This window comes from Dicentrarchus labrax, unplaced genomic scaffold (genome assembly GCF_905237075.1).
Source record: "Dicentrarchus labrax unplaced genomic scaffold, dlabrax2021, whole genome shotgun sequence".
Classification (NCBI taxonomy): domain Eukaryota; kingdom Metazoa; phylum Chordata; class Actinopteri; family Moronidae; genus Dicentrarchus; species Dicentrarchus labrax.
This window is the reverse complement of record NW_026136706.1, coordinates 11565488-11637247: the sequence shown is the minus strand read 5'-3', so window position 1 is coordinate 11637247 and position 71760 is coordinate 11565488. Positions and strand designations below refer to the sequence as shown.

General features: G+C 38.8%; 4 protein-coding genes and 1 long non-coding RNA gene across 10 annotated transcripts; 3 read left to right on the top strand and 2 right to left on the bottom strand.

Annotated features, from left to right (window-relative positions):
• The first annotated feature begins 17232 nt into the window (after window positions 1–17232).
• On the top strand, window positions 17233–39826 carry htr1fa (5-hydroxytryptamine (serotonin) receptor 1Fa). 2 transcript variants are annotated; one of them, XM_051403567.1, is made up of 3 exons: window positions 17233–17333; window positions 37037–37151; window positions 37565–39826. In XM_051403567.1, exon 3 carries the CDS (start codon window positions 37566–37568, stop codon window positions 38772–38774), a length of 1209 nt encoding a protein of 402 aa, XP_051259527.1. In that variant the 5' UTR covers window positions 17233–17333; window positions 37037–37151; window position 37565; the 3' UTR covers window positions 38775–39826. The 2 variants fall into 2 exon arrangements, with proteins under 2 accessions (XP_051259527.1, XP_051259528.1); XM_051403568.1 differs by lacking the exon at window positions 17233–17333 and having other exon boundaries at window positions 34610–37151.
• LOC127365469 (uncharacterized) lies at window positions 27699–42796 on the bottom strand. Its single transcript, XR_007885213.1, has 3 exons — window positions 42723–42796; window positions 29379–29555; window positions 27699–27956 (listed from the first exon to the last, which is right to left on the bottom strand). It is a non-coding gene; the product is annotated as an uncharacterized LOC127365469 (long non-coding RNA).
• LOC127365466 (zinc finger protein 654) lies at window positions 41576–54380 on the top strand. The gene is made up of 12 exons (XM_051403564.1): window positions 41576–42137; window positions 43669–43814; window positions 44289–44370; window positions 44799–44934; window positions 45723–45925; window positions 46325–46461; window positions 46709–46850; window positions 47646–47930; window positions 48028–49182; window positions 49519–50309; window positions 51206–52230; window positions 52326–54380. The coding sequence occupies exons 1-12, from the start codon at window positions 41958–41960 to the stop codon at window positions 52328–52330; spliced, it is 4287 nt and encodes a 1428-aa protein (XP_051259524.1). The 5' UTR covers window positions 41576–41957; the 3' UTR covers window positions 52331–54380.
• A 135-nt stretch (window positions 54381–54515) lies between these two features.
• On the bottom strand, window positions 54516–64052 carry zgc:152951 (uncharacterized protein LOC569013 homolog). Of its 2 annotated transcripts, XM_051403565.1 has the most exons (11): window positions 63885–64052; window positions 62071–62310; window positions 61845–61965; window positions 60481–60633; window positions 60101–60295; window positions 58853–58926; window positions 58562–58759; window positions 58133–58270; window positions 57948–58037; window positions 57514–57657; window positions 54516–57336 (listed from the first exon to the last, which is right to left on the bottom strand). In XM_051403565.1, the coding sequence occupies exons 2-11, from the start codon at window positions 62308–62310 to the stop codon at window positions 57208–57210; spliced, it is 1482 nt and encodes a 493-aa protein (XP_051259525.1). In that variant the 5' UTR covers window positions 63885–64052; the 3' UTR covers window positions 54516–57207. The 2 variants fall into 2 exon arrangements, with proteins under 2 accessions (XP_051259525.1, XP_051259526.1); XM_051403566.1 differs by lacking the exons at window positions 60101–60295; window positions 60481–60633.
• Window positions 64053–64547: 495 nt separating this feature from the next.
• cunh3orf38 (chromosome unknown C3orf38 homolog) lies at window positions 64548–67411 on the top strand. 4 transcript variants are annotated; one of them, XM_051404716.1, is made up of 4 exons: window positions 64548–64767; window positions 65071–65246; window positions 66204–66448; window positions 66562–67411. In XM_051404716.1, exons 1-4 carry the CDS (start codon window positions 64626–64628, stop codon window positions 66944–66946), a joined length of 948 nt encoding a protein of 315 aa, XP_051260676.1. In that variant the 5' UTR covers window positions 64548–64625; the 3' UTR covers window positions 66947–67411. The 4 variants fall into 4 exon arrangements, with proteins under 4 accessions (XP_051260676.1, XP_051260677.1, XP_051260678.1 ...); XM_051404717.1 differs by having other exon boundaries at window positions 64552–64752; XM_051404718.1 differs by having other exon boundaries at window positions 64554–64767; window positions 66583–67411.
• The last annotated feature ends 4349 nt before the right edge of the window (window positions 67412–71760 follow it).

The window sequence follows — 71760 nt, the reverse complement described above, 5'->3', positions numbered from 1 at the left end:
ACACAAGGAAAGAGACACCATAATACATACTGACTGAGATCTCAAATAACTGCAACACCCCAACAAATGATGCAAAGGAACATGGCAAAGATTTAGTCTGAAAAACAAACATTAAGTAACAAAAGACAAAAAGAGACTCTTGAAAATTATTAATAAACAGATATAAATGCTTCAGCCAACCACATTAACTGGATTAATTGGACCATTATGTGTTTTCTCTTCTTAACATCTTGTTGACAACCTTAAGCGACAAAATATATCCACAATAGATTTATTTCACTTGTTAATGCAGCCACATGGTGACATTTACATTAGGACAAAGTGGGATGTTTTATTCACATCTTCAGGTACTCTTTCACACCCTCGTCTGCCTTAATAAGAGGTTCTGACTCACTTTCCTGGCAAGACTCTTCCTTCATGTCCAGCTTCTCGCATTCAAAACTCCAGTGGATGGGTTCTCGTGAAAGAACAAACAAATTAGAGAGGAAGTAAACTCTAAAATTTGTTTTTTGAGTTGTAAATTGAATTATAAGACTATGAAACAAATCAATGCTGGTGTTAAAATTGACATTATGCCATATTTAGAAACAAAGAAAGAAACTTTTACAAACATCTGTCAAAGTGCTTCGTGTGACTGTAAAAGGACTCTCTCCGTGCCCGCTGCCCACACTGGAAACACAGAGAGTTTCCATAACAGACTGAAATATCTCAAATATTGGACAGATTGCCATGAAAGTTTGGAGAGTTTGGAAAGTTTTGGTATACACATTCACAGTCCCCAGATGATGCAGTGCAAAGATCACTCCTGAGCTTCTATGTCCCTCTCGAGCCACCGTCGCTTCCCAGCTGTAATATCGCCCACTTTTGCACTTTCAATTTGTTTGATACAATATGTGAGCAGTAATTTGGAGCACACTTCATGCTGCTTTCCCTGCCTTGTCCCTCTGGAAAATTAATTTTCACACATAGCTGTTGATGCTCCGGGTGTTACAGCATTTTCCATCGCAGTAAGCACACTGGGCATTGCTTGGTGAATGTAGTTATTGGCGGATACACATCTGTTTCCTTTTCAGTAAACTATCAAAAAAAAATTCGGATTGTCTCAGCCTTTCATCTTTCTATCACATCCAGCAACTTTTTCAGCAATTTGAGCTACAGTAGCGAGTCTGTTGGATCGGACCACACAGGACAGAATTTTTCCTGCTTCTAACACATCAATTTTGAAGACACAATGTTCACTTGCTGCCTACTATATCCCACCCACTGACAGGTGCCATGATAACAAGATAATCAGTGTTATTCACTCTTTCAATCTGTCAGTGGTCATAATGTTATGGCTGACATGTTAAAACATTACAGGGGGAAAAAATGAGACAGCTATGCAGGTGTGGCATGTGGTAATACTGATTGCAGCATCTCACAATGGTTTCTGTGTTTGTTATTGGGGTTTCAGGGTTTGATGCGTTTATCTAGGTCTCGCTCCAAAGCCTGTGATGGTGTTGAGCCTGTTAGGAGGTATTGATTAATGCATTACAGACACAAAAAGGTAGATGCCGCAGGTTGTTTGGAACATTTTCTTAACAAACAAACTTTTTTTGTTTGTTCAGTTGTAGATTTTTCCCCATTGCTGCTGTTTTTCAATTATTTTGGTTCATTTTTTTTATGTGTGCAGTCTATGAAACTCCAGAATAGTATTTCCATGTTGTGTGGTTAGGTTCTTTTGTGATTGAATGTGTAGAGTATAGTAATAATAAGGTATTTGTGTCTTATGGTTTTAATTTATTATGTGAACTGACCACAATTTCTTTTCTTTGTTTGAGTTTGCAGGCCAAGTGCAAGAGTGGGTCATAGTACGAGTGGGGGCTTGGTGATAGGCTCTCCCTCACCCGCACTTCACTGCTCCATAACTGTGTGTGTATGTGTGTGTGTGTGTGTGTGTGTGTGTGTGTGTGTGGTAATTGATACACTTCAGTTCACAATTTGCACTTTCCTTTTATTTTTGCAATAATATTTCTCCTTAAATGTTCATTGGAGCTGTAGTAGCATGTCCTGTGTTGTTTAAAATTATAATGAATACCGTAGGACATAATAAATCATAATAAATAATAACTTTGCACTCTTGTCTCTGCTCTTCATTCACCACTGAATGCATCCTTATTGAACCTGTGGTCATCGGCTGTTATTTAAATTTTGTCAGTGAAGGTTTTCAGCTAAAGTGGGCCTTGGTACAGCTGCGGCCACATATTGCACCACCATCAGGTTAAAGTCTTCCCTTATTCGGTTAAATATCTCAGTACTTGATGGATTAGCATTACATATGGTATACATTTCACACTAATGAATCCTAGATGGCGGTCATCTGACCTTGCCTCTAGCCCCATCATGAGATTGAAATTTGTGCTTTTTAATAAAATATTTGGGATTTCTGTTAAATCTAGCATGCTAGCATGATCATTGTCAGTGTGTTAATACGCTGCTGTGAGCACGAGACTAGTTTTTTTTTAATCGTGTCACCTGTGGTCTGCATTTATTTCATTACTGTATGAAAATGAACCACAAATTTGCTTGACTCGGGTAATCCATTACACTGAATGTCTGATTTTCCAGGAGCAATTCTCTGAGGTAATTGCTGCTTGAAAGGTGACACAAACACTATCTCAGTAATATTAAGTACGTGTGTTGTAATATAATATAGTAAACGTGTAAACATGCAGGTATCATCCTCTTAACAGCTGCTGAAGGGAGTATAAACTTGATCCTTATATTGGAAATGCGTTAATATCCTCCAGTCCATCTCAAAGGACACTGACAATAATCATTTCTGCCTTAAACCCAATTCAGGTTTGTTACACAGGTTTCACACATCTCTCACAGATTAAAGGTAGAAAAGACGTCTGTTCAGAAATAAATATGTTTTAGTCAAATAATATAAGACCACATGTTCATTATTCAGCATCTTACGGACATAAATGCATGTTGTCTATATGGATAAGCATGTTGTGAATACAGTAGGCCATGCTTTTGCCATGCTTCCTCTCTCTCTCTCTCTCTATTATTCTATTTTTTTTATTTTGCAAATTGTCTCTGAGATGTGCAGTGTAACTGAGATGAAGCAAACAGTAATTAACCAAAAGTAACATCATGCAAAGAAGCAACAGGAAGCAAACAGCAAAAGAAAAACAGAGCAAGATGTATCAGAGATAATCAGAGGAGATATTTTAACTGAATATGAGAGTGTAACTAGGTTTCACCATTACACACCCCCACAAACACATACACCTACAGGCCTCCTAAAACCTTCAATCACCATTACTTGTGCTGAAAAAACGTGAGTTACAAAACTACTGCAATTTCCTGAACCACAGTTGTGAACAATGAAGGAAGGCTTGACCACCCACTCTGCAGCTGTATAGTGAAAATCCTTGGAACGAAAGCATTCAGAAGGTCTGATATTCAGTGTTCGAAGTAATGTCAAAGTGTTCTTTTTCTAGGAAGCAGATACGGTTGAGGTAATGGATCTGAAATAGTTTGTAAGGGGTCCACAACCATTTTGCCCTGCCACACATGTAAGCACAAATATAGTTTGCATAGCAAGATATAAATAAATCAACAACCTGTAAACCCTCAAGTACTGTTCCTTCATGCTCAACACATGTCTGTAAAGTTACAAATTAGACACAAGGGGACAGCCAAACAATGGCAACGAGAAATTCCACAAGACGCCATAAGGTGTATTTGACCAGCTGTTTTTGTAAATGTCTTATGGAAAAACTTTCTTATCAGAGACTTGGAGAAAAACACAGACACAAGACAAACAAAAAACTATGTTAAAATATGGTTGCCCTGAACTTAAATCATTTTAGTAATGATTTTTTCCAGCTCATCACAAAACTTAAGTTGAGCAGACCTGGCAGCAGGATTATTGACAATTCAATCAAGTCAATCAAATCAAGGCTTACAACATATGTTGCCTGTTAGCCCACAGCCATATGTAACTGTAATAAAAACAAAAGGAATAGCCAAATAAAATTTTTGCAATTTTCAAATTGGACTACCATGAGCTGACATTTTCTTTCTGAAAAATTATAAACAGTATTACAAGTAGAATGCCGCAATTGTGGGATTTAACAGGATTTAATAAGTTTACAGCTAAGCATCTGCAAAGACCAGCTTTAAACAAAAAAGAGCATGCACACTCCAAATCATCAAAGCAACAGGTTACATTTACACAGTGAGGCTGTGACCATACATATATAGTCACAACCATCATCCTCCTCATTTTGAATGGCATTTCTACAAGTGTAAAATACATTTTCATTAAATTGTAGTTTAGATTAATGCAGACATTGTCATTTCTTTTCCTTAAAGAAATTCTCCTTAACTACGAATAGCTGTGATAGGATCAACTGTTAAAACTGTTATCAGCATTAGTTATTGACTGACAGACATTACAACATCGATGTAAATTCTGGATGCATTCTTCCACAATGGAATTGCATTGATTTTATTGCAGAACATTGCTCGGAAACAGAAAAAAGAGAGGCTCATAATAACAATATCTCATTCATTTATTCTGGCACTGGCTATTTGCCATCTGGTTGGAATAAGATTTAAAAAATTTTGCTTTCAGAACTTGAGTCATTCTCTCCCTTGGCCTTAGGCTGTACATGTGTTCTTCATAAACCAATTATTTAACAAACCTAGCAGCGATCCCTCAATAATTATGCATGTGATAAAAGCCTAGTGCAGCTGCTACTCCTGATTTGGCCGATCAGGGGAATTGGAGCAATGCTGCTGAATGTCCACTTACTACCAACCACCACAGAACAGCTGAATGGGTGGCTCATCAGAAAGAAGGGTTCCTCAGGGTTTGGGCTGGGGTAAGGCATATAAATTCACTTTAAATAGCCTTCTGCTTTAATAATAAAAAACTAACTAAAACTAAACTAAAAAAAAACAACACAATTATAACAACAGATTCAAATGTGACAGTTTCACAAATTCTTCAGTTCAGTTTTAACTCACCAATCCATATGGCATCAGTTGTGTGTGTCATTAGAATGATTTATGGCATTGTAAAGGGTTCTGCAGTAAAACCATTTCAGTAAAGCGTATGCTCTGCGTCAGAAAGGAAGGCTGCTTCAGATGAACAAAGCAAACAAATTACCTGCCAGCCCGCAGGTCCGCTCATCACCAGGCATTATCTGTGCCTCCATTATTTGATAGCATATGCGCTAAATGAAAGTGGACAGAGAAAATGATTTTGATACAGTTTTGCCATGACCCAGCCTCTGTTTACAGATCAGTGGAGGCAGAGGATAGGCGAAGGTACAAGATAAGCAGAGGCCTCTTTAGAGAATCAAAACCATGCTGGGATGATGCCATTTGATCCCATCTGTAAACAGAACATTATAATGACAACACTGTCATATGTGTTAAGAGCAAACCTAATTTAGATTTTCCCCAGGCAATAACTTGTTTAATCATAGCTGAACCTTAAAGGAATAGTTTGGGAAATACACTTTTTTGCTCTCTTGGTGAAAGTTATGGAGTTGGCTGAAAAAAATTCCTGGCTGGCCAAGAAATAGTACAGCACACAACTCCATGTAAAACTTCTACATTTTTGTTTTGTACTGATTAAACAATGATATATAATGTCTTAATTGGTGAGTTTTAGAGGTGCTGAAAGACGGAATTCTACCTTTGGACAGAGCTAGCTGTTTCCCTGGTTTTGTGGCTTTGTGCCAAGCTAAGCTAACTGTCTACTGGCCATGGGCCATCCCTGGCTTCATATTTAACAGATGAGAGTGATATCAATGTCATCTAACTCTTGGCAAGAAAGGAAATAATCAGATTTCCCCAAATCTCCAATATTCAAAGCTTTAAACCAGTGTTTGATTTTTTGGGGATGCACCTGTCATCAGTAATTTTAAATGTGTGTGCCTAACTCTGCCCTGATCAGAGTTTGTCTTCTGTTAATAACGCATGTGATGATAATCTCCAATGATTGTCTGGCATGTGCAGACTACTGGAGCGCTCTCATTATTTCTGTTGTGCATTAAAGGACCAGTGTCTGGATTGAGAGGCATCTGGTGATGAAGCTGCAGATTGCAACCAACTGAATGTTGCTCACCTTCCAAACATTTAGGTAAAACTACGGTGGCTACAAAAGTCGCTAAAAAAGCAAAAGGTCTGATCTGGAACCAGTGTTTGTCGGTTCTGGGCTACTGTACATGGCAGATCTGTTCCCTCTGAAGATTAAAATGGCTCCTTCTAAGATGACAAAAACAGAATCATTATTTTCAGGTGATTATATACAAATTAATACAAATCTCTGAATATTATATTACATTTCTGCCAATAGATCCTCCACACTGGACCCCTTCTATCGATCAGCTTGCAGTGAAGGCTTTACTGCTCTTCCCAATCACACATGGCTGACATAAAGGAGAAACCTTGCAAGGTCAAGAAAAACATGATTTCACAAAAGTATGGATGTAGAAAACACCTTGCCATTGAGATTTTTCCACAGTGACATCCTACTTATGTAACTCGAACTCTGCTTTTAAAGCTGCAGTGACTGAAATAGGTCTTTAAACACAACACTGACATATTATATCACCTTACAAGTTGAAATAGCAAACTTTTTTGCATATAGTTATATTTAAACATCCTGCAGATACAATACGTAGCAACATTAGTATTTGGTTTGGAGTCATGTTGGTCTCCAACTCCTGAGGGAAAATGTCTGCTAAATGTTCCTACATTTACTTCAGGCACTAACTTTGTCTGTCTGCCCTTTGGTGCTGGGCAGGTATATTGTTTGTTTTAGACCTTTTTTATTGAAAAGAGCTTCCTGTGGCTGTTGAAAACAATACTGTGTGCGCAGTGAGAGAACCAAACAGTAGTTGTTGCAGGGAACCTCAAACAATGAGCTAAAAAGATACTCAGAGCTGAGGTAAACTTCAAAAATGTTTCAGTTTTAGTACTTTCTCTGAATTGTATGACTTCATGAATGAACAGATGTGGGGGCAGAAAGAAGAGCTTCTGGAGGAAAATCTGAGAAACCCGAGTTTCTGGCATGTTTGAAAATCAGTCTGTTTGAGCTGTCACACAGAGTTGCTGCTTGTTGCCACAGCAAATGCCTGTCAGGAAAATCTGTTGACTGCTTTTGGCCAAAAGACACAGACCGGGAAAAAAAAAAAACACTCGAGCAAGATGAAAATCCACCTAATTGTTTCATCTAAATAGAGCTTAATGAGCTCATGCAGCTTGCTCATTATTTTAGAGTTAAAGAGAACACTGCAACTTTGAAGAAATAGTGCTTGTGTCTTTTAATTACAAAATACTGTGCCATTGCGACACCCCTTGCTTGAGAAGGTAGCATTTCACTGAAAAGAGTAACTAAAGAGAATGTTAAGGTAAGCTAAGATAGCAAAAACCAGCCAGTCATTGTCTCTGAATTGTGTTTGCACTGTGAGTTAGAATAAAAAGAAGATTCACTTTTCCTAATTCAATGATGTGCTCCAATGAACATTTTGATCTATTTGCTACAGAGAGAGACTGTACCCGAAAGCCAGTCGAAGTTTGGCTAAGAACTCAAGGACCCGGAGCTGGTGGGAATAAAAACACGCAAGCAAAAGACCCGATTTAGACACAAAGAATGCCAGGTGGTACTACATGGTTTTAACAGGCTTTAAAAAAATAATTATTTGTCACACCCACCTCTCTCAGGGACTATCATCTCAAATCAATGCTGTGTGTTCCTGTGCCCATTATAAAATATCAATGGTGGAAGGTGCCCTCATGTCCCCAATTCAGTGAGCATGTGAGTGTGTTTAATGGCAGTGTGCATTGTCATTGCCGTTACTCAGATTGGACTGGTATTATCTGCATCTGCCACTGTCTTTTAGCACTGCCTCAGTCATTGTCGAGATGTGAGAGTGACTGCTGTTTCAAGGAGTGACTCATCTCCTCTCAACTGAACTACATGCACATTTCTGGTTGTGCACAAGTGGGGTTCTATGTGTATGTGTTTGCATGTGTGTAGTCTTTTTAGTGTGTGGCAGCAACCTCTATTATCCTATCCGTGAACCCAAACTCAGATGTGACACTTTCTGTTGGTGCCTTTGCGTTATTTGGCTGGCCTGAGGGAGCACTGAGCGGAAGCCAAACCCACTGCAATCTGCTGTAATGTGTCGACTGGCACAGACCTTTATAGGGTCTGACTGATAAGTGCTTTTAGACGCCTGATACCCATGTCAATTTTTAGACTGATGCTGCCAGGATTTGTGCTGACACAAAATGCTTGAGTTTGACTATTTATATTCCAGAAGCTCCCCTGGAAGGCTGCATGGGTAAAAAAGCCACCAAAACAGCTTTTGGATCATCAAAGGACACTTAAACATGCCAGTGAAAACCAGACTAATGAAGGCATGGGTTTTGCAGCTCCATACGGCAGAGTGACACAGGTTTCATTAAAACCTCCCACTCAGTCAATAACAAACTGCAAACTGTTATTTAGAGGATAAATTATTAGAAGTAGCTAAGTTGCATAAGAACTGCATGTACCATGCACCAGCATGTGTGATTAATGCAAAATGAGGGTTGGCATTGTCACTGGACAAAAGGATCAGAGCAGCTGCCAATGAGATGTTGGCTCAGCTTGGCTACTATGGCTGCACAATGTGTTTAGATACACTGTAATGGAATTTCAACTATTTTATTTTTTAAATAAAATGTTAATATGAAGTTTGTGCGTGAGCAGTGCGTGGACTCTGCCTGTGATGTTCGCATAAAAAGTTTCTGCTGTGCTGCCTCTGCCAGCCCTACCTTTCTACACTGAGTTTACCTTTGATAAGTCTTGTTAACAAATTAATGGATTCTGTCCACAGGAACACTAGAGAGCTTTAAACCTTAAACGGGAACAGGACTGTTGATTTTTCTTGGCATAATTGGATTTTTCATATCTGTGACATATTCTATAGACATTGTAGCTGCACTGAAGTGTGAAATGTTGCTGTTATAATGTCAATATGACTATAAACAGATCCTTTTCACAGTCTGTTTTTGCTGGGAACTACACATGGTGTGTGGATAAAACAGGCACTCTCTAGTGAGCTACGGCCGCACCTAATATGTGCTGTGTGGCTGCTCTAATCTGTTAACATGAGTGCTGAAATTAACTACTTTTTATGTCTCAGCCAGTAGAACATCCATGCTCTCCGGGTCTATGACAGGCAATCCTTGAAATCGGCAAACTATAATTACAAGGAAAGAAAGCAAATAAGGACTGTTTTACCCACAATATAAACAAATCTCTTCATCCAGCTAAAATACTGTACAACATTTGGAATATGTGAATGTCTGCACAGTATAATGCAATCAAAATGCAATTGCCTTGAATTAAGAAGCTTTTAATGTTCAATTTTTGTTGAGCCTGAGCCAGAGGCTGGTGATTCAGCTTGATGGTAATTTTTGAAGCTGTATTGTGTGGTGGTGGTGGTATTGTGTTCCTGAGAATGAAAGCTGCTCATACAAGAACATTTTTGTTTGGAATATTTCATATCAGAGCTCTCATCTTTGAAGAGTTACATCACAACATCGCTTAGATTCAAAGAAGTTCACCAGTTATCAAAACAAGTGCTTCTCTGTTCGCAAAATCATGAATAATTTGTGTGTGAATTTGCCTCTACTTCATTCTGACCAATTTTATCAAATCCTGTGAAAGGGAAACCGGCTTCTTTTAAAATGTAAAAAAATAAGAAAGTGTTTTTCTGTGCATTTATTTGTACTGTGTGTAGTGTGTGCATGTCTCAATATTCCCATAGTTTCTCTTATCCGAAATGTAAGTTCCTAAACCACTACCTGTTAACACCAACTCACACTGTAGGAACCAACCACTGTAAGCTATTTACATTTTCTCAACAAAATGGAGGTTAACCTCTTGACTTACTCTGATGTTCTCATGTGAATACCTTTCCATACCAGAATTTAAATGATTTCGGTTATTAACATAACTGAATTATATTGGTAAAATGTTATGGTTTTAGCTATACAAATGCTATTTTGACACTCATTGCCTGTAGATGGCACATATATGCTTGTCTACACCTGAAACTAAAAATGCCATTTTGCTGCTATTATTTTCACAAAAGGATGAAACAGATTGGACTGATAACTAGTCCTTGTGATCTAAATGACAAATCCGATGTTTGCCTTCCAAAACATGAGCTTTCCAAAGATGATTAATATATGTTCAGATGTCACTTATTTTGAACACAAATCCAAAAGGTGCTCATAAGTACATCTCAGCTCTTTTTGACAGCTACATCCAAATAGAGTTAAATACATTTAAAAAAGAATGAAAGTGGTTCTACTGGCTGTACAGGACAATATAATCTCATGCTCTGCATATACTGCAGTCACTGTTTCTACATTATCTTAATGCCATGTAACTGCTTTGTATTTGTGTCTTATGTTGAATCTTAATTGCACAAATAAATGAAAATGGATCATTAATGACATGAATAATATTAACATTATCTGCTCCACTGAGCCAATGGATACAGAATGGTTACCATTAAGGCAAATAAAAAGACTTGGTTAAGCTTCTGGAGAGATCTAAGTAGGAGACGATAAAGTCAATTAAGGTCTCCAGTGTTGTAGTCAAACTCTTTGTACATCCACCCATACCATACACTCCTACAGCTTTTTGCTGTGTTATAAAAACATCATAAACATTTCCTTTCAGCCTGAACAGAAACAGATCCTTTTAGGATGTTTCAGGCAAATAACCCAAGCGAAAAACAATCCCACATATGTCATCCTGCTGCCGTAAATGCACACAACTCTGTGTTAATCTGTGGCTGAAATGCCCCCCAATAAATGCACAATTTGCTCCTGCTTGAGTAACGTGCCCAACTGTTACTGTTGTTATTACCTTTTATTGAAATTAAATTATGTATTTGTGATGCTTTTAGTTTACATGGAAATTAAAAGGTCTGTGGTAGCCAAAGACAGGGTGGTGAAGGTGAAAGTTATTGAAGGAATTTGGTCTTTTTCTGTTGTCAAAAACAGCTTTGAGAGCTTTAGCAGAAGAAATGCCGTGTAAAGCTTTTTTGTTGCTCAGCCTTCAGAATGCAACTTGTGTCATCGTTGCCATTGTTGGCTCTACAATTACTATTTTAAAGCAAACTAAAGGGGTGGAAGTCATTAGGTAATGATTATGTCCCGATGACATTAAAGAAGCTGTGCCATCCATCTGTCTCTCCTACTGACTAATAGCTGATTGTGGAGAACACAGTACTCTCATGTTATACAAGTGTGACCCAAGGTTGTTTAGCGCTGTCTACCTTCACTACTGTTCCCACGCTCTGGACAGAACATTTGGTTCAAATTATTTGTGTTGCTCTTGATATGCAATTGTGTAGGTGGTGAAATAGCTGGTTTGTTTTGGAAATAATGGACTGCAGTTCAGTGAAACAGAAAAATTATATTTGAATGCTCTTTTACCAAGTGATCCTTCATCCTCAAACCTCTAATTTATCGCTCTTATAGAGGAACCACAGTTCAAGTCATTGAAGCAATTCAGCAGGATTTTAAGAGTGTGTGTACAAAAGAAAGAAATAACTGAAATGAAGTTCAGAGAATGAATGTCCCTCAGGCTTTTTCGAAATCTCCATCTAGATCAGATTTGACACGAGGCGCACACACACACAGACACACTCTGATGATTCAAACGAATTCTAATCACCACCAGAGCTGTGTTGTGACACACGAGAGGCTGGCATCCCTGCAGGGGTGTCATCACAACTTAACCATCTTTTACTGATCTGATACTATGCATCCACCCAACTGCAACTTTACATCAGATACCTACAAAGCCAGGGGATTGACAGTGCTATCAACACTAAGATAAAAGTGAGGGAAAACAACTACCGACTATCTACCCTTAGTTCTCTCTGCATTCTTAAAATCTACACGCATGAGACCTAATTGTTACTTAGTGGTTATATGTTACTGAGTTCAAATGTTCAGTCTGGTCCCTCCTGTGTGCAGAAAGTTTTCTTTGCAATGTCAGAAAATAGAGTATCATAGAGTGTCACATGAGCTATTGTAAGTATTAATTTGACGAAGTTATAATTTGCATTTCAGGATAAGGAATGGGATACTTATGTACCGTATGAAACCATTACATGCTTGTACTGAAAGTTCGGTGAGTTTCCAGCCTCCGCACTGTGATGCATGTAAAGTTATTTATGAATTCTAGTCTTGTCAGTGGAAGAGTAGTTAAGAATGTATTTTAATTACATGCAGGAAGGCTGGGCATTGGGATTTTTTTATTTATTTTTTGCTATTTCTTATAAGAGTGGGTATTGTGTGATTCCAGCTTAATTAACTAAAATGTTCTCTATTGTACTAAACAGCTTTATTCCTCTGTTGTTGTTTTTTTTTCTCCCCTTGTTTCATATCTTTGCAACAAGACAAACACATTGTGTGGACACAAAAACAACACTGAATAAAACATAAGATTCTCAGTGAAGAGGCTGTACCGATGTAACCCTTTTGTTATTCTGAGCTATTTAGAAATCTAAATCTTTGCTAAATGAACAGCAGACAATGCACCGGTTCCATAGTCTTGCAGATTACCTGCACAATTTATGAGGCAAATCTGCTGACCTTGTTACATAACTTGCATGACAATATAGAGGAGTGAGTAAAATAGGATCTACAGTAGTATAGTAGTCAAGCAAATCCTGTGTTTTTATTTGACTGTTGCAAGCTTAAAATAATTGGAAGCTTAGTCTTTAAAAAAAAAGTTTTAAAAAACAACATGAATGCTGGACAAATTATAAATGCAGTGGATATGTTTTGCAGTAAGTGACGATTGCTGAATCAAATATTTTAACTAATTTACCCAACATTCATGATTCATTATTTGTCTTATGTTTGAAATGCAATGTAAAATTGTTAATAAGCAAGACAGCATTAAATTGGCTGATTTGCAGAGTTCGAGACAGTGACAAGCACTCAAGCATAACTAAACTGTGAGCATAGTTCATTCAATTTGCTGTTTAATTTTCAGAAGTGACAAGATAAGAAAAAAACTGTCTTTGCTAATTTGTTACAACTAAGTTGACTGTGTTTTCTCTATTAAGGGACCCTAATTGTGTCTCTGTATATTACAGAATGGAAATGAAACCTTGGTGTGAAGCTGTAGTAAAAACTATAAAGATGGGAAGAGGATTAGACCTTTGATACTTGACAGTGACAGTTTTTGAGGTGACGATCAGAAAGACTTGGTCATGAATACGATAATGGTCAGAGATCCCTTTCCAATGTGGATTAAGTGTATGCGGGGAGCTCAAACTAGTCTCCAGCACTGCCTGTGTTAAAACTGCTCTCTTTCAATTTCATGCATTCATGAAGCATGATATTATTGTTTACTTTGGACAACTGCATGTCCAAGACCCCAGTGCAGCAGGTGCAGACACATGCTAGTTACAGTTACATCACATTTTGTTAAATTTGATCATTCTACTAGTTATTTACAGTTTTATAAAACACCCTACCATCAGATTTCTCTGACTCTATCAGCCAACAGGGAGAGACATGCAGTCATATATTCTTGTGGGAAAGTTATATCCAGAAATCTGGGACAGTACATTATTTTTTTATATCATTACTACTACTACTACTTTTGCTGTGTCTGTCAGATAACATACTGGAATGTGGAACTTTGAATTTTTGTCCAACTTCATAAACACACATTACATACCTTTAAGCCTTCTTTCATTTTGTCCCCATCTCATTATTATACTGAAAGTTTTAATCATACACCCACCAGATTTTTAGAATATTTGCATTGCATATTATTATACAGTATCTGCCTGTATGTCGAAGCATTGTGAAAGCAAAATGCCTTGCTCTAAATACTCCTGCTGGGTTGTCCTGATGAAAATGCCACTGCTGCCTAACTACATTTTCAGTAAATAACATGATTATTTGTTACTTGGTTGGTTGATGACATTCTCGCTCCATGCTAACAAACCAGAAGGTGAAAAAATACAAATTTAAGAAGCTTTTTCATCTTTGCTGAAGTTTAAATATGCTAAATGTTTCAGATTTGCAGCTCATTTAAATGGATAAAAGCAGAAAATTAAAATAATTTGGTTTGAGGAAGGAAAATATGATGGTTTAAATATAGCTATAGCTCTTCCACTCTACATTTTTATTTTTCTCCACATTTAATGAACATGCGTGGTACCCTGCGCATGCAATAACCTTTCACATGTAAATGTTCTTATGCAGACTAATTGCATATGAAAAGACTGAGCTGCTATTTCATGTTAATGTGTTTTAAAAGGATGTGTTTATTTTTACTAGCATTATATATGACACACACATAATTAAAGGATATTTAAAGAACAATAAGGTTGTCATTACAACCTATTACCATTAACAGCTATACATATTATTATAATTGCCATTCTCAGCATTTACTTGCTCTTGTCACGTTATGTTATGTATGAAATACCACATTAATGGTGTCAAACCTTACTTCAAATAATTGCTTCCCTAGCAAAAAAAAATTCCTATAGGAAGACACAGATGTGACAAAAAAGTTTGTAAGGCAACACATTTTGGGGGGATTATTTCTTGGCAGAAACAATAAATGCTAAAGCTCTAAAATTAACCTCAAACACATGAGTCATAATGCCTACAATAAGTTTTCAAATTTTCAAGCTGTGGCAGCATTATTATAATCAGTATTTATTAGTGAGTGTAAGCATAAAAACAATATAATCGAGCATTAAAACCACTAACAAACACTATTTGCTCACAGCTAGTGCTGGGCTACATTCTAAAACAGCTAGAGCTACACATCTCACGCATGGCTTTTCCCACAGGATAATTTAGATTTAATTTCCGTGTGATCTTATAAAAAAACAATGGTTAAATTAATTCACTTTCTGAGGTGCTCTTAGCATTTCATAAAGCATATTTCCCTCGTAATACTGTTGTGACTTCCCAGAGTTACTCAAGCACGGGTCTCCCAGGGAACATAAGGGCTCTTACCGCCCACTGTACAGCTACTAGACGAGGAGCCCGAGAGCAACTGTAGCAGATGTATTTCAGGAGGAGGACTTCTTTTTTTTTCTGAGGTGTGTTTGAAGCTGGTGTATTGCTGCAATGCTGTTTTGTGGCCGCAGGCATTTGTTTTGAGAGTCCATCCTTGTCCTTCGATAAAGTAGGCTTTAAGACTTCTCTAATGGCTGGTAACTTTGTTCTGAACGTTGCACAACCCCCAGTCCTCACATAGCCACGCACACTAGTTTCATATTGAGACTTATCTCTGAGGAAATTGAACATTTTTCCAAGTCACTCCATATCCTGGAATGATCTTTTAATCAGTCAATACTTGATGAAATTGAGGGTTTTTTATCATTTGGCAGCAGACATTTTGTTCCCAGTGACTAATATGAGCTTGAGCTTCACTGAAGTGTTGTTGTAGGCAGCAGCCATTACACTGCTTCATCACTGTAGCCAAGACAAATGATGGCAATGCAGAAAATGTCCTGCTTAATACCCCATTTATTTTCTTTTTCAGTCTTAAGGGTTTTTTTTTCTTTAATAATTTAAACAGAGAAAAATCTCCCAAGGTGAGAACATCTAACGTTTCCAATCAAGGTTCCCATGTTTTCAAAGTACATGAACAAAAAATCTGATTTCACCAAGGATAAATGGAGATTCACCATCCATTTATCCATCACACTATGAATTAGTTATTGTCTGGCGGATTAGTTGGAACCTCTCTCTTGTCAATCTTAAATAAACGCACATCAGCCCACACATCACATCCAACTGTCCACATTTTCTTCCCCACAGCGTGCTGAAACCAATCTACATCCTAACAGTCAGTCAAGGGAATTTGAACATCAATCAGTGATTTTGTGCATGAAACAAAGTGACTACACATTTACATAACACCCAGCTAAATAAACAGCAGAGAGTAGCAGTGCTCAGAGGGAGGTGAGTTGAGAGATGAGGAAAATGCAACACAACACCTCCAACTCGAGATCAGGAGCCAGCTCATTTTATAACCAGTGTTTTCCCTAGTTATGACCATCATCCAAACCCCTAATATGACATCAACTGGGTCGTTTTACATTAAAGAGTTTTCTGGTACCTTCTTTCTTGTTTCAACCTTTTTATCGCCTCTGCATGAAACCTGCACAGATTTCACACCTTCTCTGTAAAATAAGTGAATGTGTTACTGTCATACTGTGAACTAACTTGTTAATGTGGGCAAGGTGCACATTTTAGACATTGTGTGCTACTGCTATGAATTCACAAAGCCTCTTCAATACGGCATTTTATTTACCCTTATTATACCCCAGCATCTCACCTGACCTACAACACGTGCACATCAAATAAGGACATTCAGAGGTCTCTCAACAGATCATGTCTGAGTGGAACACTAGTTAAAGGTTTGGGGTATTTAATTCTCCTCTCCATTGTGGCACATTGTGAAAAGGTGGCTTAATTTATCCTCATAAATGCTTCAGGATAATCCTTAAAGATCAGCTCATCATAATCCTCATAAAAAGAGACTTTATTGTTTAATTAACCTTCTATAATACGTTATATATTCTTCTCTTATCTTTTTCATATTTGAATAGAATAAATTCATGACAAAGAAGTATTAACTTACATTATAGGAATCATGAAAACATGAGAACTAAGTCAGGTAAAGGAAGAAAATCACTTGTAAGGGGCAGTAACATAAGTGTCTAAGTGGTTGTGTGGTTGTCTAAAAAGATGAGTTTTCAAAGTTAGATAAAGCATTATAGTTTAAGATTTTTCTCAGTCTACATAGATATTAGACTGCACTAAATATCTCCCTTTTAGCCCATTCCCACCATATGGGATCCCTAATTTGGCTTCATGAATAATATATAGTGAGATTAGAATAAGGTCACAATGAAACACAGATACATATGCGACCTTTATAGCGCATCTGATAAAGTATTACAGAAAATGGCAAATTGACAAGACAAAACACTTGTCTCCTTATTAGCCTTGGTTACTGGAGGGCTGTTATTACTCTTATCTTGTCTTCACACCTCCTCCTTACTGACGCACCTCTTTGAGCTCCGTCTATGGCCAAGAAGCGCGCTCCCGTGTGCGCGCCTCTCCCCCTCTTCGACACAGTAAACGGGTGTCGGCGTGAGTGTCGCTGAGCTGTGAATGGACACTAATAGGGAATGTAATATTCTTCTGCCACTACCTGGTTTCTTCTGTCATTTAATCTCTGCAACGGAAGCCTGGTGAGTTAATATTTTGGCAGGTTGGACATTTATTGAGAGACAGGCTGCCATGCAGTTTCTGAATTAATGGACCGAATTTGGGAAGTAGTTTCTAGACAGGCGCTCTGTGTGTTATGTGCACATTAGATTTAATTGATATGACATACTTGTGCTGTATCCTAATTGGCTTTTAAATATTGCACTCATCATTCTCTAAACCTAAGCAGAGTTCCCACTTTGCTTCCACCTTTGAGCTGAGCATAACTATTTCAATATAATGCGATAAAGTCAGAGCTGGATGATCCTACAGACTTCAGCATAATGCATCTGTATATTTCTAGTATTTGTATTAATGTGTCTGTAGAGTTGGATCCAATCACTGTGTTTCTCTAGTGTTTCATTAACACATCAAAGACAATGATTACTGTAAATGATAATCAGAGGCTGATTTTAATCATGTAAAAAAAAAAAAACAAATATAGCTGCTTGTGGTATGATTTGTACTGACTGACTGTTGCCAGGATCTGTACCAGACCTGGCTTAAAGAAGGAGTAATGACAAGGACATTCCCTTTTCTGGAGGGAAAGCAAAGGCTCTCTAGTGGTTGCATGTGCGTTTGTGAATGTCCAGTAAGTCCACATACTGTATCTTCTCAAAATGAATTTCACATCTGGTATAGACTTTATTAAAAGTAAGCAACATCCCCTCCAAAGACCTGCTGGAAATGGTTCTTTGACCAGCAGCAGGTCCGCTTAGGGAGCTTTACTGGACCAACCCATAGAAGATCAAACCCACAACATTATATGAAGTGGGATCAAGAAGGCGTGTGTGGTAGAAATAATATGAAAAAAGGGAGAGCGTTGCGATGAGGGGAGTGTGTCTGTGTTGCAGCATCTGTGCAGGATTCATTTACTGTCAGACTGGGTTGGTGTGATAAAGAGACAGTGAGGGAATCACAGGACTGAGTGACTTGCAGGCATTTTCGTGTACATTCCCAGAACTGTGCATGTTCACATCTGACTGTGTGTGTGTGTGTGTGTGTCCATGCAACCATATTGCCAGACAAGAACATAAATATCGGATGATTCTGCAAAATCCCAGATTTTGTTATATTGCAACATTTTCTTTTTTTTGTCTGATGGCAACATTTTAAGAATTCTAGCTTTCTTCAACATGTCTGCATGACAATTATAATATGGTTAAGATTAAGGGGAAAAGAAACCCTGGGTATGGCTGTAAACTATGGTTGTGGTTATGGTTATGCAACAAAAACACTTGTTCAGGTTAGGCAAAGGTCGTGGCTATAGTTGGAATTGCAGGTCTTCTGGTCTTCTGCATGTACATTGGAAATCTACCACCCCATCCTCCACACCCTTCTTTCTAAATATCTACACATAGGACACATCACCTCCTGTATTGGCACTGAACATAGATATAGGATGTAAATATGGACATTACCCCGGGATATTGGGCTGGTCCATGCATGACCACGCTGTAATGTCCTAGCAGTTAGAGGATGGTTTTTAATTTATGTACAATAAAGCCAACAATTTCCTCGTGGAGGAGGGCAGTATTGTGAAGGACCCCTTCATTTAATGACTTGAAATATTGAATCGCCACACTGGGCTCTTTTTGGCTGAGGAGACACATTTACTTGTGTGGTACTTAATTACAGAAGGGGGAGTCATCTTGGGAAAAAAAAAGTAATGGATGCCAGTAATGAATGGCAGAGTCAAAGCAAGGACACGTTGTGGCTGCTGATGATATTAGACCATGAAGAAGCAAGCAGTGTTGCTCATCCTATAGCAACCTGCCTAGAGGGCTTTGCTGATGCTGATACTGTAATTCAGGCTTGTGACTGATCCCGAACATCAGTCTCATACCAGTGGTCGTATTCTGTTTGAGTGGAACTATTTAGGATGATTATTTTATGTGTAATGTGAGGCAGTAGTGTCTTTTTAACCATGGGACATCATTGTTGCTGTATTTGCCTAATTCTTATTTATATTCAAGTGTCCTTGTATTCTTTCCTTGTGGTCTTCCTTCCTTCCTCATTAAACCCTTAAATATTTCTTAGGCTGACACGTTGATGTCAGCCAATTGCAAAAAAACAATATTAGTGGCAATTTTATAGATGGAAGTTTTCTAACACTACCTTCACAGCTTCAATAGGGATTCTAATCTGTATTTACATTTTACTTAAAAAGGTTAGAACATGTTTTACAGGGAAAACACCTCCAGCACAATGAATACAAATAGAGGCAAAAGCAAATACACAGCAAGCAAAAGATGAAACACAAGAATAAATGACGAATTAGCAACATCAAATGGAAAACATAAAATAGCAAGGGTGCAACAGTGAAAACAGAAACACATGTCAAGCGTTCACAAAAGCTCTCCAATGCACTAATTCTCCCAGAGTGCATCACGGCACTGCAGGTGAGAACAGATAAAAGCATCCTGACAACTTTATGTAAATCTGCATATGACATCGATATTTGCACGACGTTGACCCCAAAAGTGAGAGGTACAGCTGAGCATCTGAGAAATCCTGAGAGGTGATTTGAGTGAACTTTACACAGCCTGCTTTAGACCGATATATGCCAAAGGGATAAGAGAGAGAGAGAGAGAGAGAGAGAGAGAGAGAGAGAGAGAGAGAGAGAAGCTCTATGCCTCCACTGAATCACCTGCTAACTGGGTGTTGTGGCATTGTGCTATGAATATTTCACAAACTTTCACAAGTGAATTATAAGCTGTGACAGGCAACTGGCAAACAGAATACTGTAGATGAGCCAGTTTGAAGGTGCAGAAAACATGGCTGCTTATTTTTACAATGTTATTTAATTAGTGTTTCCCCTGTGTTTGTATTGCACAAGGAGGGGAGTGCTCGAGTAAATTTGTTTTGTTTATAGCCTTGTGGCCCTCAGTGGTGAACTTAAGGTTTATTGATCAGAAATAACACTTTGTTTAAATGTTAAAAGGTTTCTAATATATGTAGTTTATGTGACTGCTACATGAACAACCTTTACAGCTCAATATATTTTATTATTCCCACTGTTTGTGTTTTTATACCACCATCAAAGTAGAGATCCTTATGTTCTTTGGTTGCTTGTGTTTACTCTTAAATTTCAGTTTGTCCTGTTCCTGCGATAGAACTGTCTTTACCTTACAACATAATTTCATAAGGACAAATGCAGTTTGTGAGGCCCTTCTTACCACGTAAATTAGATTCATGAGACCAGCTCGTTTTTCATAAAAATCTTGGTTGTCATGTAGCTTTTAAGAAAGACCTTTTAACTCTGTTTCCCACTCACAAAGCCCAGACAGACATCTGATGTGCAGCTTTTCGCTGGCATATCAGGCAAGACAAGAGCCTCGATCAAAATCTGCCTTACCTATCCCTGTCAGACAATGAAAATAGGCCTTTTTGAGCTGTCTGTCTTTCCCTAACGTGTCTGCTAGTACTGCCAACTGTTAAAGTAACTAACTAAATGCTTCTTGGTTACCTAAGAAGGCCCACAGCCTTCAGAAATTGTTGCCTAATTAATTGTCACCAAACCGTGAAGAATGAGAATTCAAATTAGAGCTTCTTATGCCAACATTAGCCGCCAAAAGTATGGAAATGGTAGACAGCTCCTATTGTTTTCTCATGGATCTTTGAAGACATTTGAGGGGTCTTCAAAACCAAGACAGCCTAGAGCAAGCATACCAGCTCCACCATGGGGATTCTTGTTTGTTTGTGTGTGTGTGTATGAGACAGCACACACAGCAACAGAATAGGAGACAGATGGAGGGAGCACCTACTTGCTTGCTGTCATCTTGTTAGCAGATATTAATTCTGGGATTATATGGTAACAGACTTTGTAAAGGTGAACTACTACCTAACTCAGAATAACCTGTAGGGGCTGAAGTAAGCCTGAAGGGACCATCCATCAACTGGCCGTATCTAATAGAGAAGCTCCCGTCTGAGAGATGGCCTTTCCCCATGGCCCCTTATAGTGAACGGACTCCTAATGGAACAAGAGTAAAAGCCTAAAGCTCCTCTAGCGGCGCCTAGAGGCTGCAATGTCCATTTCATTTCACAAAACAAGACAGTTGGGTGGAATAAGCAAGACACTGTAATTACATTTAGGTTCATCTTACAGCCCTACCAGTTGAAGGGCAAAAGATGCAGTGTAGTTATTTATATCCATCCATCCACCCATGTATCCATTCTATAACTTCTTATCCTGTTTAGGGTCACAGAGGGTTGGATCCTGTTCTACCTTTGCATTCTTCCCAAAGAACAACAAATGTCATGCCTACATGAATTAAAGCCACTCTAATCTGTGTATATCCATTGAATTCATATCAACTGGTAACAATGAGGATGAAACAAGTCATTAAGTTATGTTTTGCGAATGAAAATTAAAAGTTAAACTTTACCCTAAATGAAAAACAATTCTGTATAGCTTTTGCATTAGAAACGACATGAAATCAGGGTGTCCTGGTAGCTCACGTGGTAGAGTGCGTACAGTCTTTACCGCAGAGACCTGGGTTGAATTTCAGCCCGTACCCTTGGCTGTCATCCCCTCTTTTTCTCCCCTGCCTTTTCTGTCTCTCTCCAGTTGTCAGTATCTAAATAAAGCAGAAATGCCAAAAAAAAAAGGTAACAGTCTGTCATCATCCAAAATGGATGAAATAATGAAACTCGTTATCTGCTAAGCCTACAAGTAGACAGCGTAGATGCATGAATCATTGTTTTGCAATGTGCAACTGTCAGAAAAACATCACAACTAAAGGAAATAATAAGCTCAGAGTCATACGATTCCAATGGATTGGACCATTTTTCCTAGCTATGTAAAGATGTAGTGGTGTCACGCTTCCTTTGCATGTGTTGTTATCTGAGCCTCTCTGTGCTTTATTTAAACAGCTGGTCTGGCCGTAATATTATTATTTGTTAGGTAAAATTACTGGTTTTGTCAATGGAGTCTGGTTTGCCGTAGCAGGTATTGTTTTTGTCTGGGATGCTGGTACTCTATCTAGTGGCAAGTACATTTCGTACGTATAAGCTTTAACGATAATGTTTTGTTTTTTTAAATACAAAAAAACCCTTAGCTGTAGGTTGGAAACAGTAAACGACAGTAGTCTCCTGTGTTAAAGTAGAATATCTTGTTGACTCATCCATTGACCCAAATAAATATCCGCCCTTCATAGATTTGTTGCTCTGTTGTAAGGTTTCTTGACTTCCTCCTTTGCTTCTGTCATAATTATTACCCCAGGATGGTGAGATAATGTGTCATTTGCAACTTCAATCACAACAAACATACAAAATGTATCAAAGAATATGAAACTTTTTCAATGTCATACACCGTGAATACTGGTATATAATAGCACTGACAATGAATGTATGCTTTTGTATGTAAGTCTTGCATGTAGTTTAAAGATTAGATTAATTAGGCATTAGTTTAACCTTCTCACATTGTAATTTTGCTGCTGTTGGAATTTCATTTTTATGTACTGCCACTTGCTCATTCAGTTACAACTGTACATGTGTGGAACACGTCCAGAATCTACACGTCCACAGCTGGTCCACAGATGCCAAAATGTACTATAGACCTGTGTAGCAGGTTTCCCCAGTGTAAATTGCACCACAGCTTGCCTCAATATTTACATCTTAGTTACAATTGCTTTCCCCATCTGTCAAGTTCTGGTATATTTATTAATGATAGATAACCATCAGAACCACACAACAACTACTGTTTGTGGCTTGTGGATACTGACAGCTGCTTCCAAACGCAGAAAGGATTAACTTTACTGCTGCTTTTGAAGGATAGACTCACTAACCAACATCACCATCCTTAAAGCTGAGTTGCTATGGCAAAAAAAATCAATTTGTGTCGATGTGCATCACTCGCTCTGCCTACATAGAGCATATGCCTTGATGTAAAATAGCCATTCAAATAAGATGCACACAAAGGTCCACAAACCTGACATCTATGAAAACTAATGTGTGAAATTACAACTCTTTACTTTGATTATTCGATACAAAACTGTAATGGAAGGGTAGATTGTCCTTTCTTTGTGTGACTCTGATGACGTTTCTATTTATGTGCTGTGCCATTTCAACAAGCACAGAACACTGAAGATTTATTTACTGAATGTATGTCAGAGACCAGAGCTAATATGTTTGGTTATTGCTTGGTGAGTCTGGGATCCAGACAGGACTCAGGGGCACATTGTAGCAAGACCAGCCTTAAACGGCAGATAAGCAACGCACTCTAAAAAGAAGTTCAGTGCTCTCTTATTAAAAGGCCAACAGGTCTGAATGCAAATTTCACAGAGGCCTTTCCCAGTGGCTCACCACTGTTCAGGTTAGGATTGACTTCCAATTATTAACTCCCCCTGCTTGTGGCTCCATTTCAGCTCAGTTTCAGCTGGGGACGAGTCGTGTGTCAATTCGGGAGTTCATCGACCATTGAGGGTTGAAAAAATTCTGAATGCTCCAAAAATGAGAAGCACTTGATCTTGATGTTGCAAAAAGTGATGCGCCCAGTTTTAGTGCCTCGACTGATTCACACGAGTGTTGTAAAAATGTATTTGATTGTGCGGCACTTGTCCATTACTCATCCCATGAGAATTTGCAGTGACCTCAACGACACATTCCAGTTACTTTCAAAGCTGTTAACTTTGTTGTGTGGGAGGGTTGTAGATGCAGGCAGGGAAATGTTTGCATGAGTATTTATTTGGCACTTTGTGGTTATAACTTGGTAATTGTAAATTGTATCCACCTTTTTACCTCTAATTGATAAGTGTTGTGTGTGTGTGTGTGTGTGTGTGTGTGTGTGTGTGTGTGTGTGTGTTTATAAGACACACAAAGATATAGATGAAAATGGGTACCTCCGTCTAGTGATGTTGTGTTCCCTAGAGATTTCTCTGTTTTGCTTTCTGCCAAACTAGATCTCCTATAAGTTTTTCCCCTGAGCTTTTTTAGGCCCAATTATCACTCTCTTAATCTATGCTGGAAAGGAGCCACACTCATATAGTGCATCCTCAGATTGATTTCTGTATGAGCAAGTGACAGATTGGTTCGATAGCAAATACTCTGAATGTCATTCTGGTAGGTTTGTACTGGCGAGACACTTCATTATGCACAGCATTAAATAAACCTCTTTTTGATCTCTGTGTTATACACATCTGCTAAACAACTACAGCAAATCCAGTTTATAAAATCTTATTTAAACTCTGTGTTTATTTGGAATATATATAGCTACTCTAGCTCAAACATCATCAACAGAAAATCCAAGGCACGCTGCATTACATGAATTTGGTAAACTAATAAAGGTTTGGGTTGAGTCAGTGGAAGAAGAAATCGATTAGGCATTTGATAGCATTATTTTAGGAAAGAGGTTTTAACTTAATAAGCATTTCCGTATCTATAACGTTTTGTGAAACTTCTGCCCAGAAAGGGTTGGGTTTGTCATAGTTTGATTTACAAGAAGCAGTCATTAACTGACTTCCCTTTTATCTTATTTACAATTCAACTAATCACTAAATCGTTGTCACAATCATTTTAGAGGAATCTGTAATTGACTTAAATTATGACATAAAGTGTTTTGTGAAATAATCTTTCTAACTTTGTCAATTCACAAGTTCTGATATGGAAGCCTAGAAGCAACAGTGATAAGTTCCTGATAAGTTCAAAGTAAAATTGTGAGGTAAATAAATAATATATATAATAAAATATAACAATTTAGTATTTTTCCCATATCTCCAAATTTTTTATCTACAAAGATACGCATAAGATACAGTAAAAAATGTTGCATGCTCCTGTTAACTGATTGCTCACGTTGTTAAAAACATACAAAATAAATAAATTAATTTCAGTTTTTTGACCAAGCTTTTCAGCTTTTAGTAAGAAGAAATAGCAAGTATTAAGTGCATTGTTACAAATACCTTTTTTTGTGAAAACCACTGTCAATTGTCAGTGCTCACTAGTTTTAATTGGTAATTCAAATATTTATTATGGATCGTATGTCCTCTATAGTCCGTTGCACGTTTGGGGATGGCTGCAGTCTGCAGAAATGTATTTCCTTGCCAGAGTTATTGAGTTAGTTTGTGTCCCTTGGTGATACGTCATTATCATCATCATACATATGGAAAAAAAAAACAGGTTATGTTGCAAAATGGAGATGTAGTATGGGGATAAGAGACACAGATGCAAATAAGCCTACATACAAATCCTTTTAGCCAACAGGCAAATTTTTCACTTGTTGAAAAATGTGATTTCTTTGCAGTGTAAGCTGTGACTCATACATACTCATTCACTCCACTACAAGTCCCCACCAATTTAGTGGCCAATTCAAGTCACTATTACTGTACCTGACTTAGTTATTATATTTAGCACATTTTTCTTATGAGTACTTACCTCTTGAACTGCAGTAATGCGAATTTACAGACCTGGAATCAATGAGATCGTGTCTTCTCTTACTGTATTTCCTTAATCCGTCTCATACTTAATGTTAATCAGTTCAATATTAATCCATTCCTTAAAACATTCAGTATAAAAACAAAACTTTTCATCAAAAAACTGACATTTTATCAAGTGAAACTTCACAAAAAAGAACTGAAATGATCGAATGCCTTTAGTCATGGTGTTAAAGAGTGGTAGAGCTGAATCCGAAGAACAAGGGGGGAAAAATAAGCAATACATAGCATTGCATCATGTTTATATTTGCAAGCCCTTAATTTTTAGTGATATTTCAACCAAGATGGAAGGATCAGAAGTCTTCAGATTCCAACCACTGACTTACAAAACAGTAACTTAGAAATTCATCACTCCAAGATGAGGGACTAAAAGGAAAAAATCAAGACCATTTGTACATAAAGGCTCTAGAAATCATGGGGTGTACACTTATTTTATCTCACTGTCTTAAGTTAATCACAGTCATACTTTTATTAAAGGAATATATATATATATATATATATATATATATATATATTTAAATTACACTTACCCTCAATTTACATTTTTTTTTAAAAAGCAAAAACATACTAACACACCTAGAGGAATGTCTGAGGCCTTCTGCATGACCATGGCTTTTCATCTATGTTAAGAGCATTTTCAGTGTTATCAGCTTCCAGCGGTGAGCTGAGCGAAGGCTAATGGACAGGGGTTTGTTCCTGGACTCAATACCTGCTGAAAAAATGAGATTTGAAAGCCAGTAATCTCACCACCTGATAACATAATTCAATTGGTAATTTGTGATGTATTCAACCCCTGCAGCTATTTTAAAGTCATTCTCAAGAATATTTCAGTCCTAAAACTGCAGGATGCTGCACTCAACGCTTTTCTCTCACCTTGCAGGTTTTAATCTCTCATCTGTTTCCAGCAGTGGAGAACATGCAGCTTGAGTCAGCAGCACACTGTATCAAAAAAAAATTCAGTAATTTAATTTACCGTTTTAGGTTTTATCTTTTTTTTTTTTTCTATGAACATGCCACTAATACATGACAGTTCATTTGCATCAAGTTCTTCCTCCCGCTTCTCTCACACACACATAGATCCACCTAGAACAATCATATACAGAAAGTATGCTAAGAAACTGCTTATTTTCTTTTTTTATTGCCCACTTCCTATCCTGGATTTGTACTTTTTCCGATATCATTTTAATTAAAAAATGTATTTCCCTCAGAATGAGGGCGTGACCTCTGCCAGTATAACCTTGATCTGCACCAAACAACTGCAAGGAGATTTACTCAAGGGATGGGTCCATTTGCAGCTCAACCCATATTCCTGTTGTTGTATTCAAGGACAACCGGACTTCTGAAACATGTTTGCTTGATGTCTGTGTAAAACGGAACAAGACTGCAGTAGTGGAATAAGAGTAGACGTACCATTAAAGGACACTGGAAATTGCATGTTTTTTTCACATGGAGCTCCCATCAGTTTGGCCATTTGCTTCATTGCCTCCACTCTGTCCATTTACACTAAGGTGCCCTCGTTACCTCTTGTGGAAATAAGTGAACATTGGGGATATTAGCTCCCGCTGATTTGAGGAACTATGCATGAGGTGATGATTATGTCAGTATTTAGGCTAATTGTGTGTGTTTGTGTGTGTGTGTGAGGCACATAATGCATGTGGCGTTTTTAAATGAAGCACAATGTTTACTCAAAATATTAAAAACTGCTGCTTCCATACACCTAAGTACAAGTATGTGCATAAATATTGTAGGTGTTGGAGTGTGTGAGGTACAGTTGGACAGAGAATTTTCAGTCACGTCTGCAGCTGCTTGGAGCTTTTTAGAATCTCATTTTTGGATTTTAGGATGTTTGCAATGTTTGAATCATAGTCTCTCTTATCAAACCAGCCAATTCCTTACAAAAAAAACAACAACCCCTGAATACACCATACATTCAAGTACATTTATTCAGACATGCACAGATAATGCGCTCCGAACAGATATGAAAGACATCAACATTTTTGCAATATTCACCCTCCACTGCCAGACTTCTTCAGTATCAGAGGTGATGATGGTCTACAGTGTGAACAGGAATGACCAGCAGCCAAAGCAGCCTGGCTTCCCATGATGCAGTTGTGCCAAAAGGTGTTACAACTTTTTTAGCAACAAGATCTGACAAACCTCCGCTGTGCGCCACCAGCCCTGAACAACCAACAGAAAAAGTTAACACTTAGTTGGTGAACACATTCAAGCATCTGTCAAGCTAAAGACTGAGACATTTTTTTCTTAATTGCTGGTGGGATCAAAACGGAACTAAAATAAAACTGATTATCACACCTCACACATCAGGTGGCCAGAACACAAATTAACAATAATGTGCACATTGGCATATTTTGCCAACACATTTGCCAGAACAACTTCATTAGCTGTGGATATGTGGCTGCTGTGTATTGGCAGCTTATGTTTCCCAGTGCTAAGGGGCCATGCAGTTTCGAAAGACAAAAATAATTTGCTCATGAAATTGTTTTTGATCCTGATATTTTCTTCAGGGGGGCATCTAATCTTGCTTCTTCTCCATGGGAGTTAAATTTTAATTCCTGAAGACAGCACCTTTCCCCTTTAACAGCACGATTTAGTGACCCTAATAACTGTAACATTTGTGTGTCAGGCACTTCATTATATCCAGCTACCCACCTTCTATGTTGAATGTTTAAATAAATACTCTCATTAACTCAAAATATCATGTGGATCTTTTGATTTAGTGGATTTAGTGAGAGATAACAACTTCTGCTTCTCTCCTGGCAGTTGCTGTAGGCAAACAGATTTATTTGAAGTAAATGATGCAGATCATGTGTCAGATTCAGATTCAATAATTATATTTAATTTAGAAGCTTTAAGTAAAATATAACCACTTACAACACTATCCCCAGATAAATACACTATTTCCTGTTATACAATATCTCATATCTGGATTTGTTTCCTTCTTTTGTGTAAAGACTCACATCCCTGAGTCTCATCTTAATTTTTAAAAATAAAATAGACCCTTAAGCTGCAATATGCAATGAAGGCAATACTATGCATACTCTGACCTCTTCTGAGTTTCTCCCAAGCTACACACTTTCTAGGATTTTTTGCAAATAGATTAGTGCTCCAACTCAGGGAGCTCACAGCAGGTTAATTAATTTTAAGTGTTTGTACATTTCCATAATGGAAGTTCTGGCTGTTGTCAAAACATATTTTAAACTAGTATGAAGTATGAAAATCTGTGTGAGCACCACATCATACTGTTTCATGCGGTATGATTAAGCAGATTAAAAACGTAGTCACTTGAAGTCACTTCCCCAACATGGCAAACATGCAGGTCTGCTACTATGCATTTACATAATAACAAAATAAATAAAGACATTGAAAATAATGCTAAAAGACCAATTTGTTCTATTGAATGCACACATTTAAATATGTGTATATATATATATATATATAAACAAAAGTTTTAACAGACTACTAAAGTGCAATTCTAAGGAGAAGAGAAACAACAATAATTCCGAGGGACCCAAAGGGATCTTAAATTGGAATTTGTGATTTTGAGATGGCCCAATAGGTCTCCATTAACCTCCATTATACCTGGATAATAGCAGACGTCAATAGAAGTCGATCTATGTGCAGCTGTTCCCCACAGTGGTGATTTGGATGAGGACACGGACATGATTGGTGGGACTGGGCAGTTGTGTTGTCAGGATGTTCACTTTTAAAACAACTGTGCGCCCCACATTGTCACCATCTCCCAAATGGAGTTTTGTACTGTAGAAACAAGAATACAGTATTCAATACATGCAGAATTAACTGACTACTTTTATGTGTGCTTTGTGATTGTCTTGCTATACTTTGATTTAAAGACCCTTATGTGTATTGCTGTCTGCCACAAAGTAAAACATTTTAAAGCCCTGCATCCTTTAATCGAGATAAACAGTGAATCAGTGTGTTTACTGACAATCTGCTTTGATGCAGTGCTTTCAAATTAAAGACCGCGGATCAAACATACTACCAGCCATGCTGCCTTCAAAGGGACTCAATAAATTGAATGGGAATGCCTTCATGGAGTCTGAAAGAAACTGTCAGTGACAGACACTACCAACAATTACCCATTCATTTTAAACTCAGACTGTTTATCATAAACTCAGCATTTATTGCTTTTTTTATTAGTCGCGTTAAACCAGTGTTGGTGATGTAGATCCAGATACCCGCCGAATCTCTCTAACTCACTGCTCACCAAATACATGCTTGACCATGCTCACCAAAATATGAGCTGTGTTGGGGTTACTTGAAATGTATAATATAAACTTGGAATGTACTCATTACTCAAAGAGGAAAGCGTGCTTTCTGTGGACAGATGCCTTTGACCTCAACTAAACTTACATTTAATGGTGAAAGTCATATCTTTATGTGACATAAGCTCAAAATAATAATACATTTACAGAGGAGCATTCATCATCCTCTGTAAATGTCCTTTTACCTTCTTTCCTTCCATACTCACATATGATCTGACAGCAGCAGAGCACTGACACAAGATTATAGCTGCTGTACATAAGCTGCACTGTCACATGTCACCAACTCTCCGGAAGCAAATCATTCACAGTGTAGATATTTGTAATTGCTGCCTTGGATATGACTTCATTCAGATGATTCAGTTCAGTTCAAGTCTATACCGCATTAAAGTCGAGGGAGCTTATGTAATAAATGCATTTTGAGGTTTGAGGTTAAGTGTAGGGCACAACAGCTGCAAGAGATACATATATACAAACCTACAAGAAGGATCAATATATCCTTTTTTAGCACAGTAGGCTACTAATAGATGATAAAATGCATCAGCCTATACAAACATCACATTAAGTCCCGTACACTCAAAATATGTTTTGCTTATTAACTTCACTTAGATGTCTCACAGTGCAGAATGATGTATGTACAGAGTTTGACACTAGATGGTTTTCACATTTATCTACTGGAGATGGAAAGTTAGTCTGTGCTCATTTTAAATATGAGTTTAATGTGTGTGCTTACATGTCCATAGCATGATTTTGTGACAACAACTAGTTTGGTCCAGTAACTGGAAGCTTCCAGTGCACATACAATGATGAATGAATATTCACAGATTTTGTATATTTCATTGAGGGAGAAGGAGTAGATTTTGTGAATTTTTGTGATGAAGTTTTTATTTTTCAATACTAGAGATTAGATTGACAGAGAATTATCAGCCTTTACATAATAGGCTACTAAACATGAGTCACTGTAACATAAATATACAAGCATACAAGCATTCATCAACTGCAAAGGCCTATTCAGTCTTCCAGTCATTAAGCCCCACTCCCATCCCTATTCAAAATTACACAAAAGAAACAAATGAAGAAATAATTATTATTATTATTAATAAAGAATTACATTTGAGAATATCTATATACATATATACTGTGTACACCCAAATATACACTCAAATGGTAATAAATAAATAAAAGATACATAAATATGAAGGAACAAAAGAACTGCCACAAAAGAAACAATGTAGACTGTATCTTGATAATGGTATGAACATTTGTGTACACTGACAGTCAACTTAGTTTAACTTTCTCAAAATCACTGGACAGAGTATCGATTGTATTTCCCTTCATATCACTGATTTGAGCCATAGAAAGTTGAGGAGGTTTCCATCTTGATACTAGACTGATAGATCTAAAAACAGAAGTCTTCTCTGAGATTTAATTAATTACTGAATCATCAATTAGAAGTAAGACATTGAATAAAATAGGAATAGTAGCTCCTGTTAGTTATAGTAGCTCATCAGATAAAATCTCTAGAACAAAAACATCTGTACGGTCTCACGTTATATTTATATATGTCCAATGTGTGTTATGTACTTATTAACTATAGCAATTAAAGCTGGTTTACAAAACTCAAACCAAACACTGACAGCAGTAAAATAATTAATGCATTTTATGGACAAAGTCTGTGTTTACTTTGATGAATGAGAAGCAAGCATAAAACGGATATTATGTCACTAATCATCACCTGCACCTGTATATACTGTACCCGACATTGCAACACCTGTAGTTAAGCGTACAGAAATAAAACAAACAAACAAACAAACAAACAAAAATGCACCACCTGTACCCCATTTGAATCTGGCGAGTGCGTGAACCAGTTCCATTAAATTCAGTCCTCAGGGGGAAACTCGCCAGCTAGCTAAATTACCTCTATCTGCATGAAGCAGGTAGCGAGAGCTGACGAGGCATGGTGTGCGTCCACTTGTGCAGTGAAACCCCAGCTGTGACACGCATGAAGTGATCCAGGCAAGCTTGAATCGAGGACACAGGTCAATGAGTGAGGACAGTGAAGTGGACATCACAGTAGTTTAGCCCTCTCAGGGTAATGAGAATTATATCGCCCCTTTGGCAAAATGCAGGTCAGTGAGTGTGAGTCATTATAAATTAGACATAAATTAGCTATTAGAACATATATTGTCTTCACTTCACTACGTTTTTTATTTATCTTTGATATGGAGCTTTGTCATCTCATCTGTCTAAATGGGATTAAGAATAAAAACAAAACAGTCAAATGAAAAAAAAAAATACACTGAATATTAGGAAAATGTACAAGTAGTCACCCCTATACTGAGCCTTTTACTTATTTGTTCACTCAATAGAAATACTGTTTATTATGTTGCTTTATTATGAACATGTTTTTAATAAAGAGTGCTTTTCTGTCCCATAATGAATTCATATCTACTTTGACAGTATTTCATTACCTTACAGGGAGCCCTTTGTAATATTTCTTCTGGCCACCTTTGTCATTTACCTTCACCACTAAATTAGACCGATACAGCAGATGAAAATAGATAAACAGACAGAGAGACCAGCAAATGAATGAGAGTTGCTGTGATGTCTTGTGGTGCTACAGTTAGTCATCTATTTTGCATGTTTTGCAGAGCTGTCAGTCACACTATCAGCTTTTTCACAACTCTCCTCCTTCACAACAACACTTGGCAGTGTCGTGTCATGCCCGGGCCAAACTGCTTGTGTTTCAGAGATTGTACTCCATGTGACACATGCAGCTTCCCAGCTCTTGTAAGCGGAGAGAGAGTGTGAGGGAAGTTGGTGTTTGTATGTATACAGTACATGTATGTCTATCTGTCTGTGTGTGTGTGTTAACAGTATACAGGTGCATCTCAATAAATTAGAATATCATGGTAAAGTTAATTTATTTCAGTAATTCAATTCAAAAAGTGAAACTCATATATTATATAGATTCATTACACACAGAGTGAAATATTTCAAACCTTTATTTCTTTTAATTTTGATTGATTATGGCTTACAGCTAATGAAAACCCAAAATTCAGTATCTCAGAAAATTAGAATATTGGTAATAGTTCAATATTGTAGACTCACAATGTCCCACTCTAATCAGTTAATTAACTCAAAACACCTTCAAAGGTTTCCTGAGCCTTTAAGGGTCTCTAAGTCTGGTTCAGTAGGCTATACAATCATGGGGAAGACTGCTGACTTGACAGTTGTCCAGAAGACAGTCATTGCCACCCTCCACAAGGAGGGTAAGCCACAAAAGGTCATTGCTAAAGAAGCTGGCTGTTCAGAGTGCTGTATCCAAGCATATTTATAGAGAGTTGAGTGGAAGGGAAAAAGTTTGGTAGAAAAAGGTGCACAAGCAGCAGCGATAACCGCAGCCTTGAGAGGATTGTGAAGCAACAACAATTCAAGAATTTGGGGGAGATTCACAAGGAGTGGACTGAGGCTGGAGTCAGTGCATCAAGAGCCACCACACACAGATGTATCTAGGACATGGTTTACAACTGTCAGAAGCGTCTTACCATGGCTAAGGAGAAAAAGGACTGGACTGTTCCTCAGTGGTCCAAAGTCCTCTTTTCAGATGAAAGTGAAGTTTGCATTTCATTTGGGAATCAAGGTCTTCCTCCAAAGTCTGGAGAAAGAGTGGAAAGGCACAGAATCCAAGTTGCTTTTAGTTCAGTGTGGAGTGTCCACAGTCAGTGATGATTTGGGGAGCCATGTCATCTGCTGGTGTTGGTCCACTGTGTTTTATCAAGTCCAAAGTCAACACAGCCATCTACCAGGACATTTTAGACCTCTTCATGCTTCCTTTTGCTGATAAGCTTAATGGAGATGCTGATTTCATTTCCCAGCAGGACTTGGCACCTGCCCACACTGCCAAAAGTAACAATACCTGGTTTAATGACCATGGTGTTACTGTGCTTGATTGGCCAGCAAACTCGCCTGACCTGAACCCCATAGAAAATCTATGGGTTATTGTCAAGAGGAAGATGAGATACACCAGACCCAACAATGCAGACGAGTTGAAGGCCGCTATCAAAGCAACCTGGACTTCGATAACACCTCGGCAGTGCCACAGGCCGATCGCCTCCATGCCACGCTGCTATTGAGTGCATATATATGAACATACTTTTGAGTAGGCCAACATTTCTGTATTAAAATGTTTTGGTCTTATGAAATATTAAAATTTTCTGAGATAGTGAATTTGGGGTTTTCGTTAGCTGTAAGCCATAATCATCAAAATTAATAGAAATAAAGGCTTGAATTATTTCACTCTGTGTGCAATGAATCTATATAATATATGAGTTTCACTTTTTGAATTGAATTACTGAAATAAATTAACTTTATCATGATATTCTAGTTTATTGAGATGCACCTGTACATGTGCTGGTCTATTTGCATATGTGTTTGAGCTGTGAGTGAGAGACACTGCTTTAGGATGGATTAAACTAATCTCTATATCTTCCTCTCTGAATGATGGGGAAATATTTTCAACATGTTTCTGGTTTGTCAGCCTCCTTGTTATCTGCATAACACGAATCTGTTATTTGTAGACTTCAGTTTTTATTTGCTGAATAAATCTTCTAATATTGCAAATCATGGATTGTATTAAAAATTACTGAACAGTATCAGGGTGTGCTGATTGTTTTTTCTTATCACCCTATCCATAATAAGTTGATAATTAATGAAAAAATAATGTAGCAACACCATAAAAAGCAAACTTTACTGTATAATTTTAAAACAATGTGCCTATCAGTCAGTGAATGAAGCTGTTTTCCCTGTTCGCTGAATTCATGCAAGGGCACTGGGTTTTATTCTGAATAAAGCAGAGAGCAGATTCGCACCGGCTCACTGGAGCTTATCTTCAGATGGCCTTGAACAGAAAGCCTGTGTTTTAGAAAATTTCAAGACAAAAGCAGATGATTTCTTTGTTGCAGATAATGACAGGCTGACACTGTTAATGCATACTTTCAGCCACTGCATATACATACATGCATGCAGACACACACCCATCAGTGCCTGTACAGTGTTACTAAATATAAATATGTGCACAAATACTAAAAAAAAAATCTATTTTCAGATGCACGGATGAAAATATATGAGAGCAGTGACAGAGAGCACAACAGAAATGCAGCAGTAATTATCATCTGTCTGCAAAAAGGAATCTGCATATTAAGTATTGTAAGGCTTTCTTACAAATTCATTCAAGGGTAAATGAGAAGGCGTGTGTAACTGCATCGTAACACAGAGGAAGGCAATTTTATTGTCCTTAAAGACTTAAATCACGAGTATAGAGAAACAAATAATTTTCAGTAGTCCACTTCACAGTAGCAAAGCAATTTGTTCTGGAATAGCTGTGAAACCATTTGTTTTTCTGAATTTATTTTTGCAGCCAATGTAGCATAATGAACTGCACCCAACTCATCTCATCTTGCTTGTGTGAGTGTTTGGTGAAACTTTATTTTATAAAGCAATTTTCTTGTACCTGGTCTGAGAAAAAAGACTAAAGGACTAAAAAGATTGGAACTGCTGTTTTTTTAAGACTAATTCTAGTACTATTAGCAGTACAAAGCAAATAAGACTTTTATCTCCTGAAAACTGCATAGGAAAAACACAACGTATACATAATTTGAAGTACAATAAACAAAATGTATGTATACGCCGATATGGTTCTCTAATAATCCAAATAGTTCTTTGTGTCAGTATGCCTTATAAACGGTAGAAGCTAAACCATCACACTAAGCACCTAGATGACTCAGTCTGGCTAAGGGATGGACAATGCCCACACCTTGAATGAAGTAGTGAAACAATACTCATCATATGCCTCTTCACTGCTCTTGGCGAATTTCACCTACATTTGTACTGTGTAAGGTGCTTAATGTGGTAATGATGATGAAAATGATGCATCACAATTTCAACTAGATTTGATGCTACCTGGAGCCTTTTATAAATGGATACTAGAGTACATTGTACCAGTAGGGGTTGGCTATAGTCCAACCGTAAAAAACGTTTTTAGGCTCTGAAAAGAACCCTTTTTATTAAGAGGGAGCTTTGGAAGTTTTCATAGCAAATTATATTAGCAGGCACTTTGCCATGTGTTAGGGTTAAGTGAACCGAAATCTCTTATCTCATTTAGCTGTCATGCAGCCTTGCAACCCCACTCACCCACCAACTACCCCCGGACCTACCGCCTGGGAATCGAACGGTCTCAGTAGAGACCCGACAACAGTCAGGGTTTGGCTGCTTCTGCTCCATCACCACATTAAGTAAAAGTACTGTAGTTCGTGTGTTTCTATAGCAACAGTTCCCACTCAAGTCATCAGGATACTGAGCAATGCGGAGAGTGAAGGAGAGCTGCAATGACTGTCGTACCTGAGTGCTTTAATTTAATCATAGTGGCTGTTAATAAATTTAGGACTGGCCAATATACATATATTTCCAATATATAGAGTGATATTTTTGGATTGAAACAGCCAACACAGAGGTTGTATGACTTTAAATGTAAGTACTTTCAAGCCAATAATTCCAAAAAAGTCAATTTTAATGTTAATGAGTTTGAAAAGCATCTGAAACAGCATTTACACTCTAATTTTATAATAAACCAATCATAAGATTTTTATATTAATAACCAAGCCAATGAACTATGTTACTTGACTGACATGAATGGAAGAGCAGAAGTCACACTGGTGAATACTCAATCGATCAGCTGCTTAACAACATTCATGCAAACATTAGAAAAAGCATTCACTGCATCTGCAGTGATTTTTAATCTTGTGTAGGCGTGTTCGTCCTTGGCTGTACTTTGACTTTACTTTGTACTGTTGCTTTAAGTAAGTCTTCGGTCTTCAATCTTACGTCCCTTCCTATGTCTCTCTCTCTTTCTCACTGTTTCTCTCTTCTGTTCCCTCTTCCTCCCTCTCTTTACCTCAGGTGTTGATGAGTGACAGAGGTGATGTGATGGCAGAGCTAACAGGCGGGACAGATCAGAGCAGACTCTCTGCTGCACACTGAACCCACCGGATGCAACACGTGAGAGCCTAGACAGGTAGGATTCCTAGATTTTTACTTTTAGTCTTTTAGGAAAAATTCTGTGGGCAAGACCTTGAACACAGTCTGTGAAGTCCATTATCTTTAAAAGCATACTTTGAATAAAAACTTTGACATGTTTTATGTATGAAGTGCAGAAAGCAAAATAAATCATTGGCTATGAATGTCTGAAAGGAGAAGAGAGGGGGAAGTATAGTACAATTCTTGCATTGTGAATTTTATAGCACTAAAATGTTGACTGATTGAATTCCATGCCAGATCATAATCATATTAAATAACAGCAGCAAATAATATACACAGCAGTCACAAACAAATATTGACTCAACATTTTTTGTCTTCCTCTGAAAATGAATTTTTGAAAATACTATTTCCTTAAGCTCCCTTTATGTCTAATGCACAACTCTCTTTCAGAATGGATTTCCCCAATTGCACTGAAGGGGTGTTTGCCACAAACAGCAGTGGTAACGACTCCCTGGAGACCACTAAACTCCCTCCCAGTAAGGTCCTGCTCACGGTGACCCTCTCTGTAGTGGCTATCCTGACTACATTCTTCAACTGCCTGGTGATCACAGCTATTGCAGTCACCCGCAAGTTGCATCACCCAGCCAACTACCTCATCTGCTCCTTAGCAGTGACCGACCTGCTGGTGGCTGTGCTGGTCATGCCCTTCAGTATCATGTACATCCAAAAAGAGACCTGGGTTATGGGCCAAGTGGTGTGTACCATCTGGTTAAGTGTGGATATCACCTGTTGCACATGCTCCATCCTGCATCTTGCTGCAATCGCCATCGACCGTTACAGGGCCATTACTGATGCAGTGGAGTACTCTCGCAAACGCACGGGGGCCAGGGCTGGAGCAATGGTGGCTGTGGTGTGGCTCTTGTCCATCCTCATCTCACTTCCTCCTCTACTATGGCGGCATTATAGTGAGGATGCAGAGCAGGAAGACCAATGCATCATCATCCACCATCACATGGCCTTCACCTTGTACTCCACCCTTGGAGCGTTCTACATCCCCTTACTTCTCATCCTCATCCTCTATTACAAAATCTACCGGGCTGCTCAAACCCTCTATATGCGCAGGGAAGCCAGCCGGGCTAGCCGCCACTCATGTATGACCAATGGGAGCATGATACCGTCATCCTACCCTGCTGGAGATGACGTCGGCGATGGGGGACCTCGAAGTCCAGAGCCCATAAGCCCACCAGAAAAGTCGTTCTCTGAACCCTCAACGGAGGAGCCTCCACGTGAACGTGTGCGCGCATCAGTAAAGGCTTTCCAGTGCAAGTCGCGCCGGCATGAGTCGCGTAGTGAGTCACGTAGTGAGTCACGTCGGAGCCAGTTTTACCAAGGGCCACGGATCTCAGGCTCACGGGAGCGCAAAGCGGCATCCACGTTGGGGTTGATAATAGGGGCCTTTGTCATCTGTTGGTTGCCATTTTTTGTCAAGGAGGTGATCGTCAACACGTGCGGTTCTTGCAGTACTTCGATGGAGATGGCTGACTTTCTTACATGGTTAGGCTACCTCAACTCGCTGATCAACCCCCTCATCTACACCATCTTTAATGAAGACTTCAAAAAAGCTTTCCAAAGACTTGTTAGGTGCAGTCATTACCTCTGATGGTTACAATTATGCATGATCATACCTAAACACCACCACACATATGTGTACTGTAACCGGGAGGAGACAAACTAAAGGCTGGAGGTCAGAGAATTCTGACTGAATACTGACTTCAGAGTGCCTGAAAGATAATAATCTCAAAGAGGAAAAGGACTGACACCCATTTCCAGACACTCCACAAGGCACTCCAACAGCCTAAATTGCATCAGCTCAGCAATGAGCTTTGCAGCAAAGTTCCACATTGAAATCCAAGTCCTGCTATTAATAGAACGGCCTGAGAGTTCCTTGATGTTAATTGGTGTGTTTGAAGCGACAATGACATGGTTGGTTTTTAGAAAATGGGCAATCTCTGACCTTTTTAAGGTCTGGGTTCAGAGCATTAGTGATCAGCCCCATTTAAAGGTCTTGAAATAGCTGACCATTATGTCTGTTCCAGCTAATGACCTCCCTTCTATCTAGTCCAAGCTGCTGGCTGAAATACAAAACATATGTAAAATACCACAGCATACCAAGTTGTGACTTTCTGTGGCCATGACATAACATTACATCTGATTGTTGACAGAAATAGTTGCTGGAGGTGGTATGTATTCAGCCACACAAAACATTCCAAGAAATATAAAATAATATGAGGTATTGTCAGGTAATGGCAATGATATTGGCTTAATCCATTTGACAATGCAAAGAGTTATTGCCTGCTTTTCATAATTTTCACAATGCTGAACATTTGAAATGTTTAGGATTAACAGCAAATAATGACTTTAATGTGAAGAAAATGTTTTATGATCAAGAACCAAATCATCCTATATTAATAACACATTCTGAATGATACAAAAGAAAGAAAAAACACTTTGGGACCAATATAACAATTTAGCTTTGACTACAAAAGGTTACATTTTGAAGAAGGCTTAAGATCCTAGGGTTACAGGTTCTAAAAGACACTGCCACTTTAATTGAAGTTTTTGCACAACCTTTTATGTTCCTTTTTATTTTTTCTTACGGTACTTATTTATTTATATATCCTGGAGCCATTAAACACCTCATCCCATCTCACTCCCACGCCATGGCCAGCATTAGGTTGTAATGAATGTGAAAACAACTGGTGGAGAAATCCTCATTACATTAATCCCACTCAAGTACTAGGAATAGAACTACTATTTCTTTACTGCCTCCAAGAGGGCACATGATATGTTGATGAAAATATTGCAGATGAGTCAAGTGTGAGGGTGTACTGTATGCCTGAGAGATAATACAAGGTGTGTCATATACTTACATCTCTGACAGTATGAGAAGTATTTGTATACTGTTAAATTCTTTGTATCACACTGTCTCAATAATCAACAATAAACTGTTCACATATGAATGATGTTCTCCTGTTCTTATCTGAGTTAATGATGATTTTCTGAGAGTAGATTTGGTAAGTGAGTGATACGAGTACAGTATACCCCCATGTGTATGGAAACAATAACTCACTGATCATATGCATGTGTAAATTAATCTTGTTATGATACTCTGCAACCCTTATATTCTAGTCCGCTGACTGTTACATGTAACAGACACGATATAGTCTAATGTGATGACTCCCCCTTGTGGCTAGCAGAAATACAGCAGACCTTCCAGTTGGCTGTGATAAACTGCACCACCCTCTCTGACTATGAAAAGGGATTCATGAATCTGGGAATATGTTCATCAGGCTTCACCAATCAAACAAATAAAAGTGATAAAACAAAAAATCTAATGCACATGTCCTCTCTGTCTCATAGGCTATGTTCAAAACTATATGTTTGCTTATGAATTTAATTGATAAATATCCCAAAAGAGAAAATCACACCAAAACTAAATGCCTAAATTCACTCTCGCCTACATGTGATAGTGAACCTTTTCTTACCCTCCTGTCAAAGACAGTAGTAAGCCTTCATTAACATAGACATACAAATTCATTTTCTTGTCTTATCAAACTTATGTAATGAGCATCATCTATTTTGAAAATAAGAGAATAAAAAAGTCACTTTTATTTCCACCTTTTCTCACTCATTTTTAATTCCCAGTTCCAGATCTTCTTGTGGAGTGGATGCAGACAGCAATGTGCTTCCTTTGACACACATGCTGCAGCCAGCCTCTTCTGATTTACCTGTCAGTCAAGAGCTTCACTAAGAACGGTTGCTTAGGTGGAAGTGCACACTATCCCTTTTTTACCCTGTGCAGGAAACAGTACAACCAGTGGGCATCACATGCACTGAGGAAAATGTATAGGCTAGAGTGTCCACATAAACACAAGCGTGTGAAGTGCTGATACAAACCCACTGAGCCCACATCTGTTATGAAAGTGGCTTGCTGCCCAGTCTGTCTGCATACAGTAGCACACAAACAACTGCAGCAGCATAGCTGTATGTACTGTACATTCCTCAGGGATCAGATCTATACAGGCACCAGGCAAAAAGGAAGCAATGTCTTCTCTATTTCTCCGGGATGCCTCTGAGTTGTCCATGTCCTAGAAGAACTGCTGGTGTTCTCAGGACTCTTGCCCCAAATCCCTCCTCAACAACAGTAAACAGGGACACTGCTCAGGGAACTCATGCTGTTCTCTGATGTTGGTGTTACCAGTATTCGTATTGACAACAATTGGAGGGACATTTGCTTATTAAGTTAAAATGACTTTTTGGAGTTGGAAAACTAAAGGTGTTGTGACATGTCACAGAAAAACATGTACTTCTCCAGTCAGTGTTTACTGGAAAGAATGGAGCCATTGTTGTATTGACACCTGTGCTTTCTATTCTGTACACATGGTGTTATTTATAACTGACTGTGAGTGTATGTAAACCTTCCTAATTAGGCAACAGGGCTCAAAGAGCTGTTTTTTGTTTTAATATTTTTGTATTTTTTTCTGAAACTGTCTGCTTCTGACCTTAACCTCAGCCACATACAGTGACATGGTAGATACTCAAATATATTTCACTACTGCCAACAGCCTACAAATAGCCAAATGTCTCAATGTGATTCTGTCAATAGGCCCATTAGTAAAATACTTTTATTTAATCAACCTGCCTTCGTGGAGGCATTTTAAAAGACTGGAGCTGACTGTTTCTTATACTTTGTCAATAATAAAAAAAAAAAAAAAAAAAACTTTATTTGTTAGCCTGTAATTGCAGGGTTGCCAGGTTGGTAGTGTTTTGTTGTGGAAGAAGGATGCTCCTCTACAAACCTGGCAACTCTGACTATGCGCTGGATACAGCAGACAGTATGGCGGACAGCGAAAGTGATTTGGAAACAGACGGGCTTGAATTAGCTCTGGACACACTGTGTAACAGACACTGCAGCGACGAGTCGTCTCTGAGGAGCAAAAGCTATTGCTCTGAGTTTTGTGAGGTATGTTGAACTCCATTTTGAAATGCTCCACCTCGTCGGTGTCTGTTTATTGCTAACGCTACTAGCTTCGGTAGCTAACGTTAGCCTCCAGACTAGCTCTATTTATGCAGTTGTGTAGCCAAGACTGTGGCACAGCCCGTCGGAAACACAGCTGGTTGCCACAGTGGTTACTAAAATGTAGATTCATATATACTGTGCTCCTGCCGAGGTGACTTCTGGTAGTTTACTATGCGAGATATCTGCCTGACATTTGATAATGCTCAGCTTCATAGCTTCACTGTTAAGCTAAGCTAACGATATGAGGTTAACATGCGAGCTGTGATTCTCGAAACTAATGGTTGTTGTTAATAATACTTTGTTTGAAAGATTAAGGAACACATTACATAGCCTGTTCTCAAATGCCAGGCGAGATAAAATGCCAAGTTAGGTAATTAATACAAAAAGATGTAACTACAGTCACCGAGAGGCAAGTTAACTTAGATTTGTTGTTATGTATTAAGCAGTAACATTAGTTAACGATGAAGACTGAACTGTCGCTGCACATTCCCCTGTTGAAGTCAAGCATTAGTCTGAAATCAGACCTACCTTGTTCAGAAGAAATACTGATTTAACGTTACTCCATCTGAATCAACGTTACTACACTATCCACAACCTTTCGGAGAGGTCTCTGTTACCATGGAGATGTCAGTAACAACAGAGCAATAGCACGATGGACTGTAAAATATTTAGTAAAACACAGATATTAAATTATTTATTAGAGTTTGTTTGTCGTGTTGTGCAAAGGGAATGTTATAATTATGATTCCAGTAACAATAATTTAACTTACACTATGTAAATACGTTTTAATTTAATTGTTCTAATGTGATTAGGTAGGTGCTTGTGATGGACCACACAGCCAAATCTGTGTTTGTGTCTACTTGTTGAGGCCGATCAATACAAATCTCCCAAACTAGTACTTTTATTAACCTTTTGAAGGCAGCACCCCATTTACAGTAAGTGTGCAGTAGGGCTAAAAAAAAAAAGGACCTGGATATTGGATTAGGAATTTCATACTTTTGAATTTTCCCCCTCTGTTCCCTCTGTAATAAAATACATCCAATTTGAATAGTCTAGTTTTCTGACCAGTCAGCTCACTGCTAAATGAGCATAGTTTTAGTAGAGGTTAATTATTGGCTGTAATTTCTAATTGCAACAATAACAATATTTAAATTTTCCTTTTTATCAGATGATAGATTACCCACTAATATGTAATGCACTCCAGGCAGTGATTCCTTTAGCATATTAAGCTACAGACTAGAATGAATTTCAGGCACATGATGTGATTAAATGTTATTAGTTCCAATATGATCAAAGTTATTTGTCTCCATTGAAAACCCCTACCTCTCTGTACTTACAAGTAAACATACTTAAGCACACTGAAATAAACCATGTATGAATGTGCTCAATGTTTCACTGGATTGACTATAAATGTTATGACCAAATGTTTTAATGTCTTTGTGTTATTCTACATTTCTATGTTCTTCCTGCACAGTTGGTAGAGGAGTACACGGGGCAATGGCAAGTTCCTCTCCCTCAACTGAAGGTGCTGTGGACTGCACTGTGCAGTTTTACCAAAGCCACCAAAGCTTTCCCTGATGACTGTCAACACATCCACTACGTTCTCAGCAGTCTGGCGTTGTAAGAAGTTCTATTACTGGGAAAAACATACTGTATTTTCTACTCTTATTTTAGTAATTGTTACCAGAATGAATGAATCTTTTAATTTTGATGTTGACCAGCATTTGTTTGGCTAGTTGATTAATATTTCCCATCCCTGGTTGTCTTACAGCTCTATACAGCATTGACTTTCTTTTCTGTAACTTCAAAGCTACAATAATTAAGAGAAAATTAAAAGGGCAAATCAGTGTTTAAGAGTGTAAGTCATTAACGTTTACATTGATAGACATTGAGGTTCCAATAAAAAAAAACCTAAACCATATACCGCACAGAACATGGCAGCCTGGTTTGCATGTTGTTAATGGCAATGCTGGAGCTTACCTTTTTTTTTGTTAAAAACTAAAACTAAAGCTTTTTTTACTTTAATGAGCTACTCAATAGTGGCACATTTACTGATTAAGATGTTGTCTCACTTTTCCTCTCATTGTCTTTCAGGAGCTTCTTTGAACTGATGCTGTTTTTTAGCAAAGAAGAATTTGTGGAAAAGCCTTTAAAAGACATCCTTGATTCCTTTCAGGTGACAAAAACTGGCCCACTGTCTCTGTTTTCTGATCCACACAACACACTTTCATAAGACCCAGCTTCTGGACCTGCCACTAGTTAGCTGTTAGCGTTAAATACAAGTTATGCCTCAGTCCCAGTGCATGACTTTCAAAGTCTTCAGATTGCTGTACTGTTCTCACTACACAGCTTGGCGCAACTCCTGGTGCCAAACTCCATTTAAGAATTGTTACATATTAATGATTCCTAAAGTGTCCATAAAAACATAACTCTAGAAGCACAAGCTTAAGGGTGTCACACGTTGCCAGTCAGCCTCTGTTAAAGCAGCGCTCTTTGGCAGTTATTTACCCATGTATACTGAAAGTCATTGTTGTGATTTAGCCATGCCACCAAACGTGTTCTTCCAGAAAATCTTAATGAAGCCATTTTTACCACTCTTTGCAGGAGTGCCACTCTCAGCTCCTGCGGCACAGGAACATCTACCTTCAGCATGTGAAGCTGATCATCAAAGCAGGAGGCCCATGGGAGAATCCAGTGCTGCAAGGAATCCTGAAGGAGGCAGACTTGCCACCAAAAGAGGGTAGGCTCAGGACCATATTTAACAGCTGATACACACGCGTACACACAGAGAACACCACATTGAGGGGGTGTGACACGTTGTGTTCTAGCTTCTCCTTCCTGTCAGTCATACATTAATCACAATCACACTCAGCTGCTGCTCTTTTCTGTGGATTTGATGGATTTGATCTCAATAACTGCTGAATGCAGATCCCAAGTACAAAATCACTCCAGAACAGATGGTGTCAGGGTAGTAGAATATACTAGAGGCTTAGCTTTGCTGCACATCAGTTCAGTTTCAGAATGATGTAGCAGATTTTTTCTCCCTATCCTTTTATTCCTGTTTTTAAAAACGTCTCTGAGATCATTGATCATTCTCCAAATTTGGGTTGCAGGCTCTCTCGGCTGTCATGGCTAAAAGCTATCAAAATATTTGGTAACATTTTATGTTGATAGTCACTGTTTGTCACATTTCAAAAGCTTATTAGTTGAGATACAACAATTGTTTCCTGATTTTACATGAATGTGGCTAAAGTTTGCAAAGGTTTGTGACAAAAAAAACAACAAGTAACAGATTATATGATGCTTCTTAAAATGATGTTAATGTTATGCCTAAACAATATACCAGTACCTAAACATGTGCAATACATGAAACACTTGGCCATTATATCAGAGATCAAAAAACATATGGGCTAGTCTAGATTTCTAATGACACCAACATCAGTGTTACACTATTTGACATTACCTCATGGTTGTATGTAAATATCCCCATATCATATACATTAACACATGCAATTTCCTCCCATGCAGTTGAAGACTACTTGAGCTCAGAGCTGCCAGTGTTCTTTGAGCTGCGGGTTCGCTATCTGCAGGCCTGTGAAAGAATTCAAGAGGCTAAGGCCCTGGCAAAAAGTTGTCTGGAAAATCGTGACGCTGGAAAGCATCTGTACTTCCACCAGGCCTACCTGACATGCCTCTACAAGGCCTCACTGCATGAACACCTTCACAAGGAGGTAAGAGACTAAGACAAATAATATGTTCGCCCCTTCAGATGGCAGAGATGGGGTTGGTATAAAGGGTGATACTTAAAATCAAGAAAAATAAATACTGTTGTTGCACCAGTCAAACTGGGAAACAGAGAAAATGAATTCCATGCTCTCTAAATATTTGACTATGATATTAATAGTCAAATATATAAATAAACCAGTAATAATTTGATAAATGATTAAAACTCAACTCATTATGATTCTATATTAAATGACTATGAACGGAACCTGTAATTACAAGCTGCCATTTGAACAGATTATTCTTGTATTTTTGGTATCACTTCTTTATTGTAATGTATTTTGAATTACTTTGTATTTGGTGTATTTTTGATGCATGTGTCTTCTTCTACATTTCTTATTCCTCAGATGGCAGAAATAGATGGCCGTGATGCAGTGGAGATCATCTGCAACACGGAGAGTGTTGAAAAAGATGAGCTTCTGTTGTCGCTGTGTAAAGCTTTCCTTACCCAGCAGCTACACAATGGAGACATGTACTACATCTGGTAAGAAAGACCTTCAGACCCGTACGTCACAACACTACTACACTGAGCTATCCTCTCATGTTCTGTCAATTACCCAGTGTTTACTCAAGTGTATGAGGGCAGCTGTTGGCAGGATGCACAGTTTAATTTATTTCTATTTGGTTCAGTAACCCTTCTGTTTACTGACTTAGGAATTACAACAGTTGCTGCTTAATTAACATCTAACTGAGCTACATGTCTTTGACTTTTCATCTGCTACCTCCTGCAGGGACCTGGTGTTTATCTGGAGCAGGTTGCATCTTAGGGCCCATCCCTCCAGACAAGGCTTCCTGGCTGAGTGCTTGCAGTTGGCTTCCTCTGCTACTAACGTCAGAGCCATCTTCCCCTTCATCAAACTGGTCACTACTGAGGTGCAACTGACATCACAACATCATCTTTTCCATTTTATGTTCCTGAGAACATACGATAATTAACAAAATATTCTTGCATCTGAAACGTTTGTGAACAAACTGAAAACACTTCAATCTGACAAGAATATTACTCATGCCTCATACCTGAGGAGGATATAGTAGTATTGTATATAAGTATATGTAAGTAGCATTGACCAATCACATATTGACTTTTGTTGCATGCAGGTAAACAAACATTCTGTGTAGAAAGCAAAAGAGGTAGGAGGGATTGGCTGAAATGCAATCTCGGAACGCACTGGCTATCGTCTGATGACAGTTAAGCTTTTTATTCACTTTAAAAAAAAATATCTGCATTCATATGCAGATATCTGTTTATAGGGATTTGCTGAATTGTGCCTTTTTGACATTCTCACATATCAAGTTGCTAATTGGACTTTAGAGGTAGTCACCGGAAGCCCACCAAACATTGTCCCCAGAGGCAAAATTGTCGTCAGAAGATAACCGATTGGTTCCGAGATTGGGTGTCACTTTCTCCATAAGAAGACAGAGCCTCACTATGGTGCTTAACCGCCAGTGATCAAGTGTAGAGCACAAAGTTTAAACAAAAATTATTGTTTTGTTTTCATATATTGCTAAATATATTATCCCTTTATGTTAAACAAATAAAATGTATATAGTGCCGACTTGTGCTGTTAAACTGAACGTATATTTCTTGTTTTGTCATTTTTGCCTTAATCATTTTATTCTCCTACCTAGCATGTTGTCTTAATCATTAGTGTGTTTGTTTTTGGACAGCTGGGAGTTGAAGGAGTCCATGTCTGTGTGGAGCTTTGTGCCAGGACCTTGCAGTTGTGTGACATGCAGGCTGACAGCGTTACCCGGTCCCTGGTCTGCAAGACCATCGCCTTCCTGCTGCCTCATGACCTGGAGATCTGTCGAGCATGTGCCCTACTGGTCTTCTGTCAGGAACGCAGCCTGGAAGCTTACCGAACTGTCTGCTTACTTTACATGCATCCTGACCAGGAGCCGCATCCCCACAACAGTCCTGTCCGAACCAATGTTCGGTTCCATATTCTGCAGGTAGGAGGGGATGAAGAGGGGAATATATTTTATGATGTATATTGGATATAGCATCATGATTTGTGCCTAACATTGTTTTTACATCTGTGTTTTTCAGATGATCAAAGAGCGTCTGTGTTTTGACCCTGAGTTTTGGAACCTTCTAACCCTCAGGAATTATTGCTTGGAGTTAATGAGTGACAAGGTCATGAAGGCTGCTGTTCTCAGTGAGATGGAGGAGGAAAAGGAAGTTGAAGAGCTCTTAATAAACAATTGTGGAAATCACTCATGCTCTCAAGGTTTAAATTCCTGCCAGTGCACTGAAGTTGCATTTGTGAACCAAGACCTTCCAGAAGAGCAGACTGTGGATGGAGGGACAGACAAGCATGTTGCCCCATCGAATAATGCTCTTCTGAAGACAAGAAAATGGAGGAGAGGGTTGCAAAGGAGAAAACACTCTAAGTCTGACGTTGAGGTCGACATGGTTGATGATCCAGAGATCAAATACAATCTCAAATCCACCTCTTTAGGCAATAAGCCTGTGTATTCACTAAGACGCAATCACACTAACATGGAAAAACCTTCTGTAAAACCCCCTCTAAACCGCAAGAGAGAATACTTGTCTAGATGTGTAAAGAGCCAAATTTTCAAAAGGAAAGGTAGGAAGAAGAGATGGTTGCAGGGTCTTCCAAAGCTGGAGCAGGTCCAGGCAGTTAAAGAGAAGAAGGTCAAAGTTAAAGGGAAAAAACGAGGACGGAAGCCTTTACCAAAACTGGAACTCTCCTACCCTGATAATGAAATATCCCTTTCAGAGGAGGAGTCTGGTTTTGAGGAGATGACTGACACAGAGGACAAAGAGCTTGATATGCCTCACTTGGAGAATGAACTTAAACAAGAGTATGAACATAACGAGATCAAACATGAGCAGATGGCTGATCTTGAGAAGGAAAATGGACTTGAAGAACATACTGACTTTGTCTGTGGTAGCACCCCAGAGGAATCTCAAACACAGTTTGGTTATAAGCTTTGTGAGGGTCCTCCTAGTGAGCCTCAAGCTGCTGTTCCTGCTGTTGATGCTGATCCTGAGCTCGATGGTCCACCCTTAGAGTTATTGGATTGTCCAATAGAACTGTTACACAGCTACTCTCTTAAATCCAAAAAGCCTGACAGCGAGAAAGTGCAACCTCCTGAATCCTCAGAATCAGAGGGGCTGAATGGCGATACAGAACAGGAGCCCCAACCCACAGTTGAAAAAGAAGTGTCAAAAACAGAGGTCAGTTGTTTGTAATTACCCTTCCAGGAATTCAATATTGTAGGTTTATAATTACTGGTCACATGTATTCCAAATCAGTATATTTATCTTACTTGTTAGATGATCTATTAGCAACATTTTGCTTTGAATAAACTGTGTTGCAGTAGAATGGGAAAACAGTTATTCAGGAAAAATACTTACCTAATACTGACATGAATTGACACTGCATATCAATAAGAAAAATAGAAATACATGAGGGGGTTCAGTTGCCTTTTCTTTGGATTTTTTGTTGCTGTTCTGCTGACTTTCTGTTGACCTCATAGCACTGATTTCTATGGTTTGTTGTCTTTTCTCCAGGTGATAACCAAGAGAACGTGGAAGGACAGAGTACTCCGTACTCAAAAATATGCTCACTTGATGCACCACTGCAACTTCTGCCGCAAAGACTATAAAGGCTTGAATGTTATGAGGCATGCTCTCTCACACCTTAAGAGCAGGAAACTAAGATGTATACTCTGTGGGAAACGCTTTAAACAACTTCCTTTTGCCAAAAAGCATATTTTAGACCACATTGATGAAATGTGCAAGCAGAAACCCCCTGATAAGGAGCCATGCTCTATGAACACGCCAGCTGCTAATGGAATAGCAGATAATGTAAAAAATGAGAGCCAGCCTCAGGATGAAAATCCAACTTCCATTTCTGATGAGGAAACTCCTGAACAGAAACCCAGAGGAAAAACGAAAGTGTCAAGCCTCAAGAGGGAAGATCGAATCATCAGGAACCTCCGCACTCTCATCAAAAAGACATCTGTGCTTCACAAAAAGTGCAAGAACCCGAACGCAAATATATTCAAGCAGGTAGACTTCAAGGATGAGCAGGTAGTCATTAACAATGGCCTGGTGGTAGTAAGAGATCCATCTGTGACGGAGAAGGAGGGAGATGGAGAGGGGGCAGAGAAGCCAGCCGGAGAGAACGGCTTCGGTGTGAACATCACATATCACTTGTGCCCCTCAGAGTCCTGTGATAGAGTATTCTTGAGGATCAGCTCCACGCTAACAAAGCATGCTATCAAATGCCATATTAACGAAGAGAAAGTGCTGGAGAAGACGTTTGTTTGGGCCAAGCACAAGTGCACTCTATGCTCCAGGTAAGACGTACAGTATATCGCGCATCACACACTTCTTTATGTAGAGTTTAATAGGACACTTTGCATGTTTATCTGCTCTGTTATTTAAAAAGTGTCTGACTATGCAGAGGTCCCGATCCGATCTCAACAATTGGTGATCAAGGGATGTTTTAACTGATTGGTATCAGCTATGTTGAGCTTTATTGATACAACACAACCACACTCAACACGCCACTGCAAGCGCGACAAAAGTCCAGCCAATAGAGAGTAATTAAGTCATGTAATCGACACAAAAGATGTAGAAAAGTCAGAAATAAACAGTCAGCACTGAAGCAACAAACACTGGAGAGAGAATCTCCCCCCAGACACTGACAATTTTATACTTTTATTGTGTAAAAAAAAACAGAAAGGAACAGCCTCGGTGCAAAAATGTTGTTTATTAATGCAATGCTATTTAATGAGTAGATTCATGTGTGTCAGATAATGTCAAACATGAAGGATGATGACAACACATCTTTATAGATTAAAGCAGCATCTTTGGAAGCTTAAATTTATGTTTCTTTTTTTTTTTTACTATTCCAAAGCTTTAAAGATTAGCCAGTGGTTGATGTTTGCAAACTGCCGAAGGCAAATACAGGATCACATCAAACATGGGTCTAGTTGTCTGCCAGCTAGGGGTGTAACAATAGTTAGTAGTTCATCATTTGATATGCTTCCTCTTTCTTTTTAACTTATAATAAACACAAGCTTACTGTACAAAACTAAAATCAAAACAAAATGTGCAAGAATTGTTTTCAAATTTCAGCATTCTCTTTGAACATTCAAAATAAGTTTTATTATTCAGTCTTGCTAAAGATTCTTTCCTGCAAATGTTTTTGAGTAGAGCTGATTGTGCTGACTGTGCTTTCTTCCAACAGGCAGTTACAGTTTCTCCCGCATTATAAGGACCACATGAAGCTCCACGATACTGCTCTCCAGCACTTCTGCTACCATCTGGAGTGTAACCAGCGCTTCTTGACTCTGCAGGAATTAAAGGACCATGTCAGTACCCATCAGCCCTTCAGACCTCAGTGTCCATTCACGGACTGTGAGAAGCTATTCTCTAGCCTTCAAGGTCTCTATGACCATGAATGGAGACACTACATCCCAGTGCCTCAAAGAGAGGAGTTAGAGTTGGGACCCAGCAGACAGAAGCAAAATGCTGAAGCTCCGTGGAAGCAGAGAGTGAAGGTTGAGGAGATATGGCTGCAGAGTAAAAAGGGGCAAAGTCCCACCCTTGATTATGTTGAGGCCTCTAATCTTGAGGTTTTCAACGAAACTGAAGATCATCCTTGCGAAATGGACAGTAATCAAGACCTGTCTAGATCTAATAATTGTTCAGAGAAAGCCGGCATCAACGGATGTGAGGAGAACACAGGAAACCAAGTGTCAGAGGGAAAGATCTCCACTTCCCATACTGGTGCTGCAGCAACTTCAAGTAGGAAATGTCGAAAAAGGACGCCCATGGAGTGGGACCCCTTGAATGTCCGAGACCTTGAGGATTTGTCCACTTTGTCTGAGGGAGTCCAGCAGAAACTGGGAGAGCCACACATTACTGAGCACAAAACCTTCAAACCTGAAGATCCCGCCTATGCGACTTTTGTCAAAGCCCCCTTTATCCGACCGCCCCCCTCCACCTACCTGGATGAATCTCTGCTCTCGATGCGGAAGAGGAGGTCCAGTGATGAGGCCACTCAGAGGAAAAATATTTACTGGAGCAATAAGAAAAAGATTGAGCCTGTCCCAGAAAAGGAGCAGCAGCAGAATAACGTGGTCCCCGATCAAAAGATCAGGTCTCGCTGTGATAAATGTCTTTCCTCCTTCAGCAGCTTAGAAGAATTACAGAAACACCAAGCCCTTAACACCTGTTCTGCACTCTTTGGCTTTGATTCTGACGATGAAAGTAAGTATGCTTGATTCACAGATTTATAAAGTGTATTTATATTTCTAACCCAATGGAACCATTCGATAATCTTTTTTTTTTTTGTTATCTTTTAGGTTAGTTTTAAGTGAAGAGGAGCTGTAACTGGACCATCGTACTCTGCCACCAGGCTCAGGGCAAACAAGAAAAAGGAACACTGGAATCCTTTGATACTCACATACAGCTCTTGGATACCAGTTTGTCAAAATGGTTAACTGGAGGATTTATTTGTCTCATATTTAAATTGATAGAACCTCTTTTGAAGCAATACTTTTTACAGCTAAAACTAGTTTTGAACATATTGTTTTTCCTCAAAGCATCATCAGTGTGCACTTTGTCAAGGTAAATCAAAAATCTTTGATAAATCCATATATTTTCTTAATCTATTATGATGATTTACCGCTTAAAACAACATTGGTTATGAGAACAAATTTAGTTTTTTCAGCAGATCTAAAAGTAATTCTAAAAAAATGCCTGGAAACTGAGAAACCAAACTTTGGCCCAAGACAATCGCCATGGAATCAAAAACACAATAGTTCTCTATATACAAATACTCAGTTATATACTACCTTTAAAATAACATGTGATCACAGTACTCTTATGTTAGAATACCACAGAATGTGTTTTAATGACAAACCTTTGCTGGACTCACCATGCTGTGTTAAAGTTAAAGTAACACATTAGCTTTCAGGAAGAGGCTTGTAAATCTGCTACGGGGAAAGATGCTGCGCATCCACATATTTGAATCTCTAAAACCTCTTCATGGCAGTAACTACACTTAAATTACTAGTGAAATTTTAACCAGGGCTGAATACAAAGCAATGGAGAAACCCCCTTCAGTCCTTTTTGGCAAACTGCTTCCCCATTAGAACTTTGTGGAAAAACAAATGACTTATCTAGAAGCCTTTTTCTTTAAATGGTGACTTGTTTTTTAGTTTTGTTTGTGTTTAAGACGGACTGGTTGACACAAGTACATGTCCATTTGGGTTTTACACTGAAGGCTTTAACAGTCAGGTAAAGTCAGCCTGAATGAGTGAAAATTACATACAGTATTGAATTTGAACTTAATCACGCCTTTTCCTGGCTTCACTGAGCCTTTTTGGATCAGTTTGATTTAGACTTTATTTTAAGCACCAAATTGTTTACAGACATTATACACAAAAGGGCCCCCAACTATTTTCTTTCATGGCCAATTATTATGTTACACTCTAATGTCTTGCTGGCAACACTTGGTGGCAGAGGGCCATCTTGCTCCATTGCCCGTGGTGTTCAAAAGCTCATGGTTTGAAAGTCATTTCATATTTTGTCCTATAAGTATGGATTTTACATGCACTACATCATATGCTGTGTTTGCAACTCAATGAAAGTGGAAAGATGAACTACATGTGTTTTGCCCTCTCCTTTCAGCACATTTGTTTAATTATTGTAGTCTTCCAAATTAATTCTGCAACACTGAGCTTTCGGTCTTTTGTAGAGACGATGTAGAAAAAGTCTCACTGGAAATGACAACAGTGGATATGTGGTGCTTGTGTCCCCTTTCCACCTCTTTATACTGTTGAATTATGTGTTTTCAGCATAATTTATGTGGGCTGCTGTTTTTGTAGGTAAGCAGAATTGTCAGGATTAGATCTGCCTTCGTTAGCTAATCTACTGGTCATGGTATGACAACATTAACATTCAACCCATGACCAAAATGTGTGAAACCATGTGAATCTGCCTTCATACTGTCACACTATTATTCTGTACAGTATATGAATCATTCACAATTTTATTAGTGCCAAGACTGAATCACAGTGTTAGACTGTAGGTAAAGATAAACATTACAATCAGTAATTCAGTACCAGTTTGTAATGACTCAAGTTCAAAGTTCGAAGTCATGTTTAACTCCATGACCATGTGTTTCTTTATGTAGAATATTTCACATTGGTTGTTTATGTATATACTTTTGAGATAGTTGATCTGTTTTAATAACTTTTTAATGTAATGTTTTTATGGGACTGTGCACTTAAATCTGCTTATTTATATGTAAAAATGTTAATAGATTGGATTTGTAAAAGGTAATAATGATTCCCTATCTATTTTTTTTAAAGAAAGTGATGACATTTGTTTGAATAAACAAATTTAAACTAAAAGTCTGTTATAGGTTTGAAATCTTTTTTGTTGCACATTATTCATATAAATAAACAAGTTGTTTTTATTAGTGTCATCTGTTTTAAAGCAGATATGTTGCATGCAGTGAGATAATACAGTAAAGGAGACAGCAGACAGACTCGTTATATAGTTTATTTTTTTGTTTGGCATTGCATATTTGCTATTCATAAACATATTGCTTCATTGTTAACCCCAGGAAGGAAAATAGAATGATTATATTAGAATTGCTTGCTTAAAAAAGTTTTTGCATCACATTTTCCTGATACATGAGGTAATTTTGAAAAAGGACAGGGATCTTCAATATAGTAAATAAAACCCTTTTGTTATGTTTGTTTTAGCCCACAACAAGTCTTCCCCTTGTGTTTTACGCTCAGTCACTCTAATGTTAAGTGTAGTAAAGCCAAGGGTGCACTTGTCGCTGAAGGCTTGTGTTAGCAGAAAAGGTCTATTGTTAAGACTGAGTGATGCAAATTTTTGTTGACGGATGGCTTGGTTTTACACTATTGTGTTCTGATATTAAATGACACTTTATTTGTCTAACGGGGGGGGTAAGTGTTAAGGTCCGCCTACGTTTTATGGCTGAGCTTACAGGCTAGAAACAAAAGCAGTGATAGAGGCAGTCCTGCTATAAGACCAGCATTCAAGATTGGAGAGTCTTCCGGTATCTCAAGCCGCAAATGCATTCCAGTTTTAACATGCAAATGTAACCATACGCTTTGGTGCTGCTTATAGCTTAAAGACAAAGAAACTGACAGTTATAGTAATGTCCGTGACACGATGCCTTTGCAAAGGAATATGGACTATGCAGAATGAGCTGAAATTTGTTAAGACTATACACAACATGCAGCATACAGTGCATTGATTGCATCAAAGAACTTAATGTTATTCCCACTCACATTTTCCTTTGACCTGAGATAAGAAAATCCTTGAATTATGGAAACAGAGAAAGCCCCACAAATACTTTTTTTTTTTTCCCCAAGCCACACACTCGTTATAATCATATACAGTATTTATATTAAACTTTTAAGGCCAGGTAAAATGAAAAAAACAAAAACAAACAATGAAGTTGAATTTCAATGTTGAAAACAGTTTTGTAAGCACAAACTCCACACACCAAAAACCTGCTAAACTAAATAAAATCAAGACTTAAACTGCTACATGACTTCTGATTTGAGTAATGAAAAATGTTTTCAAGACTGAGAATTCTTTTCAGTCCCCGCGGATACCCTGGAATAAACAGCCAGATAAACACAGCCCATTATTCTCATAAGGACCAGCAGTGACTCTTTGTGGAAAAAAGTACAAATGTGTCTCAACAGCATTCAAAGTTGGCGATAAACATGCAAAGTGTCAGAGTGCATCCCAAATGGGTGTAGTTTTCATAAATATTTCACAATATTACTATATTTTTTACTAAATAACTGTGAAAAAACACAGCAGTAGCACTTTTCCGATTGAAAATGGAAGACCTGGATCAAAATGAGGGGTGAACAACCAAGTAAGTTCAGATAAAGAAAGGAGGACTCAAAATACGACAAGGGGTCGGAAATTTAAACTGATCAAAATATGGAAAAGTCTGAGCGCTGCATCTCTTTGTGCTCTCTAAACAAAGACACAGTCATGTTTTTTTTGTTGATGTTTTTGTAATTCAGTGACTGGATCCTATAAAAAAGGATGCTGTCCACAAACATGGGGACTTCAGAGGACAGAGCAGCCTCATAGCCACCGCACCACACTGCAGTTCCAGTCCAACCTGTGCCAATCCTTTGGGTAAAAAGGTGACATTACCAGCACCTAACCAGATTTTGTTTGTCCAATGAAAAACAGCTTGATAACTGGGTCATACTTGAAAAAGGAATGTTTTACAAAAATGTGTAAAAGGCCAACATCTGGTGGCACAGCCATATGATGATACACTGATGTTCCACTACCATTAAGTATTGCAACGGCTATTACTTTCTTTCCCTGTAGAGATCAACATCAGCTGGTTTACCTCCGCAGGTAAAAAGAAATGGTGCTGAAATGATGGAGCAGTACTGTGGGGAATCTACAGAATCTGCTGAACACGAATGAGTAGGTTTGTACGTTCAAAAGGGTTTTGTTATGGCTTGTCAAGGCAGTGTGTTTGGATCAGCCAAGTTATCATCTCCATCCGCTCTGATTAAATGCTCCACATAAATAGTCCAATGAGTGCTGTATTGGACAGAGAAGATTGTGACAATCTATAACTCCTGAGTTGCTGACATGGTGTTTAAAAACTAGGACTGGAGAAGAGGATGAAAGTACAATTTGTTATATTATTATAATAATTATACAGTATGATTTTGTATTAGCTTTCTCTGTGAGAATTTACTCTAAATAATAAATAATTTGGGAAATGTACAGATTTTTAAGCTTTGTCAATTTAAATAGGACAACAATAATGGAAGTCAATAGCACAACACACTTCCTGTTAATCCTGCTGCTGTATTACATTGTTTCGGTGTGCAACTTGATTTCTAAAATAGGCTCTCAGTTGTTATTACTTCAAACCAATAAAATTTGAATGTACCACTCATATGCAGAACATGACTTTCAAACATAGGGTGTAGGAGCTTACAATAAGACCATAAAGCTAGGATAAGCCTACAAGATAAATGTGATTCTATGATACAATGCAAAAACACTCCTTTCACTTGGATTTACAGTTTGTTTTGCATAAAAACATTTGCATGGTTGAGGACCAGTGGACTGTATTTGTCTTCACCAACCTTCTGGGTTTTTTTAAAGCAGACGCAGCTGGACGTGTGTGTATTTGTGTGTGCATGCTCAGTGGGAACTGTTGCTGCTCCAGTCATAAGGGAGGAAGCTGACTTTGGTCTTCCCAGCAGAAAGGACGCCCTGCAGGCTGGTCTTCTTCGGAGAGTCACCCATGTGCTCCACCACCCACTTCAGCAGCTATGAGAGAGACAAGATGGAAGAGAACACATGCAGTGAGGTTCACACTTGGGTTAAGATTATTGGGTTAGAGTTTTGCCAACAAATGCCAACAGACAGCAGTGTCTCTATCGCTGGCCTGAACGATAATTCAGTGTCTCTATATGTACACATAAGGCAGCTGGGAGTCAAGATTACCTTCTCATCAGTGCCTCCAAAGTCAGCCTTGTACCACTTGAATATCTGACTGAGTCGCACTTCTCCTTTCCCAGAATCCACCATACAGCCGTCGTCATTCTCCAGGAAGGCTTCAGCCGCTATGCGGAGCTGGCTGTCAATGTCCTGGTGGATCAGAATTGATGTCAGACCATTCAAGCTCTTAGTAGTTAACAGATATGATGTACAATGAATCAAGACAGTCCCCCAGTACATTCCGCTGACTAAATAATTAATGAATCACTAATTAATTTATATATTCAGCAGCTTTATCAATGAAAGACCATTATATGGCTGAGACAGAATTAAACACAGACAGCAGCACTGGCACATATAACAAGCCGATAGAAGAGATTTATATAGTCTGTAAACACAAGAAATGTATTTGTATTGTAAGTATTTTTTTATTAACTTACCTGTGGAGTATATGTTTTAATCGGTGGGCAGCCCTTTGCGCCACAGTTCAAGGCAAAGTGAATGAGGGGCTCAGCATCTGGAAGGGCCACCTAGTGGACAACATGGGAGATTTAATTCAACGTCACCATTCTCATTGGTGACTCAGTGAAATGTTCAGCTGTGATTTAACAGAATGTCTGAATACTTGTAGTCGTGGGTCTTTTTTGGAGAAGGGCTTCAGAAGCTGTGCGACACCTTTTCTGTTCCCTCTCAGAACGCCGTTCTCAATGTCCTGTAATGTGAACACCTCTCCTCCAATGAGGTAGCTCACATAGTTGAAGAACTACAAAATGCAAAAGAGACAAATATTTTTAATAAATAACATAATGTCCTTTCCTGCAGAAGTGCCTGTGAACCGAATTAAAAATTAAGACCAAACAAGCTTAATGATTTCCCTGAAAAAAACATTTTCTGATGCACAACAGCTATACACAAAGACACCAGGAAATGCTGTTGATAGGCTTAGGGCTTCCAGGAACACCTGTAATGAAACTCAATAGGGACTGTGCAATATGGTAATGACTAGGGTTATGAGTATTTTTTTTGTTTAGTTCGAGTATGAGTGTGATCATACTCTGTATCTTTGCCACATGTTGGTGGGGGCCCCTAGGCGTAGGTACCCATGGATGACCAAGGCGTTGTAGATGTTTATGAAGAAGGCCAGCTTCTCCTCCCGACTCAGCGAAAGCAGCTCCACCCTTTGCAGCTGAATGGCTAGCTCAGAGTAACGCTCAAAGGCAGGGTTCACCGACATGCCTTTGTAGTCCACAGACTGTGGGAGAAAGGACACAACGGTTAAAAACAACCAAACATACAAACAAATAGGCTCTGCGCCAGAAGCCTTTCGAGTTAATAAGGACATTACCTTGCCATCAGCAGAAAGATGCTCGGAGAACAGTTTCAAAATCAGCTCCCGTAAAAGCAAAGAGAGCTCGGCAGCTGAGGGAGAAAGAGAAAGGGCAGGGGGCATGGTTAGTGTTTGATATGCTCAATAGCATGTTCTGGTGAGACAGACCAAACCAATATCTGAATGGTTAGAGAATTGATATACTAAAAAGTAACTGTGTCAGCATAGTCCCAGAATCTTTATTGGACTTGAATGTAAAATCAACAAAGTTCACAGCTGGATTTGAAAACAGTAACAATGAGTTGGGACAGAATTTGGGCTCTCTAACATAATCAGTAAGTGTATATTTAGAGTAGCTGTGAGATAAACCCATGAAAAAAAGGAGAACAAAATGCATAAAGATCAAGCTAACACTGGCGTTGTACAAACTAGATTATTATTAGCAAACACTGCCTTTGAGAAAAGAGCATTCCAGATAAATTGAAGAGAAAAACTGCCAAGCATAATAACACTTAGGAAAGCAGTGATTATAATCACCTCTGTGTTGTACAGCACGGATTAGCTTGTTGGTTAGCCTCTAGAGGTGTGCAACATTCAGTTATAAATACACCAACACAGAGCCAGGCAATATGTCTGAAGAGCATCACAGAACAGAAACCTTTTGAGAAGTATTAATCTGTCAAAAGAGGACACCAAACCCACACAAAAGCAGAACATGACTTTGAAATAGGGCTTCAATGATATATATTGTCAGGCCAATTTTCCTGAATTGATTCCGATAAACATTATAACATAATATAATTATCTCTCATACTGCATCATTTTTGACCAAAGCCTGCTCAAGATCCACTGTTAAGCTTTTTTCTGGAGTTTTAAACTGTATGTTTTGGCCTTCATCCACTCAGTTGACTGAGCAAACTCCATCCACTGATAAAGACCATGAATTCCAGTTGAAAGCTCTGCAAAAAGGTCGTAAATGGACCTTGAGTTATGTGTTACTTGGTTTTTTGTTGAATGATCCTTTTCAAATGATCCATTTTTTTAATGAGAGGCCATTATGAGATATATCATTAACCCTTACTTCAGTTCTTACTACCACAAAGCTCACCGACAGAATACACAAACCCAAGCGAACCCAAAAGGATCATATACCAAGCCAGCAGCAAAAAAAGGAGAGGGGGTTAGAGAGCATTGGAGGACACCAGTCAGCGTGAACCTGGGATGCGATGTGTGTATGCCCCAAAGCCTGGTCCACTCCTGACCTACCCTGGATGGGACTGCAGGCTGCAGTCTGTCCTGCGTTGAGGGCTGAATGAGGGTCATGCTCCAGCAGCCTGTACAGTGTGTCCATGGTGTCTTTCCCTTCTCCAAAACTGCCATCCTGCTGCCCACAGCCACGTACACTGACCATGTACTTCTTCTGCAACAATGCTTGGCCAGTATTACAGGCCTCAGCCCTGGCTGGCATACACATGGCCACAGTCAGGGGTTGACAGATCGGTATTTCACTAAACTTTCTTTGTATGAATCAGGGCACTCTGAGATAGTTTAACAAGTTTCCAGATTGTTCTAAAAACTTCTAAAAAAAAATCAAACTGACACAACACCGAAAGCCTGTTTTACTGCAGGTCTACAGCCTTACTTACCCATGCCCTTCTCTTTATGCAGCCAGTCAACCAGTTGATCACCTGAGAAGCTCTTTTTGTATAATGTCAGTCCCCTTCTATGACTGCCAATCACAGTGCCATGTTTGAAGTCCTCTACCAGGTCCGCCAACTCATCTCTCTCACACTTAAACTCTGTGAGGGCAGGAATATGCCAAGCCACACATGTACAAAACACACATAAATGCACATGTTCACACACATATGTGTGTAATAATATGTGGAGCTATGCAGTCCAGCAGCATGTGTGGAAAAAAAAACATATCTGGCTGGTGGAAAAGGAAGCGCGTCATAACTTCTTCCTATTCAGCATGACTTTTTTTTTTTTACATTTTTCAGAAAGAACCAACATGGCAACTTGCTTACTGTACATGTGAGGACAGTTTAACCTGTTTTAAGTCCATAAAAGGTATTATAGAAAACATTTTCTACATGCAACTAGTTAGCCATAAGGAGCCCAGCAGGTATTACACAAATAACTGTCTTCTCATATTAATAATCCATGAGCACAAATGAACAGAATGACATTATGTTGTTCCCATTTTAACATGTTTGAGGGATGTCAAAGATAAAACAATGTTGTCCATCCATCCAAAATCCCCAGACAAAACAGCATTAAATCCAAGTGGGTCATTTATATTAGATTATTCATGGCCCGACAACATGAGTTGTTCGTTTATCACCACATCAGTGCTGGGCTATACACACCTCATAGCAGCCAAAGCTGACCGGTATTGCTGGAATACTATCCAATGTAGTGTCTATCCAAAGCTAGCTAACACTGTATTAAAATATTTCTCCACAAAAGGCTGTGTAAACCGCCCCTTTGGACTGATGTTGTTTACACTGTAGGGAGCTTAATAATCAACTATAATGAGGTACTGTGAGACAGCCTGGTGCTGCTGGGCTCATCCAGAGTATCCAGAGTATCCAATATTAGCAGGTGATGAGTAAAAACACACACACACCTGCTGTTACCCATCATGTCTATATATGCCAACACTAGTTGTAAACTATAGCTCATCAGAATCAATCCCTCGCAATAAAGAAGTTAGTGTTAGTTACTCAGTGTGGTTAATTTCACTCTTTGATAACCCATTTCTGAGCAAAACAATCTGAAATTGATCTTGTTTTCAAACTAATCCACCAACATTAAGCAATTAATCCACCCTAAGGACAGAAAACACTGTACAATAGTTAAACACACCACAGACTGTGCACTAAGAACAAGTCAAGGCATTATGGACAACAGGATTTTATGCACCACATTTCACTTCTGTAATATAATTGGCTGTTCCTACATGCTGTGGTAGCAAAGGTGATCTGGAAAAAGCAAAAACTCTCACCTCCATCAGTCTCCCCTGCCGTGCTGTCTTCTGATTGGTTCTCCTCTGGTAGTGGGGGAGCGTCTGCTGGAAGAGGCTCTTCCTTGACCAGATTCACCAACCTCTGAAGCTCCTCAGGAGCCTGAGGGAGTGAAACAGATCAACACGTACATACAAGTTTAAAACACAACAATAATAACAGTAGATGCAATTTGGATTTTTTTGGGGTGTTTTCACTCCTCCTCACCAATTTCTGTAGGTCATCATTGCCCCCGACATGAATGTTGTTGAAGAAGATCTGAGGGACTGTGCTGCGTCCTGTCAGCTCCTTCACCCTGGCTCTTAGTTCTGGATGCCTCCCCACATCCACGTCACATACTGGTACTCCCAGACGCCCCAGGGTGGCCTTAGCCTGCACACAGTGTGGGCAGCCCTGGATGGAGTACACCGTTACTCGGCCCATAGGACTGCTCTCAAACTCCCCCATCTGCAGCAATAATGGAAAGATAAGAGAGCAAAGAGTTTTAAGCTTCAGCTGTCCAGAGATAATTGGCTGAAGAGCACCGCACTTTTCCAACGTTCTGTTTTACATGTGTACACACTTCCACAAAAGAAAACATTTCAGCCCTTTTTTTTCCTCTTTCTGCTGCCTACTGAGCAAATGGGGATTACACAGTAGGTGCTTTGCCCAACATATCTTAACTATGTCAAGACCATAATTAAACATGAAGTCTATTGGCCTGAATGAAGCCTTAAACTATTGCTCTTTTTATGGGTTAACAGCAGGCGATTTAACATGTTGATCTCTTTGAGAAAGTATTATAAAGCTTTGTTCTTCATGTGTAAACTATCAGTGTAGATGTGTAAGTGCATAGTGTATGTGTTGTGTATTTGTGCATACATTTGAGATTACTTCACAAACACAAATAACATTTCTCTTTTTCAACATTTAGAGGGGAGATTAGAGGAGAGGAGAGCTAGTTTAAAAATGACGGTTTATTTCTATATACTTCCTGAAAGAGAAGTTGTTTCTCTCACACACACACACACACACACACACACACAAAATGGTGAAACTATTAACCATTAACCATTTACCGTTGAGTGAGATTAACTCATTCCAGTATGTGCAACGGTTGTGGGTTTGGTTTATTTGTGTTTTGGGTTCCTTGAGGAAGGAGACAGTTCTTCAAATGCTTTTGCAAAGTGAAGGAATGAAATCGCTTTCCTCAACTTTGTGTACTTTCAATGATATCTAAATCGTAGTTTAGAGTGATGTCCTCCTGGCCTCACGAGAGGTTTAAACCAGTAATCTCACAATCCTTTATAACTTCTAGAGAGGTGATTATGAGGAAGCTACTTTTGGCTGAATTGGGAAATAATTGGAGCAATTTCCTCCCAGCTCATTTCTGAACATTTTCTCCTGTTGAAAGCAGGCCAGTGTGATGTGTATTTCAACTATGATACATGTTAGTGACTGGTTTTGTATGAAGTTAGCCAATGACACAGTTTCTCAATAATTCTGGCACAACTTAATGCCAGCAGTCAGTCAATATTAGTCTTGTCTTAGCAAGAACTAGATTAAACCACACCTCTTGTAAAATTAGGTTAAGGTCCCAGGTTTTGTCTCGATTTCTAAATCAAGGGCAGTGACTTTGCAACAAAAATATACAACTGATTTAATACTGCGCTAAAGTAAGTGCAACTCTAATACCACATACCCCTGTTTGATAACTTCCTCCAAAAATGAGTCCCCAATTGTAGAATGACACTTATTGTTTTAGGGTTGTATACCGTTATCAACAACACAGGCTATATTAACGTTAACTTAAATTAATATTAAAGTTGTATTTCACGGATTTTAACGAAGAATATGTTTGTATCTATAACTGAACACAAGTAAACTAGCAATAATGAAATCACTACACAACCCTTTTAGTGACTTATGAGTAACACTAACGATATTAAACACTATTTAATTTAGGAATTATGAACTGGCGTTAACGAGCTAACGTTAATGTGAACATAGTAGCAAATGATAACAACGGTACGTTAACTTACCTTTCAGCGACTGTAATTTCAACTTGCTTTAATGGCTCCTTAGTCCTGTTGATTAAAACATATTAGTTAATCCGTTGTGAGTAACGCCAGCTGAGAGGTCGCTTGTCTTACACAGCTGGACCGACTGTACCTCATCACTGCGCAGGCTAGCTTATATTAGCAGCGTTGAGCTAGCGAGCTTGTCATATGATGCCTTCAGGTGCTCCTCGTAAACTACACATTCTAGCGTTGCTGAGTGTAACACACTGTCAGTGGTAACGTTATAACATAATACCCCATAATCTCAATTACCATTATAAACCACATTGTATGTTTCTACAGCAACAGGGGACAGGCCTGCAGCTGCCTACTTTACATATTATTTGGCCAATAAAATAGAGATTTAGAAAACCAATTAACTTTAATTATCTTAAATGTATTATTATTATTATTATTATTATTATTATTATTATTAGTAGTAGTAGTAGTAGTAGTAGTAGTAGTAGAAGTAGTCGTAGTATTAGTTTGTACCATTCATTAGTTAGGGTTGTTTTTAACCTTTTTCAATTTGAAACATCAATGATTCCTACAGCCATGAAGGCCACACGGGCCCTGTTTTACAGTAGCAACTAACGGTAGCAACCGTCGCTTTGAGCAGGAACGTTTTTCCTGCTCATACTTGTTCCGGTACGGACACTTTTCCAGCAGGACACAAATAACGGAAGTGAAGCTTAGCTATTTATTGTTTCTGCGGCGTCGAAGATGTCGGGACTGTCAGAAAGAGAGCGCGCTGGATGCATAAAGATACTGCAGTTAATGTCAAAAGGCGACTTACTCTCACTTAGCGACACGGTGACGAATAAACTGATAGTTGTGGAAAACGTTACAGGTAACAGAACACCAGGTAACGAGAGAGGACGTTGGCTAGGATACCACTCTCATCGTCGACACACGTTTTATTTACATTAATAATATTAAAACACATAAATATTATCCACATTGCGTGAGTTAAACGTTTGTATGAGCGGGTATTAAAAATGTACGCCAACCTCGTTTTGTCACACCGAACAGACGTGGAAGTCTTCAGAAAGTAAAGGAGACAACGTTACACAACAATGCTTATTTATTACGTATTATTAACAATAACAACATAATGAATTTAAAAAAAGGTGCTCAAATTATACGTTGTGTTTATCTTTTAATCTAGAGGCTACGGAAACAATACTTTCCTTCACAAAAAACGCCGAGGAGCTCCTGAAAAGGAAGAAGGTTTATCGCGACCTCATATTCAAGTACCTGGCTAAAGAAGGTGTGGCGATGCCCCCGAGCAGTGAGAAACACCAGCTGGTGAGGAAGACGCTGGAGCTATGGTCGTCGAGGAAGGTAAGGACAGGAAGTCAGCTCAGCCAGGTGAGAGGGTGAGCTAGGAGTAGATGGGCAGTAACATTAGAGAGACACTTTTAGTACCACCAGACTTCAGAATAACTTCTTTACTCTGGTTGTGTGACACTTAAAATCATCCTCATTCTTTTTATCACTTATTATTTACTGTTTATAATTTTTTTTTGTCTTTTATGAGAAGCATAAAGGGGACACGTCCAACCCCTGTGTTGTAAAATGCTAAAGAAATGAACTTTGTACCTTGAGTAGAAGAAGAGAACTTGAAGGTTGCTTGAAGTAATGTGAAATCCACAATTCCTTAAATCAAGTGTGATATAGTTTGGTGGGCTTATTAATGGCGTTCAAAGCATAAATGTCAAGACATTGTTACCGTTGAAATAGTGAGAAAAAAAAGGATGCTTAAATCTGCCAATAGCATCACTAACAAGGTGGACAAGAAAGATAACGTCCAGTTCATGTTGGCTGAGAATCTGTTGACTTGAGAGTTGTAGCTCAGGGTAATTGGAAAGATCATTTCACCTGATAATGTAGGTGATTAGCCTGGGAAAGAATAGCTTTACCTGAGTTTGGACGATTATAATACATCCTGATACGAGTTGGAGTTGCCTAGTGAACAGTTTTTAGGTAAATTTAAAAAGTGTTGATATGTACATACAATAATATGTTATTATATACAACATGTTAATACGATTGTTTTGATGACTCCTCCATAACACCTCAATGTTTTTCTGAATGTACATTTTTAAGCTTTCCCAGAACTTTAAGGATTATTTAAAAGATTCTCTAAGTTTTGGTTTTAATATGTTAACAGCATTTATGTCTTTAAACTCATATTGAAGTGCCAGCTATTGCTACTTTACTAGTCAAGAGACTTTCTCTATGGAGGAGGAGATAACATTATGACTTGTTGAACAACTGAAAACATCTCATTCTTTTAAGGCTGGGGTTGACGAAAGCCTTCTAGGAGACACGGATGAGACCAGACAGAGATCGTCAACAAAGATAGCATCTGATTCCACAAACATGAAGGTCGAGGTTGGCTTTGACCCACAAGCCCTCGGCCAGCAGTTCTGCCAGTGGTTCTTCCAACTCCTAAACAGTCAGAATCCCTCGCTGGGCCAGCAGCCTCAGGACTGGGGGCCTCAACACTTCTGGCCAGATGTGAAGCTACGCCTTGTCTCCAGGTAAGGATGCCATTAACAGTAACTGAAGTTAAAGTGAGAAATTGACCTGTGTTTTACAATAGTTACAATTAACTTGGGGGGAAAATAACCCCAAAACTATGCCGTGATGACAGATCCGCGTCTCTCTTTCTCAGAGCTGGCAGCGAACAGATGGAGGAGTTCCTGGGTGCTGAGCTGGTTAACCTTCGTCTCCTGGCCTTGACGAGGGACGAGCACCTCCTCCTCAGCCCCAACCTGGACCCTCTTGGCCTCAAGGTCCTCGCCTCACCCCATGGCTTGGTATTGGTGGCTGTAGCTGGGACCATCCACAGAGACGGAGCCTGTCTGGGCATCTTTGAGCAGATATTTGGCCTCATCCGCTCCCCCCTGGAGAACAACAGCTGGAAGATAAAGTTTGTCAACATGAAGATTAGAGGACAAGACGCTCTGGGTGGGACAGAGGTGGCAGCGCCCGCTTTGAGTTATAACTCCACTGAATTGCAGCTTCTCTGCAGTTGATGACACTCGTTTTTTTTTTACCCAGTAATGGTTTGATTGTCTCTCATCTAACTTTCCCAATCACCATTATCCGTTCATCCTTTATAACCACCTTTACAGTTGTTTTCAGATATCGGATCTGGCAACTATAGTGGCACAAACCCCTCTCCTAACTTTTGTTTATCAGTCATGTCAAGGTGGTAGGTAGACACTGTTGCATATAAATCTACTCGGCAGGTTCATCATTGATGTAACATAAAAAGCATGACTCAAGAAAAGGACCCCTTATTGTTTTTCTGCTTTCCATTAAAATGGAAGTCTTTGCTGCTATCGGTTGTGGAAACATTTTGCTTCAAATATACTTTGAGGCCGAGCAATTTTTTTTTTTTTTTTTTGCATGTGCCTTATGTAAAATATAATTCAAATACAAACATGGATGTGTTTTTGTAAATATGTATGATATCAAATATAAATGTTATATTAACATTTGTGTTCGTGTGTTCCATAACGACAAGTAAGTCACAACTTATAAACACATTAAATATTGGTTATGTTCAGTAAGACAGTCAATCCCCAAGGCCTGGTGCTGGTGGCTGTATCAAATGTACTGTACATATAAAAATATCTAAAATGTGATATATGCTGTCTGTACTGCAGCATTTGGACTTTGATTTATTTCTATCATTGCAGCTTTATACAAGTTTATAGGTACACATTTAAATGCTGGGGGGTAAACATGTTAAAGGGCTACAATCTGTGCAATTTGGAGCACACTTATCTGTAAAATTGACAGCTGTTAATGAACTATACTACTATAATTTGTGCTTTTTAAATTTCTAGTTTTATTTATTGCTTCCGTTACACAGACAATTTTGTGATGCTTCATTGATGATGACTGTGTTTCATTTTGCTGAATCACTTGTGTAGCACTATGATATTGTGGGCAAAATGTTGTCACATGAATTTACAATGAGTTATCTTGTGATTCCCAGCAGTAGAATAGCTGCCTCAATATATAGAGGATAATTCTCATATTTTACATTTTGATAGCATAGTACACAGCTGTAGGGAGAATGACGGTGTTTATCCTGGTGCACAGTTTAATTTGGCACAAAATTTGCGTGATGGATGTAAGCTTCATCCAGCCTCAGTAAAAACAGAAGGAGGACTACTCTGAATTACTTTAGTTGTTCATATGGACTTCAGATTTTGTGCAGTCCCATGGTGCAGAGCTACTTGTGGAGCATCAACTGATGCCGTATTGTAGGCTCTAAAAGAAACTGTACAATCATATAATCATGTCATTCAGCAAAGTATTGTCCAGATGAACAGATCACGTTTTCTTTCGCCAAACGTCAGTCCAAAAGTTTCTCACATGTAATACTCTATGTTCATCTTGGTATTTCACAGCAAGAGATATGTGTTTTTCTGACTTTTCTAGGCATAATGAATGAGTATATTTTACATGTAAATCATATTTATGGGTAATTTATTTGCCAGCAGAGGGCAAACACATTGTGTACATACCACAGCCTAGCAGCTCTGTAAATGGCTCTCAAAATGTATAAAGATATAGTTTTTAAGGCCAAAATTGAGGATTGAATATTTTTTGTAAGTATTCAATATCCATAAATGTGACCATTCCCATGGCCTTTAAACAGTTTTGATTTCAAACTAGTGTGATTACAGACTCACATCCTCCCACAGTTTGTCGGGAATGATTTCTCTGGGTGGTCAGACATCTGATATAAAATATAAACAAATTCACTAGCTGTGGTCAGGAAGAAAAGAAACTAAATCACATTTTACATTTTATTTTTTTATCACATGCCAAGAAGGAAGACACCATGCAGATCCCTTCCTCCTCCTCGTGCCTGAGACCAGTACAGGAGGTTCAGCCTCATGTGCTCTACAGGACATCAGGAGATATCAGGAGAAAACAGCTGAGCAACGACGAGAGGCCTTAACACACAGACAAAAGGTTTGAAAATACAGGATATATCCCCATAGCAGCTTTTCACTAACTGTTACTTTTAGTTAAACACTAGCTGCACAATAGGCCACAGCATTTTCACAGATATGCTATTTGTTGTATTCCCCAAAATTACCTAATTAATCTACAATGAGTTTCAAAAGCTCCAGACTGACTCTTTCTTTACGAAGTGGACCTGGTTTTCTATTGATTCTGCTCTGTCATCCTAGTCAGGGCTCATAGGGTCTGGTAGGGCACAGATTATGTTAGTATGACTCTGTGGCTTTGGTGGGAAATGTTACATGTGGGAAATTATTCTTGGCAGCTGTTTTCAAAGGTCCCTGGAACAGTTAATATCTGTGACTGAATGGGTCGGAGCCGCATGGCCCTTTGTGCTTTACTGGGCCATAGTTGTGGTGAGGGGAAACCACTGCAGCCATTGATCTCAGCCTGTTCACCTCTCAGAAAGAATAATAACAAGCTGCTTGCCTTCTGTCTTTATGGCACTTGGCTTCTCTACGTTTTAATAAGCGGTTTGGCCACGGGCGCAGCTCTGACGCACGGGTTCAAAAATACCGCTGCAGTGGCGTCTGGTGATGGTTTTGACTCTGAGAGCCGTTTCTTTTTTTTCCATTTTCTTTCCCCTCTTCTAATAGGAAAGTGTGTTTCTCATAAAGAAACATGCTAAAACTTAGATCCATGGCTCTTTGAAATAGCTTATGGGTGGTGAACCGTGGAGACTGCTGCTTTAATTGTGAATCCATTTTTTCCACCTTTTACTTTGATTGTGACTGATTGGTTGTTAGGTTTGCTCTCAGAAAAAGCCCCATTAGTTATCAAAGATTACTTTATTATACGCTTCATGCTACAGCCATTTTTCACTTTCTGACAATCTGATGGCTTTACAGAACCATTAATGCCAAAGCGTATTTTTTTCAAATGCCTACAGCAGTAATTCTTAAAGTGGGGCCCAGGGACACCCAGGCTTTTCTCAGGGAGTCCCTAAAATGATCTCCTTATGCACTTTTTGGCAAAAAGATTTGGATTGACACATATTTATACTAAATATTATGTCAATATTTATTTTCTTTTGGTCAGTGACAAGTCAATATGACTTGACCTCATGACAACATGAGACCAGAAGAGGGCAGACATGCTACACCAGAGAGAGTAGGGACTTTGATCCTTGGCCAAGGGAAGAGAGGCAGGGAAAAAATCCTTTTAACACTATTACGTGAGGAAACTCATCAATTCCTAAGAGCAATCTGAGTGAGCTGATGTTACCAGGCAATTTCTATCTGGCCACAGCCATGAGGAAAACTGTAAATTTTTCTAGTTTGAATTGTCCTCCATTAAAGTAATGGGGTTCTAAAAGAGAGACACGTTAAACTGTTGCCTTTCATAGGCACGAGAGCGCGTATTTCACAAGTTATTGAAGTGTCAGTAATTTATCGGTACCCGTGAAGGTGTCAGAGACGGCTTTAACACAATACTCTCTGCAGTCTGCACTCTCTGGACAATAAAGAACAGGATTTATGAAATGGTAAGAGAATCAATCAATAGGCAATGATATTTCTCCTGCTGACAAAACACGTTAGAGGAGAATTCAATCAAAGTTTGACGGAGTTGCTTTGTCATTTTGTTGGACTTGCCCTACAACCCAGCAGTGTTTCATAAACCAGTACACACTAAAACTGCAGAGAAACAACCACATAACTCGCGGAGGGGGGAATGAGGTCAACAGCTTTTGGCATTGGTGTTAGAGCCACAATCCACAATTCTCCAACCTTATACTTTATCTTTTGCTGAACAGGGATTAAGTTTTTACTTTTTGTTTGGTATATGGAGTTGACCGACTGCTGCGGCCTTTTTCAAGGCTTTTATCACTTCTACACATGACAATTATCCTTACATTTTAAGTTGATCTCAACAATAATATTGATGTTTTGAGTGTCCCCACATCTATTTTGTTAAGAGAAAGACGTTACATCACAACATTGTGTCCAGTCACTGCTTGCCACAAAGTAGAGGTAATTTCCTGGAAAGGTCTACTTAAGACGCAAGCAAAGTAATAACATTTACATTTTAAGGACATTACACAAAGAGTGAATGAGTTCAACAACATTGTGGCATCTGTAGAATCAGGTTTGGCCTCATGTTTGTTTGACCTTACATGACCTTTAAACCCTTGTTGGGAGTGTGCGCTTGAGCCCTTCATTTTCTGTGTGCATTACATGTTGCCCCTATAGCATCTCTCTTCATTACATTCCCTGATGTCTGAGCTGACATCATTGTTCCGTTTCAACACAAATTGGTTTGGACCGGACGAGGCAGCCGTCACAGTTCATATCAGTCCCTGCTTTTGGCCTGGTGGTGTATCCTTACACATGCATCATTATCTCACGTAAACAGTGGAAATGCGAGACTGCCGAGGGAACGAACGCCATTCAAGGCAACAAAGCGAGGGCTGAGTGAAAAGATCCTGGGCGGTGACGCTCTCGTTTAGCGTCAATTAAAGAAAACAACAAGCAGAGCCGTTTCTGAAGGCAGCTGGATTCAATGTGTTTATTTATACTGAAGCAAATATGTATGCTTGAAGGAATGCGTGCAACCAAGGATGTTTCAATCAGAAAAACATGAAGGGAACAGAAGGGTAACCAAAAATGTCCCTCACATTGAGACGTACTTGAGTCGAGCTTGCACATAAAGCCCTCCCCACTTCTATCTCTCTCTCTTTATCCCTTTATGTTTTTCTGTCTCTCTTCCTCTCTCAAACATAGTAGCTCCACTGTGCAGCTTTGCACTGAGTCCCTTTCGTATGCAGTGCAGGGGCCCCAGTGAGGGCCTTCCCTTGGCTCTCGAA

What these genes read in the sequence shown, in the direction of transcription:
- LOC127365466 (XM_051403564.1), top strand. Translation starts at nt 41,958, where the DNA reads ATGCTCCTCTACAAACCTGGCAACTCTGACTATGCGCTGGATACAGCA. An exon ending in GGAGACATGTACTACATCTG is followed by an intron (nt 46,462 to 46,708) that starts GTAAGAAAGACC and finishes TACCTCCTGCAG; the next exon opens with GGACCTGGTGTTTATCTGGA. An exon ending in TCAAACTGGTCACTACTGAG is followed by an intron (nt 46,851 to 47,645) that starts GTGCAACTGACA and finishes GTTTTTGGACAG; the next exon opens with CTGGGAGTTGAAGGAGTCCA.
- htr1fa (XM_051403567.1), top strand. Translation starts at nt 37,566, where the DNA reads ATGGATTTCCCCAATTGCACTGAAGGGGTGTTTGCCACAAACAGCAGT.
- zgc:152951 (XM_051403565.1), bottom strand. Translation starts at nt 62,310, where the DNA reads ATGGGGGAGTTTGAGAGCAGTCCTATGGGCCGAGTAACGGTGTACTCC. An exon ending in AGCCTGCAGTCCCATCCAGG is followed by an intron (nt 58,927 to 60,100) that starts GTAGGTCAGGAG and finishes TTTCTCCCTCAG; the next exon opens with CTGCCGAGCTCTCTTTGCTT. An exon ending in ACATGTGGCAAAGATACAGA is followed by an intron (nt 58,271 to 58,561) that starts GTATGATCACAC and finishes TGCATTTTGTAG; the next exon opens with TTCTTCAACTATGTGAGCTA.
- cunh3orf38 (XM_051404716.1), top strand. Translation starts at nt 64,626, where the DNA reads ATGTCGGGACTGTCAGAAAGAGAGCGCGCTGGATGCATAAAGATACTG. An exon ending in TACAGGTAACAGAACACCAG is followed by an intron (nt 64,768 to 65,070) that starts GTAACGAGAGAG and finishes CTTTTAATCTAG; the next exon opens with AGGCTACGGAAACAATACTT. An exon ending in AGCTATGGTCGTCGAGGAAG is followed by an intron (nt 65,247 to 66,203) that starts GTAAGGACAGGA and finishes CATTCTTTTAAG; the next exon opens with GCTGGGGTTGACGAAAGCCT.